The 72089-nt window shown below is 43.9% G+C and overlaps 1 protein-coding gene across 1 annotated transcript; it reads right to left on the bottom strand.

Moving 5' to 3' along the window:
- Window positions 1-5527: 5527 nt before the first annotated feature.
- Window positions 5528-22390, bottom strand: GNAI1 (G protein subunit alpha i1). The gene is made up of 8 exons (XM_058190326.1): window positions 21919-22390; window positions 12770-12812; window positions 12536-12677; window positions 11222-11379; window positions 8791-8919; window positions 7687-7816; window positions 6483-6636; window positions 5528-5777 (listed from the first exon to the last, which is right to left on the bottom strand). Exons 1-8 carry the CDS (start codon window positions 22034-22036, stop codon window positions 5587-5589), a joined length of 1065 nt encoding a protein of 354 aa, XP_058046309.1. The 5' UTR covers window positions 22037-22390; the 3' UTR covers window positions 5528-5586.
- Window positions 22391-72089: the final 49699 nt, after the last annotated feature.

The raw sequence follows: 72089 nt of genomic DNA on the forward strand, positions 1-72089 counted from the left end.
GTGGTGGCAAATCTTTTACTCACTGAGTGCTGAACAGGGGTGCGCTTTGCGTGTGCACGGCTAATCCACGGCTCCTCCCCCATGCACTGCATGCACAACCACACCATCTGTGCATGCGGACAGCTTTTGAACAGCTCCCCCCGGTGCGCTGCATGCACAATTGCACCTGTTGTGTCTGTGCCCCCCCCACCCCGAGCCGGGCCCCCTGCCAGAAAGTGACTTGGAAAGTGAGGGGGAAGGGCCATCAGGACTTACCTCTGGACCATCGGCTTCCCTGGCTCAGCTCCAGGAGCCAGAGGCAGGCCAGGTGGAGGAGATAATGAGGCCTCCATCCCCTGACTCTTCCCCCCCCCACAGGCCACGCCTCCAGACCCGGCTGATGGCAATCAGGCCTGGCTGGACCCTAGGTTTCGTAGGCAGGAGAGGCGGGAACAACAGAAGCAAGGGTGGGGCAGGCCTAGGAAGTTCTGAGTCATGGAGCCACACCCCACAGGATATAAAAGCAGCAAGGGCTGCTATACCAGTTCGTGGCAAGCAAATCAACTGCTTAGAGGGAGAATTAGAGCTGAAGTCCTGTTTGTTCCTGGTTTCCTGGCTGACTCATCGGCATCAAGAGAGATAACAGAGACACTTGGCAAACGCTCGCTAGTTTGCTGCCAGAGCTGATAGTTGCTGGCTAATTAAGTCATCGCTCATGTCTCCCGGTCTGCGGAGGGGGACAGATCAGCACCACCTGCAATTGCACACAGGTTTTGTGTGGCTCCCCCCCCATGCGCTGCATACAGAATCGCACCATTTGCACACGTGTGCCAATTTTGCGCAGCTTCCCCAGTGCACTCTGCGCGCAATTGCATCATCTGCGCACGTGCATGGTTTTTGCAGGTGCAAGGCGTGTGTGCAAGCTGTATCTGTGCATGCACGTGCTTCATGCAAGTACTCTCACGTGCGTGCACAAATGTGCGCGCATGCGCAGGAGAGCTCCTAAGACCAGCTAGGTTCCCTGAATTGCACACATGTGTACTGAAGCCCCTAACACCAGCTGGGGCATACACGCATGCGCAGCTGCAGGTGAATTGGGCAATCGCTTGCGCGCCCAGAAAGATGGCTCTGCATGTCACCTTGGGCGTGTTTGCCATATGTTCGCCATTACAGGCCTAGAGCCATCTCTCAAAAAATGAATGGTAAAACTCCCAAATTCATTGTCTACGGAGATTCTCAATCATCCAGGTCATGGTTGCCTCAAAAGGTGTTTTGTTTCTTTTCCAAAAGGCAACTGGAATTTTTTGGGGGGATTTTTTCTTTGAAAAGGTTTTGCTTCTCATCCCAGAAGCTTCTTCAGTTCTAGGGGAAACAAAACCCCAAGAAAGTCCAGTTGTTTTTTAGGGCGGGGGGGAAGCATCTTTAGGCCCCAAATTAATTCCTACCCAGATTTCAGCCAGACTAGGTTTTGAGCCAAGATGCAAATAAGGCAATAGAATTAATTAAGACAGTAGTTAATTCAAACGCTGGTAATTTACCACTGTTTGTTATTACAGTTGAATGGAATAAAATTTGCGCACAACTTAAAACTTTGGGAGAGAGATAAATAGATACCATGTTTCCCGCAAAATAAACCCAAGGAGAAAATAATTTCTAGCATGACTTTTCAGGATGCTCATAATATAAGCCCTACCCCCCAAAATAAGCCCCAGTTAAGATCGTCAGCCAGATAGATGTATTAGTACCGTATTTTCCCCCAAATAAGACCCAACTGGAAAATAAGCCCTAATGTGTTTTTGGGAGCAAACATTTATATAAAACACGGTTTCATTTTCAGGGAAACATGGGTATATCAGTAGGCATTCAAAAATTCACAAACGTAGCTAGCTCGGTCTTTCGATGTGCCAGTATGACATGGAATGGAACTCTGAGGAACTTCCAAGCCTCGGAGTCTTCTTTCATTGAGGGTGTTATTGGAACCCTGATAACCATTGCAAAATAGTCCCAAATTCAATTGGACCTGGATGCTTATGCTATGCTTTCAGTGCCAACAAGTGAAGATCTGGAATGCATAGACCAGCTTTGTTGAGAAAGAGGAAGGGAGGAAAGGGGAGAGGGAGGGAGAGGCAAAGGGAGAGGGAGTGGAAGGGAGAAGGAAAGGGAGGGGGAGGGGGAGGCAGAGGAGAGGGAGGGGGAGGGACTGAGAGAGACAGAGGAGAGGGAAGAGGAGGGGAGAGGGAGAAGCAGGGAGGGAGAAGGAGAGGAGGAGGAGGAGAGTCAAAGCAAGAGGGAGGGAGAGAGAGGGAGAGGCAGAGGGAAGGAATGGGGGAGAAGGAGAGGGAGGGGGAGGCAAAGGGAGAGGGAGTTGAAGGGAGTGGGGGAAGGAGAGAAGAAAGAATATGTGGTGCCGTTTTAGCTCTCACCTCCTTTTAACACAATATTCCCTTTTGTGTTATTTGTTTGGCACTAAAGAACGCAAGTGGGGGGGGGGAAGATTGTCAAGACATTGAAGCTTTGAAGAATGCTCATTCTAGGAAAACGGTTGGGCCATTTACTATTTAATCCTGAGCAAGTGGAAAGATTCCTTTTACGCAAGGGTCAAGTCTACAACGCTAATTACAGATCTACAAATAAAATTTGAAGAAAACGAAGGCGACATGCATCCTGTGAAAAAAATACAGCGAGGATTATTTTAGAAGCGTCGTTAACAATCCCCAAAGCAAAATCCTCGCTATTGTAACAACAGCTTTTAAGACATGGACGCTCCGGCAAGACGCAACGAATCACTTAAATGCAGTGTTCGGTGTTTATATAAACCAAGGAGTAGAAGTGAATAGTTGTAACTCAGGGTTGAACTGTAAAGTCCTTGGTGTTCTCTGAACTTGGCGGATTTCTTCCAGATGTTTCATTACCAAACGAGGGAACATCAACAGTCTTCGGGATTCTCTTGATGACGATATCACCCAGTTTGAAAATGAAACATCACCAAGCTCAGAGAGCACCGAGGATCTCACAAACCCAATACTGGATGGAGAAAAGTCAATACATAATCAAGGTACAGCAGTGGCCAAAATTGTGGAAACCTTTTGGGAAAAGTGTATTTTCTAAAACTAGCTAAAAGCACCACTTTTTTTTTTTTTGGAGTAGTAACATAAAATTATATATCAATGGAAAGCTAATTTAATCAAGCATGTAATGCCATAACTTTTAAAAAGGATTTGCTGTTAAAATAGCAGTTACAGTAGAAAGGATAAAAGTGAAAAATGTAGGAAAAACGAGATACACAAAGATGATCACCATAGAAAAAGGGAGAGATACAAAAATGATCCCCATGTTAGTTAATCCTTAGTTGGGTCACCTTTAGCATGAATTATGACCTTACAACATATCTTCCCATGGAGTGAATCAAGTCTTTGAGTTCTGCGGCTGTTATCATGTGAAACCAAGATTGAATGATGGCTTCTATGAAGTGGGTTTTATTGTTGGGTCACTTCTGGCTAACAAGGTTCTTTAGTCGGCTCCATAGATTTTCAATTTGGTTAAGGTCTGGGCTATTCCCAGGCCATTTCAACAGTGGAACAGGATTATCTTGAAACTCAAAAAAAAAAAAAAAAAGTGGTGTTATTAGCCATCAAACCTCAAAAACACACTTTTCCCAAAAGGTTTCCACAATTTTGGCCACTACTGTATTTGACAAGGTATCTCCAGTGGGGTTTCAAACAGTAGGATGGTGGGCCATCATAAAAGCATGACCTCTTCTATCATGTGCTCTTCACATATGTCAAAAGATGCAGGACTTCAACTGTGTCATTCACAAGGACCATATTGACTATCTGGTCAATGCTCCACAGCAGTATCCATGGTTGCCTAGCGTTATTCAAACTGGTCCAATGAGGATATAGAACAATGATTTACAGAATGAATGACTCCATCAGTCTGGTCCTTAGAATGGATGGCTTTTTTACATAAACTAACAGGACTGAATTTCTCAAGTGATTCTTGAACCCAAGGCCACACATGGAATACACATATACAGTATATGTATACTGTACATATACACATACTGTATATGTACATATACATATACTGTATATGTACATATACATATACCAGGACCACACCCACACAGGATGCTACGAAACAGCCGACCAATCTGCAAACACCCACTCCATCTACCAATCAAGATGCAACCACACAGCCAACCAACCCGCTTACAGCAATACTCCCCACCTCAACCAATCTGCAAACACCCACTCCACCTACCAATCAAGATGCAACCACACAGCCAACCAACCCGCTCAACAGCCACACTCCTCACCTCCCCACCAGTATTTATAGAGAGACAGCAGCTCCGACCACTCTTTGCTCGAGAAGCACGAAGCCGAAGACACCAGCCTGAAGATGACGAGTGAGACCTTGTCGAAACATCATATATATATATATATATATATATATATATATATATATATATATATATATATATATATATATATATATATATATATATATATATATATATATATATTTGTTTTCTGAGGTTTTCATGGTGTTTGTATGTAGATCTTTGGTTATTCGGGTTTTCCCGCGTAAAATTGAAGTGTCTTGGCGACGTTTCGACGAAGTCTCATTCGTCATCTTCAGGCTTCAGCTCGTGCTTCTGGGAGAAATGTGGAGAAATCAGAAGCAAGCTGAAGCCTGAAGATGACGTATGAGACTTCGTCGAAACGTTGCCAAGACTTCGTCGAAACGTCGCCAAGACACTTCCAATTTTACGCGGGAGAAAACCCGAATAACCAAAGATCTACATATATATATATATATATATATAACAACCGAACAACCAAAGACCTATATACAAACACCCGTGAAAACCTCAGAAAACATACATATATATATATATATATATATATATATATATATATATATATATATATATATATATATATATATATATATATGGGTCTTTGGTTATTCGGGTTTTCTCCCAGAAATTGGAAGTGTCTTATGACGTTTCGACGAAATCCCATTCGTCATCTTCAGGCTAGGTGTTTACAGCTTCGTGCTTCTAGGAGAAATGTGTGATAGCAGCTGTTTCTTCCTTTTAACCTCAGATATATTTAACCTCATACACACACACACACACACACACACACACACACACACACACACACACACACACCAGGAGTGAAATGCAGCAGGTTCTAACAGGTTCGGGAGAACCGGTAGCAGAAATGTTAAATAGTTCAGAGAACCGGCAAATACCCTCTCTGGCTGGCCCCAGAGTGGGGTGGGAATGGGGATTTTGCAATACCCTTCCCCCATGAGGGGAGGGAATGGAGATTTTGCAATATCTTTTCCCTGCCACGCCCACCACGCCCGCCACACCCACAGAACCGGTAGGGAAAAATTTGGGATTTCACCCGACACACACACACACAAACACACACACACACACACACACACACACACACACACACACACGTATCACATTATATAAATAAAAATAAATAAACCCCCAGCCCTAAAATTATTCATGGTCTTTTTTTAAAAAAAAGCACATTTGGTTTTTGTTTTTTTAAAAAAGAAAGGATAGTTGGACGTATATGTTTAGAATAAACCACAGTCTTTCAAATTATTCTTGATGATAACGTCGGTGACCGCATCGAAGACAAATTGGACATTCTTGGTATCGGTGGCACAGGTGAAATGGGTGTAAATTTCCTTTGTGTCTTTTCGCTTGTTTAGGTCTTCAAACTGACACTGGATGTACGCAGCTGCTTCTTCATATGTGTTTGATCCTAAAAGAGGGGAGGAGAGAGAAAAAAGCAAAGGTACATTTAGGCCCTTTAGAGTGCACGGTGACGTGATAGTGGTGTTCCAATATCTCAGGGGTTGCCACAAAGAAGAGGGAGTCAACCTACAGATTAACAGAGTTTGGAAGGGACCTTGTAGGTCATCTATTCCAACCCCCCACCGGCCAAGCAGGAGACCCTACACCATTTCTGACAGATGGCAGTCCAGTCTCTTCTTGAAAGCCTCCAGTGATGAAGCTCCCACAACTTCTGAAGGCAACTTCTGTTCCATCGGTTCATTGCTCTCACTGTCAGAAAATTTCTCCTTATTTCCAGGTTGAATCTCTCTTTGTTCAATTTCCATCCATCCATCCATCCATCCATCACTGGAGCTTTTGAAGAAGAAACTGGACAGCTACTTATCTCAAATGGTATACGGTCTCCTTCCTTCCTTCCTTCCTTCCTTCCTTCCTTCCTTCCTTCCTTCCTTCCTTCCTTCCTTCCTTCCTTCCTTCTCTCCTGCCCTCCCTCCCTCCCTCCATCCATCACTGGAGGTTTTTAAGAAGAGAGTAGGCAACCATTTGTCTGAAATACTATAGGGTTTCCTGCCTGATCAGGGTTTGGACTAGAAAACCTCCAAGGTCCCCTCCAACTCTGTTATTCTGTTAAGATCAACATGTTTTCTCTGCATAAAATGGGGGAGAGATATACCTGGATATTCTGGATAACAAATAGTAAGAGGACTCCTTTTAATTTTTTCTTCAAAGAGATCCTTTTTATTTAAGAACAGGATAATAGAGGTGTCTGTAAACCACTTATTGTTGCAGATGCTATCAAATAATTTCATGCTTTCGTGCATCCTATTCTGCAAATGGGAAAAAAAAGAGACAATATATCAATTTTCTTTCCTCACTTCTCTGCGTAATAATATCAAGATAAATTATTATTATAAGTAAATGCGTTCTCTTCGCCAATGATTTAAAACTATTTAACACCACCTACAATGCTGCTACCCTTCAAAAATACCTTGAGTTTGTGACGGAATGGTCAAACAATTGGCAACTCCAAATCTCAACCAACAAATGTTCTGTCTTACACATTGGCAAAAGGAATCAGAACACAAAATACAAACTGAGTGGACATGACCTTGTAGATGACCCTCACTCTGTCAAGGACCTTGGAGGACTCATATCAACTGATCTAAGTGCCAAAGCCCACTGTAACAATATCGCCAAAAAGGCATTAAGGGTTGTAAACCTAATCTTGCGTAGCTTCTTCTCCGGTAATATCACACTACTAACCAGAGCATACAAAACATTTGCTAGACCAATTCTTGAAGACAGCTCATCTGTCTGGAACCCGCACTGCATATCGGACATTAATACAATTGAGCGCATCCAGAAATATTTCACAAGAAGAGTCCTCCACTCCTCCGCTCGCAACAAAATACTTTATGCCATCAGACTCCAAATTTTGGCCTTAGACAACTTAGAACTATGCCAACTTCAGTCTGACCTAAGCATAGCTCATAAAATCATCTGCTACAATGTCCTACCTGTCAATGACTACTTCAGCTTCAACCACAACAATACACGAGCACACAATAGATACAATTTAAAGTGAACCGCTCCAAACTCAATTGCAGAAAATATGACTTCAGTAACAGAGTTGTTAATGCCTGGAATGCACTACCTGACTGTGTGGTTTCTTTCCCAGACCCGCAAAATTTTAACCTAAGATTGTCCGCTGTCAACCTCACCCCATTCCTCAGAGGTCTGTAAGGGGAGTGCATGAGAGGACCAGCATAAGAGCACCTACCTTCCTCCCTCCCTCCCTCCCTCCCTCCCTCCCTCCCTCCCTCCCTTCCTTCCTTCCTTCCTTCCTTCCTTCCTTCCTTCTTTCCTTGTTCACTTACCATTTCTTCATCTTCTGCAAGGACCAAGTCATAATCGCTAAGCGCCACACAAAAAATTATAGCTGTAACCCCCTCAAAGCAATGAATCCATTTTTTCCTTTCTGATCTTTGGCCTCCAACATCAAACATCCTGCAAAACAAGAACAAAAAAATAAATAAATAAAAAAACCCAATCAGCTGATTTTTTAGAATGGATTCTACCCAGAACAAAATTAATTAGGAGACCTAGAATTGAAGAGAAAGATTATAAACCAAATCTAGCGAACGGAAAAGAGTTTCCAAAGTACCTTCTGCATTCAAAAGCAAAATTAATTTCACATTATATGTGACATATCTCTGTATTCATTAGAAGATATCACCATTTTTCTTTCTGGTTTTGCAAATTAGACCCTTAATCACAAACTGTGGAAGGTGCTCCTTTCTGGAGCTGCTATTTCCCAGGATCTTCCAGTTCTGTTTTTCAGTTTTATATTTTGCTGTCTACCTTCTAAATTAAAAAGGTTGAATGAATGAATGAATGAATGAATGAATGAATGAATCAATCAATCAATCAATCAATCAATCAATCAATGCTTGCCAGCTTAAAAATATTATGAAATACTGTTCTAACTTTGGCTTCCCAAGAGCATGAAGTCCCGACAAGAACCCCTTTTTATTAAGTTACCGTGAATTCTTCTCATTCACATCCAGCAAAGTCTTTTACGGGAGAATTTACAGTCACAGACTTTATCTGGCTTGGAGAACTGCCAGGCCGATATCTTCAAAACTTGGCAAGGAGTCTCGGAGAGTCATGAACCAATTAAGCAAACTAATTGTCTCCTGCAAACTCCACTCCTCTTTCGCTCCTCTTTATTCCCTATGGGAGGGGCCATTCACCATCCACCTGTGGCTTTACTCCTGAGTCGACCCTTGTTCCTTAGCTGTTCCCTTCTCCTGGCAGCTCTGTGCATGCACACACTGCCACCAGCTCCGCTTGCTGCTGGCGGGCCAGAACAAATACTCTGTTCCAGACAGAAATATAGTCTCTTCTCATATTTCATGCAAAGAAAATATTTGAATTACACACTGAAGACCCGATATCATATTTCTAAGGCTGTTACTTACTTAAAATGGAGATCTTTGAAAGTAAAATGAGTTTCCACTATTCCTGTGGTTTTCACTCTGGTCCTGAGGACATCTTGTTGTGTTGGGATATAATTGGTGTGGGCGATTCTATCCAAATCATTCAAATAGCTAGGAAGACAGAATAAATAGCAAAGGCCTTTTAATCTTAAATTGAACTGTACATATCATAAAGATTAGCTTGGCCAAAACTTTCTTTTAACTGCTTTAAAGTTGCGGGCAGCTTCCAAGAATTGTGGCCCTTGTTGTACGGACAACAGATAGAGTTTCTGAAAACTATTCAGAAGATGGCTAAAAAAGTAAACCCCGAAGATTGAATTCGTACACTAGGTGAAGTAATAGCAATTATTAGCAAAAGCGGCAAATACCAAAAGGACCTTGATGAAGTGCTTAACTTCATAAATCCATAACATAGGAGGAGAACAAACCTATCAGTATTGTGATACTGAGGTCCAAGTAGGTAGTAGTAGACACACTCAGTTCAAAAACTGACAGACTTTATTAGAACAGCTGAGAATTAACTCCTTCTCGGCGTAGTCCAAACTAAATCAAAACAAATTCTTCATAACACAAGTCTTCAGTCTTACCACCAACCTTGCTCTAATTAGGCAAACTGCCAAGGCTTTTCTTGGCAAAAGTTCAAAAGCAGAAGATGCCGACAAGAAATAAATGCAGCAAGACAAAGCTATCAATGTTGTTTTCCGACAAAGAGCCCAAACACCGTTGCTGGTCTTTTAAGCCTTATGGGAGGAGCCAATCATCTCTTGGCCCTACTCCTGAGTCGTCCTCTTTGCTTGAGCTGCTCTTGCCTTCTGGCAGCTCTTCTCATGCGTGCATTAGGAACAGGCTCCTCCTGTTCCTCTGCCTCATTACTGTCAGCCTCTGGAAGCTCTGGAGTCCGCACCTCATTCCCCGATGACCCCGGCCCCATCTCTGCCTCCGATGCAGAGTCCTTGTCCGGGCCTTCCCCAGCCTCCAGGACTGGCCCATGTTCTTCTTCAGCCTCATCGCTGTCTGACTCCACTGCCAGCTCCGCAGGCTGCTGGCGGACCACAACGATCAGTGAGGAATGTGTTAAGCAAGTTTTCCCCCACTTTAGGACTTTTCTTGGCACAGTCGTTAAGTGAATTGCTGCAGTGGTTAAATTCGTAACACGGTTGCTAGGTGACCTTGGTTTCCCCTTTGAATTGGCTTGTCAGAAGGTCGCAAAAGGGAGATCACGTGACCGTCAAAAATATGAGTCCGTTGTCAAGCATCCGAATGTGAATCAGGTGACCGTCGGGACGCTGCAACGGTCATAAGTGTGAAAAATGGTTGCAAGTCACGTTTTTCAGTGCCGTTGTAACTTTGAATGGTCACTTACTGAAATGTTAAGTCGAAGACTTCCTGTAAACAGTAGTAGTCTCTGATTTTGAAATATAATCAGGAGCAGCAGAGATTTGTACCGGTAAGCTATTTATTAGCGTAAGAACAGTAACATTCAACATAGTTTTATTTTAGATCTTGTTGTATACTAGAAACGAACGGTTTTCTGTGACAACCGACCCCTCCTATTTATTTCCCAGCCAGGGAGAGACTGGCTATCGTCTACGTCTCCTTCTCCCTGAGATCCAGCTTACTGCTTTCCTTTGTTCTCCTCTCCTTTCATCTCTGTGCATACACGCATCTGGGATGGGCCCCATCTGTTCCTCCCCCTCACTCAGCTCAGTGTTCCACTTACCTTCGCTATTGGTTCAGAACCGTATGTGTGTGCTTGTTTTTTTCATGCATGGCACTTCTGCGCTTGCGCAGAACCTTGACCGGCCCATAGATCTCCACTGCTCTCCTCTCCTCTGCCTTTTGTGCATCAGTGCGTCAGGCACTGGACCCAGCTGTTCCTCCTCTTCCTCATCAGCCACCTCCAGACCTGGGGGCTGTTGACTCTCCACCTGAGGCCTGACGGATGGCCCAGGCTCTGCCTCTCTCTCTCTCTCTCTCTCTCTCTGCCATCTCCATTCTCTCTTCCCCCTTGGAGCTCTCAGGTTGCCTTGATGCTGGCCCTGACTCCCACGCTGCCTCCTCATGTGATTCGGCTGTTGGACGGGCTGGAAGCCGACAGGCCACAACACTCAGGCCCTCTCCACCTGGGGGAGGATAGAAGGCCCTGGCTCTTCCTCTGTCTCTGATACTGTTTCCTTATCAGAGCCTTCCGGCCCAGGTTCTCCTTCAACCTCTTCCTCATCTGACTCTGCAGCTAGCTCTGCTGGCAGCCGATGGGCCACAATAAGGATGTATAGTTCTGTGCAAATTTACCCTGGTTGAATTGGCTTTGGCTGTTCTCATTTTGCAAAAAAAATCAAAAAAAAAATCGGAGCTCTCATTTCTTGCGTCAGAACATTTGCATCAGATGGCGTAATTCTTTTTGGATACTTACTATGCGGCCGAGTCATTAAGCTGATATTCTCTCGATCGATTGAAACAGGCGTGAACTCCAGAGTCTCTCCACAATCTTTTGATCACCCCGGCAAGTTCTCCTGTCATAAAACCTTCTTCTGCTGCTCCAGCGAGGACAAAGAGTAGACGCGCATCGTCCTATTGTGAAAGAGAGAAAAAAAAAAGAACCTGAAGAACTCAAACGCTGTTATTCATTTCGTAGGAATTGCTCCACGTCAGGTTTTTCACCGCACTACGGAGCAGTTTTATACCTTCTGACTGGGAAGTGATTTTTTTTTAGGAGAAAAGAAATCCATTCACACGATGAAATCTTCATGAATCCTGAATAAGTGTTCCAGGACTACATGATCAACACTAAGATTTTAGGAGCAGACACCCAAGAGACAACTACTGACATATCAGCTTCAGGAAGTGACAGCTACAAATTTACAATTCACTAAAAGTTCTCAGTCAAGGGCTAGGGGATGAGAGTTTCTCCTTCTCCTTCTCTTTCTTCTTCCTTCTCCTTCTCCTCCTCCCATTCCCATTCTCCTCCTCCCCCTCCTCCCATTCTTCTCCTCTTCTTCTCCTCCTCCTCCCTCTTCCCTCCTCCTCCTCTTTTTCTCCTCCTCCTCCCCCCATTCCCATTCTCCTCCTCTCCCTCCTCCCCTTCTCCTCCTCCTCCTCCTCCTCCTCTTTCTCTTCTTCTCCTTCTCCTTCTCCTCCTTCTTCTTTTCCCTGCTCCTCCTGCTCTTCCCATTCCCATTCTCCTCCTCCCATTCTTCTCCTCTTCCTCCTCCTCCTCTTTCTCCTCCTCCTCCTCCCATTCCCATTCTCCTCCTCCCTCCTCCCTTGTTCTTCTCTTCTTCCTCCTCCTCCCTCCTCCTCCTCTTTCTCCTCCTTCTCCTTCTCCTCCTTCTTCTTTTCCCTGCTCCTCCCATTCCCATTCTCCTCCTCCTTCTTCTCCTCTTCTTCTCCTCCTTTCCTCCTCCTCCTCTTTCTCTTCTTGTCCTTCTCCTTCTCCTCCTCCTCCTTTTTCTCCTGCTCCTCCTCCTCCTTCTTCCTTCTCCTTCTCCTCCTTCTTTTCCCATTCCCATTCTCCTCCCCCCCTCCTCCTCTTCTTCTTCTCTCCTCCTCCTCCTCCTCTTCCTCCTCCTCCTTTTCTTTCTCTTCTTCTCCTCCTCCTCCTCCTTCTCCCCCTCCCCCTCCTTCTGAATCTACAGTAGCAGGAATATCAAAGTTCCTGAATTTCTGAATTCTGAATTTCAGATTTAAGGCCTGTATTTAAAGAGAATATTAAAAAGTTAATACTTACAGCCCTGGCTGAATCTCCAAAGTCTATTTTCAGTCTCCCCATAGCTCTTATGATAGCAATAATGGACTGAATTGTATTACTATAGACAACCGCTTTATATTGTTTACATTCTTCTTCGGAATATCCAGCTTCGTGGATAATTCTGATCAAGAAAAATAAAATCACCTTTTAGGTTTCATGACATCATTTCCTGAACTTCACTAAGTTTATATCCTCACCCTTAAGCATACTTACTTCATTTGTTTGACAATTGTGCTTTTTCCGGATTCACCGGCTCCTAAAAAGAACCCCACAAAGACACAATGAGTTATTTAAGGGAAATATTCTAAATAAAGGCATGTAGTAGAATTAGCTCATCTGATCATATTTCCTCTCCGGAAAAGCTGACATCAATCCTGCAAGTCCAGAGGTCAAATTCAGCTGTATATTTTAAAAAGCCAGACTTCATTCACCTGTGCTCTTACCTTGAACAAAATTCCATTTTTTTTTAATGGAATAGATACAATTTTGTGACTGTGAGCTATATGATTGATTGTCTGACTGATTTTGCAGGTCTAAGCAGAAGTGCTCCTACCCACAAAATGACACTGCAGAGCACTGCACACCAGAACAACTAGACACAAGAACAGTTTCTTCCCGAACACCATCACTCTGCTAAACAAATAATTCCCTCAATACTGTAAAACTATTCACTAAATATGCATATTATTAATCTTCTCATCGTTCCCATTGCCCATCTCCTTCCACTTATGACTGCATGACTGTAACTTTATTGCTTATATCCTTACGATTTATGTTGATATTGATTGTTTCCTGATTGCTTATTTGTACCCTATGACTATCATTAAGTGTTGTCCTTTATGATTCTTGGTGAACGTATCTTTTCTTTTATGTACACTGAGAGCATATGCACCAAGACAAGTTCCTTTTGGGTCCAATCACACTTGGCCAATAAAAAATTCTATTCTATTCTATTCTATTCTATTCTATTCTATTCTATTCTATTCTATTCTATTCTATTCTATTCTATTCTATTCTATATTCCAATTCTTTCCTGGAATCTTTGACATTTCTATAACCCACTATTTCTTCCTTACTGAGATAAGCTAGATTGGTTTTGTGAACATCAATTATACCCTACTGTTCCTTCATTAAATCAAGATCTATCTTAGATCTTAGATCAGATAAGCTCTTCAGCCAACTGGAAAAAGAAAAATCAGAATTATTTGCCTTGACTTCCTCCCAACGCTTTCTTTGCAATTTGAACTACTGCCTTTGCTATTTAGAGAACACACTTCCAGCTAAGAGAAGTCTATTTCTACTTTTCAGAAGTCTGAAAAGACTGAAGACTATTTCACAGAGAATTAAATCAAATCAAATCAAATCAAATCAAATCAAATCTGAGATTTTATACACCAGAGACAAATTCCTTGTGGGTCCAATCACACTTGGCCAATAAAGATTATTCTATTCTAAAGAATATTCTATTCTATTTTTTATTGGATAGTGATAAATCCCTAAAGGGTGTATTAAGGTTGCAACTCAAAAAAAAATATCTATGTAAGATCCACTGTTTTAAAGATGTTTAGAATCCTCCAACGGTCCATTTGATCGCAATATGCCATTAGTTTACCTCTTGAATACATAACCATTATATTTATGCTTATATATTCAAGAGGTAAACTAATGGTGTATTGTCTGTGAAAAACCTCTAGGAAAAGCACACAACCCAAATCAGGATTCTCTGATTATGGTGATTTTCAGATTTAAGGTTGAAATGGAGTCTAATCACTTCTTAGACATTGCTATTATAAGGGAAAGACAGATGCTCCTGAATATATCTTATATATACTTTCATATTTATTTATATCCTCATCATCTTTTAACAACCCCGTAATCCCTTGCCGGGTGGAGTCTGGGCAACTAAATGGAGCTAGCAGAGTGTTTGAATGGCCGGATGCCCTTCCTGTTGCCAATGCGGAGTTTTGTTCAGCAGATTAAAATTTCATTGTGCCCAGAGAGAGAAATATCAGCCTCTACCTAGGATCGAACTCACAGCCTCCTGATTGTGAGGCAAGAGCTCCACCTCTAGGCCACCGCACCACTCCCTAGTGTCATATTTATTTATATAATTCAGACTATTAATAGGATTTGATGGACTTGGAGCTTAGGTTTGGGTACAAATGCAACCAGCACACAAGGTACCTTCTTTCATGCCTGGTGTTTATGCCCCGAAGCAAAAAAGCGAAAAAGTATTTTGGACTAAAATACTAAAATTTTGGGCCTCTGGTGGCTCAGACTGCTAAGACAGGCTGTTATTAACAGCAGCTGCTTGCAATTACTGCAAGTTCAAGTCCCACCAGGCCCAAGGTTGACTCAGCCTTCCATCCTTTATAAGGTAGGTAAAATGAGGACCCAGATTGTTGGGGGCAATAAGTTGACTTTGTGTATAATATACAAATGGATGAAGACTATTGCTTGACATAGTGTAAGCCGCCCTGAGTCTTCGGAGAAGGGCGGGATATAAATGCAAATTTAAAAAAAAAATATGCAAGGTTTGCTACAAGATTTAATAAATTACCAAACGGAATTAAATCCGGAAACATTTCTCCTGGGGAGCTTCATCACTGGAAGCTTTCAAGAAGAGACTGAGCTGCCATTGTCAAAAATGGCGTAGGGTCTCCTACTTGGTTAGGGGGTTGGACTAGATGACCTACAAGGTCCCTTCCAACTCTGTTAATCTGTAACGTTCATCTTTGACACAGCCAAAGTACATCAGATGTAGTCTAGGACAAAGTTATAACCTAATTTTATTTGACATAACTGCATAACTGTAATCCAAGCGATGACATAACTTTGCACTGGGTTTCGATCTGAAGTCAGAACAAATTTTTGTGACTTGTACATTTTAATAATAGTAGTAACTTTGCTGATTAATATGCAAGAACTAATTGATACTACATAGACAGCTAGCACTTTTTCATTTTTTTATTTCTCATGGATTTAGTTTAGCTTTACAGGACAATATTATAGGACAATAAAAAGAACCAAATTTCCATTTGGAAACACTCGTATAACATAAACATCAGCCTAGAAAAATTCACATAAACCAGAAGAACATTTCCTATACTACAAGTATAGTAGTACTTGTAGTATATTTTCATTGTCATTTCTAAAAAGATCGAAATTCTTATTACAGGAAGATGAATATAGAAGATCTACCACCTTTACAATACCCTGTATTCTGTTCTGGGAAGTCTCGGGGGGGGGGGAAATGGGGGGGGGGAAGGGGAAGATTATAAATTGATTGATTGCCATTGTACAGGAATAATGGTAGAATTAAACAAGTTGGAATGGTGTAAAGTCGGGACTGCTCGGTAACCACTCCCGAAGGGAAAGGGTAAGGAAAGAGGAGTAAAGAAGGAAGAAAGTAGGTAGGCAGGTAGGTAGGTAGGAAAGAAGGGAGGGAGAAGAAAGGATAGGAGGAGAAGAAGAAGGAGAAGATAGAGGGTTAGAAAGGATGGTAGTGAGAAGTGGGAAAGAGGTGGGGAAGTAGGAAAGCGAGGAGAAGGATGGTGGGGAAAGTCGAAGAAGGATGAGAAGGGTAGAAAGGATTAAGGGAGGGAGTGGCGGTCGAGCAGCCCTGATGGAGTATAATTTGAGTATAGGATCGATTGTTGGATAAGTGATTGTATTGTACACTGCTCAAATTGTGGGAATTATTATGGAAAACAAAAAATTTTGCCCTGTAAAAAAAAGAAACAAATTTCCATTTGGAAACACTTGTATAACATAAACATCAGCCTAGAAAAATTCACATAAACCAGAAGAACATTTCCTATACTACAAGTATAATAGTACTTGTAGTATATTTTCATTGTCATTTCTAAAATGATCGAAATTCTTATTACAGGAAGATGAATATAGAAGATCTACCACCTGCTGAAAAATAGTTTTATTAATCTAAATCAGGGCCCATGGGCTAGATCCGACCCATGGGGTGCTAAAATCTAGCCCATGGGGCCAGCCTGGAAATATCAAAGCCCCCGCCTGTGGTGCCTCTGCTGGCCAAAAATGGGCCACATGGAGGCCTTGCAAGGCCCGTTTTAGGCCTCTCCAACCTCCAGTAGCGCTCTGATGGTCAAAAACGGGCCGTGCAGGGGCCTCACGGGGCCTCCGCGTCGCCTGTTTTTGGCTGGCAGAGTCCTGCTGGAAACCATGGAGGCTGAAAATGAACTTGTGGGGGAGGTCCACGCGCACCTCCCCCATGCCACATTTTGGCCAGAAAAGTGCTGCAGGAGGACATTCAGGTCAAAAACAGGGCAGAGAGGGCCACGTGCTCCGTTTTGGCCGGCAGGGTGCTCCAGGAGGCAACCATCCCGTCTCCCCGCCGCTCCCCTGGTCCGTCCGGCCCATGGAGAACTACAATACTAATCCGGCCCTCGAAGAAATCCAGTCTGACACCCTTGATCTAAATGTTTTTACCCCAGATCTAAAACAGAATTAATTGGGAACTGCAGAACCAGTTGCCAACCTAGGCCGAAAGGAAGATGATAACATAGCTAGCCAATTTAAGGATGAAATATGAAAAGATAGCTAAATCAATTTATTGGAAACAAGTCACTTTGGCCGAAACATGATTATGTTATATATTTCTGTCTTCTTTTCTTGACCTTTTCCTGACAAAGTATTTTTCCTGACAAATTTTTCCTGACAAAGCATTATAGCTACCTGTCCTGTCCTATTTCACAACAACAACAACAACAACAACAACAACAACAACAACATAATAATAATAATAATAATAATAATAATAATAATAATAATAATAATAATATCAGAGTTGGAAGGGACCTTGGAGGTCTTCTAGTCCAACCCCCTGCCCAGGCAGGAAACCCTACACCATCTCAGACAAATGGCAATCCAACATTTTCTTAAAAATTTCCAGTGTTGGAGCATTTACAACGTCTGCAAGCAAGTTGTTCCACTGATTAATTGTTCTCACTGTCAGGAAATTTCTCCTTAGTTCTAGGTTGCTTCTCTCCTTGATTAGTTTCCACCCATTGCTTCTTGTTCTACCCTCTGATACAGCAATTTAAAATATTAGCTAAGCCTGTATATGTGAAGCCTTTATATACTGCTCAAAAAAAATAAAGGGAACACCTAAACAACACAATGCACAGTATTTAATAAGAATATTTCATTCCTTCAGATCTAGGATGTGTTACATAATCTTTGTGTTCCCTTTATTTTTTTTGAGCAGTGTATGTATAAGCCTATATTGTTTCCTGATATTGTTTCCTGATTCCTTATTTGTAGCCTATGACTATCATTAAGTGTTGTATCATTAAGTGTTAAATTTGTAGCCTATGACTATCATTAAGTGTTGGGTATCTTTTCTTTTATATACACTGAGAGCATATGCACCAAGACAAATTCCTAGTGTGTCCAATCACACTTGGCCAATAAAAAATTCTATTCTATTCTATTCTATTCTATTCTATTCTATTCTATTCTATTCTATTCTATTCTATTCTATTCTATTCTATTCTATTCTAATTAACACAAGAATCATAAACACACACACACACACACATATATAAACCTATATAAACATAAGAATCCTGATTGTATTATTACAAAGAATAATACCAACTTTGAATAGCCCAGATTAGACTGCATATTGAAAAGTTTTGTATCCATTTTCTGATGTCGTATTTTAAGAATGATGGGGAAAAGTGACAAGGAGATCAGGGAGAAGAGACCAAACAGTAGAGACAAACATTCTGAACAAACTGAAAGTATTTAATTTAGGGAAAGGAAAATTAAGGAGATATGACAACTGTATGTAACAGTAGTGGGATTCAATTTTTTTTTACTATCGGTTCTGTGGGCGTGGCTTGGTGGGCATGGCAGGGGAAGGATACGGCAAAATCTCCATTCCCACCCCACTCCAGAGGAAGGATACTGTAAAATCTCCATTCCCACCCCACTCCAAAGGAAGGTTACTGCAAAATCCCCATTCCCACCCCACTCCAAAGGAAGGTTACTGCAAAATCCCCATTCCCTCCCCACTTCTGGGGGAAGGATACTGCAAAATCCCCATTCCCTCCCCACTCCTGGGGGAAGGATATTGCAAAATCCCCATTCCCTCCCCACTCCAGGGGAAGGTTACTGCAAAATCCCCATTCCCTCCCCACTCCAGGGGAAGGTTACTGCAAAATCCCCATTTCCTCCCGATCAGCTGGGACTTGGAAGGCAAAAAAAAAAGTAGTGTTATTAGCTAGTTTTAGAAAAAAACACTTTTCCTAAAAAATTTTCCACAATTTTGGCCACTACTGTAAATGAAAGCTAAGGGACGATTAAAGACAAGAGGTTGCAAAAATTACGCAGTGAGAAGAATTAGTCAACCATGTTCTTGTGAGGATTCTACTAAACCCACTAAGTACAACCGAGGCAGACTTTCAGGTAAAATTGCAAGCTTGCAACACACACAAGAATAATCCACAGAATTCTTTTTGGGGGTGTATGTTTTGATGGGCATTGTAAGGAACAGGGAACTGCAGATTATCCTTGACTTTCAACAGTTTGTTTAGTGACAGTTGGAAGTTTCAATAGCACTGGGGGAAAAAATGGCTTATAACCAGTGGTGGGATTCAAGTAATTGAACAACCGGTTCTCTGCCCTAATGATTTCTTCCAATAACCAGTTTGCCAAACTGCTCAGAAAGTTAACAACCGGTTCTCCCGAAGTGGTGCGAACTGGCTGAATCCTACCACTGCTTATAACCTCTTTTCACTCTTTTAGGACTATCCCAGCATTTCCCGTGGTCATCTGTTCAAAATTCAGACACTTGGCAACTCGTTCCATATTTACATGATCACTTTTTTGCAACCTTCCGATGAGCGAAGTCAATGGGGAAGCCGGGTTCACTGAACAACGGTATTACTAACTTCAACAACCGGAGAGATTCGCTTAACAACGGTGGCAAAAAAAACGGGGCAAAATCCCACCGAACAAATGTCTCGGTCAGCAACAGAAATTTTGGGCTTGGTTGCGGTCGTAACTCGAGCACCACCTGTAACACGACGGAACCGAAGGTCTGACTTAGACGTGCGTTAAGTTCTATGTCCCACAGAATTCAATCAAACTTATGTTTCAGGAAGCAGATTCTGCGTTCAGACAATGGGAAAGTTGTTTAGCCGTGTGGATTAACAGCGCAGGTGTTTCTTGAGAATAAAAGGAAATTTCTGACTGAGGTAATCGTATTGTTTATACACAACAGAATGCAACAATAGAGTAACACGGTACGGTGGAAGCTTTTAAAGGAAGTCCTTGTGTTGGTTTGCGGCAGCAAAAACCTAGCAAAGTATTTTAAGAAACCGCACACATTCTCTGGATTTTTCTGCTTTAAGAGTGGGGAAGAGGCCTTGGCATAAAGAAAAAAAATAACCTTGGAGGGGAAAAAAAATAGATATTCAGTCAGGGGAACTACTAACGGCTTACTGAACGCCGGTTTGATTTTAGAAGCAATGATTTAATGTAGCGTTTTCCTACCTCCTGTTTTCTATTTTAGGGGTCTCCAACCTTGACAACTTTAAGACTTGTGGACTTCAACTCCCAGAGTTCCTCAGCCAGCAAAGTCTTAAAAGTTGCCAAGATTGGAGACCCCTCTTCTATTTAGTGCTAAGAACTACAACTCCCAGAATTCCCTGGGAGCTTAGGAAGGGTAGGATAATGGATCTGAAAGATGGAAAGGAATTGAGGAAAACCGTATGAATGGTTGGAGGGGGAGGGGAAAGGAGAGAGATGGAGGAGAAAAGCTACTAATAGTGACGTGCCACACCAGCTGTTTTCCAGATGTTCAAGGAATGCTCCCATTTTCCCTCTATATTCAAGGGTAGGAAGGGGCCTTGGAGGTCTTCTAGTCCAACCCCCCCTTCCCAAGGCAGGAGACTTCGTGCCATCCCAAATAAATGATTGTTCAATCTTTTCTTAAAAATCTCCAGCGATGGAGCAACCACAACTTCAGGAGGCAAGCTGTTCCATTGTCCTCTCTCTCTCTCTCTCTCTCTCTCTCTCTCTCTCTCTCTCTCTCTCTCTCTCTCTCTCTGTCCCTCTATTTCTCTCTGTCCCTCCCTCTCCCTCCTTCTCTCTCTCTCACACACACATACTTTCTCTCTTTCCCTCTCTCTCCCCCTCCCTCTCCGTCCCTCCCTCTCTCTCTTTCTCTCTCTCTCTCATTCTCTTTCTCTCTCACTCACTCTCTTTCTCTCACACATTCTTTCTCTCTCTTTCCTTCCCTCTCCCTCCCCCCCCTCTCTCTCTCTCACACACACACACAACATAACACAAATTCATAAAACTTAGGGAATTACTTTGAATGGGAATTATTATTTTTGAATATTAGATATTTCTATTCCTATATTCATTTGCACCCACATCAACCTTCCAGGTACAATTAGTTACAACCATAACTGAGCCCAAAATTTATGTGCTAAGTGAAACATTTGTTAAGTGGGTTTTACGCCATGAGAGAGAGGAGAGGAGAGGAGAGGAGTGGAGAGGAGAGAAAAGAAGAGAAAAGAAAAGAAGAGAAGAGAAGAGAAGAGAAGAAAGAAGGGAGAAGGGAAGGGAAGGGAAGGGAAGGGGAGGGAAGGGAAGGGAAGAGAGAAGAGAAGAGAAGAGAAGAGAAGAGAAGAGAAGAGAAGAGAAGAGAAGAGAAGAGAAGAGAAGAGAAGAGAAGAGAAGAGAAGAGAAGAGAAGAGAAGAGGAAGAGAAGAAGAGAAGGAAGGGAGGAAGGAAGGAAGAGAAGAGAAGAGAAGAAGAGAAGAGAAGAGAGAAGAGAAGAGAAGAGAAGAGAAGAGAAGAGAAGAGAAGAGAAGAGAAGAGAAGAGAAAGAATTAGAGTAGAAAATGGGATGGGATAGAATAGGATAGGATAGGATAGGATAGGATAGGATAGGATAGGATAGGATAGGATAGGATAGGATAGGATAGGACAGGACAGGACAGGACAGGACAGGACAGGACAGAATACTTTATTGGCCAAGTGTGATTGGACACACAAGGAATTTGTCTCTGATTATTATATCATTATTAATTATAATCATAACAATAATACCAGTAAGAGGGGGTATTAAAGAAGATAAGAAGTATACATAATAATACTACATCTATACTACATAGGACTAATAATACTACAGCCATACTACATAGCAATAATAATGCTACAGCCATACTGCATAAGAATAATAATACTACAGCCATACTACATGGGTAAAGAGCCACACTACAATGCAGAGGATCGCTTGCCAGGCCTGGCAGGGGAGAGACGGTGAAAGAAGACTCAAAGCCACCCTCCCCCCGGGAGTATCTCCTTACCCAGGAGTAGGAGCTTGACTTCGCGGGCCGCTTTTTCCCCGTCTTCTCGGAGATTCCGATCGATCATCTTACTCCGCTCGGCCGCCGCCTTGTCCTCCGCGCTCAGGGTGCAGCCCATCGCGGGGGGCTTTTGGGGTGGGATGGAGGGAGCGGCGAAGACCAGCAAGAAGAGGGGGAGGGGAAGGACAACGGCCCCCTTCTCCGACTCCTTTGACGAGAGTCCGCTACGGGTTGGTGGGAAGCCGGGAGGGGTGGAAGGAAAAACTGAGCCGGCTTAAGCAAACCCCCCTCCCTCCCCACCCTCCGCCCACCCCAAAAGGGGAAAAGAGAGCGAGCGAGAGGCCCAGAAGGCTCGATCCGCGATCCTCAAAGCTTTGCAAGGATGGAGCGTCCAAGGCAAAAGAATTGAGTCCCTGGGATTCTTCCAAATATTTCAGCACTTAAGGGAGGAAAGCCGGCGGGGACGAGGAGGAGGAAGAGTTGAGGGAGGAGGAAGAGGAAGAAGAAGAGGAGGGAGGAGGAGGAGGAGAAAGAATAGGAGGAGGAGGGGAGAAAGAATAGGGGGAGGAGGAACAGGAAGAAGTGGAGGGAGGAGGAGAAAGAATGGGGGAGGAAGAGGAGGAGAAGAGGAGGAGGAGGAAAGGAAGAAGAGGAGGAGGAGGAAGAATAGGAGGAGGAAGAGGAGGAGGAAGAGGAAGAAGAGGAGGAGGAGGAGGAGAAAGAATAGTGGGAAGAGGAGGAGGAGGAAGAGTAGGGGAGGAGGAAGAGGAGGAAGAGGAGAAAGAATAGGAGGAGAAAGAGGAAGAGGAGGAGGAAGAGAAAGAAGACGGGAGGAGGAGGAAGAAGAGGGAGGGAGGAAGAAGAGAAAGAGGAAGAGGAGGAGAAAGAAGAGGGGAGGAGGAGGAGGGGGAGGAGGAAGAGAAAGAGGAAGAAGAGGAGGAGAAAGAATAGGGGGAGAAGGAGGAGGGGGAGGAAGAGGAAGAGAAAAAAGAGGGGAGGAGGAGGAGGAAGAAGAAGAGGGGAGGAGGAGGAGGAGAGAGTGGAGTAAGAAGGCGAAAGAATCCACCTAGGGGAGGCTGAGCCGACGGGTACCAAAAGCAAAAAGCGGAGGCTTGCAAAACTGTAGCCTTCAAAGCGAACGAAGGATGCGCCTTTCGCTTCCTCCGGCCGTTGCGAGGCAGAAGGGAGAGCAAAAACCATCCGTTTCAGGCAAAAAGAAAAAAAGAAAGAGAGAGAGAAAGAGAGAGAATCTCCCAGCAGCCCCAGATGGGGGGGGGAATTGAGTCGCTCAGAGCCAGAGCGGGGGCCAAGGGCTGTGATGGGGAGGGGGCGCCCCACCTCCAGTCTCTCCCCCCCCCCCAGTTCTTCCAAAACTTCGCCCTCCCGGAGTCTTCGCCCCCCTCGGCCGCTGAATGGAGGAGCAGCAGCAGAGGCGGCGTTGGCGTTGAGGACCCCCGCGCCCCCAACCTCAACACCCCCGGCTTCCCCCCACCTCCTCTCCTCTCCGCCCCGCCCGGGACTCGGTCTAGGCGCCGCCTTCGCGAGCCGGGGAGAGGCGCGCGCCCGGCCACGCGCGGACTGGACTCCCACGCGGGGTGGGCGAGGGGGAAGCGCTGGGAGGCGAAGTACCGGGGTTGGAGGGAGGCGAGCGATGGGGAGCCCTAAGCCCGGGGGAGGTGGGGGCTGGTGTGACTCCCGTATATGTGTGTGTGTGTGTGTGTGTGTGTGTGTGTGTGTGTGTGTGTGTGTGTGTGAGAGAGAGAGAGAGAGAGAGAGAGAGACTGTGCCTGTCTGTCTGTCTCGCGCGAGCGCTCTCTCTCACTCCCTCTGTCCCTCTCTCACACTCTCCCCCTCTCTGTCTGTCTCTTCCTCTCTCTCCGTCTCTCTCTCTCTCTTCCTTTCTCTCGCTCTCTCTCTTCCCTCCTCTCTCTCTCCCTCTCTCTCCCTCTGTCTCTCTCTCTCTCTCCTCTGTGCCTCTCTTCTCTCTCCTCACTCCCTCTCTCCCCTCTCTCCCCTCTTCCTCTTTCACTTCTTCTCTCCTTTCTCTCTATCACTCTCTGTGTGTCTCTCTCTTCCTTTCTTTCTCTCACTCCCTCTCTCTTTCCCCTCCTCTCTCTCACTCTGTCTCTATCTCCCCCTCTCTCTTCCTCTCTCACTCCCTATCTCCCCTTCTCTCTCCCTCACTCCCTCTCTCTCCCCCTCTCCCCCTCTTCCTCTTTCACTTCTTCTCTCCCTTTCTCTCTGTCACTCCCTCTCTCTGTGTGTCTCTCTCTTCCTCTACTCACTCCCTCTCTCACTCTTCTCTTTGTCACTCCCTCCCTCCCTCCTTTCTTTCTCACTCCCACGCTCTCTCTCCCCCTCTCTCTCCCCCCTTCTCTCCCTCTCTCCTCCTCTCTCCCCTCTTCCTCTTTCACTTCTTCTCTCCCTTTCTCTCTCTCACTCCGTCTCTCTCTGTGCCTCTCTCTTCCTCTACTCACTCCCTCTCTCACTCTTCTCTTTGTCACTCCCTCCCTCCCTCCTTTCTTTCTCACTCACACGCCCTCTCTCCCTCTCTCTCTCCTGCTTTCTCTCCCTCTCTCCCTCCTTCTCCCTCTCTGTTGCTCTTTCACACTCCCTCTCTCTTTCTCTCCCTTTCTCTCTCTCTCTCCCTCCTTCTCCCTCTCTGTTGCTCTTTCACACTCCCTCTCTCTTTCTCTCCCTTTCTCTCTTTCTCTCCCCCTCTTGTTGTCGCTCTCTGTTTCTTTCTCCCTCCATCTCTCTCTCTCTTTCCCTCCATCTCTGTGTGGGTGTTGTGGGTATGTAGCTGCTCTTCTTCCCCTCTGCCTCCTTCCCCCCACCCTCACTTACGATGACGCTCAAATGGTGACCACATGACCTCAGGATACCGCATGAAATTGTTCATACAGGTAGCCCACACCTTACAACAGTTTGCTTAGTGATCGTTCTGAAAAAAGTGACTGATGACCATTTTCCACACTTACATCAACACCTCCACATGCTCACCTGATTTGCATTCGGACATGTGACCACTGGCTTACATTTATGACGGTTGCCGTGTCCCGGGGTCACGTGATCCCCTTTTGCGATCGTCTGACAAGCAAAGTCAACAAGGAAGCCGGGTTCCCTTCACAAGTTAAGTTAAGTCGCTAACTTAACACCTGGAGCAATTAAACAGTAATAGCTATTGTATTGACCCTACTTAATAACTAGTGTTATTGGACTACACCCACAACTAGTGTAGTCCTCAGAGCAATATCCATTAACGAGCCCCGGTACTTTTATTGGGTTTTATATCAGCGTATTAAAGGGGATGCGGTGACTCAGTGGCTAAGACGTTGAGTTTGTCGATCGGAAGGTCGGCAGTTCAGCGGTTCAAATCCCTAGCGCCGCGTAACGGGGTGAGCTCCCGTTACTTGTCCCAGCTTCTGCCAACCTAGCAGTTCGAAAGCACGTCAAAAATGCAAGGAGAAAAATAGGGACCACCTCTGGTGGGAAGGGAACAGCATTCCGTGCGCTTTTGGCATTGAGTCATGCCGGCCACATGACCACGGAGACGTCTTTGGATGGAGCTGGCTCTTCGGTTTTGAAACGGAGATGAGCACCGCCCCCTAGAGTCGGGAACAACTAGCACAGATGTGTGAGGGGAACCTTTACCTTTACCTTTTATCAGCGTATTGTCCAGTGACCTGTAAGTAATTAGATAACGTCAAAAATGTTCACCTCACTTTGTCTAAATTTTTTAAGAGTCTGTATGAAAGGAAGAGTAATGACACCTAAAACGTCTTTTCGCTACCTCCGGCTGTGTAATCATCATCTAGATGACACAATTTGGTGTCGCTTCATTACCTTCCACCTTCATTCAAATTGTATCACCAGGATGGCTTCCTCGGGATATTTTCTCCAGCGAAGGCTTTTCAATCACTGACGTTGTCCCAAAGGTTGCTTCTTCAAAAGACCACTGGACTTTGTTTTGCCTTGAAGACATTTTCCTTCTCACCCAAGAAGCTTCTTCAGTTTCTGTAGCCTCCAACATTCAGCCAGAACTGACGAAGCTTCTCGGATGAGAAGCGAAACCTCTTCACAGAAAAAACAAAGTCCAAAGTGGCCTTTTGACAAAAACACCCATTACCTCGATGACTGGATCTCCATAGTTATTTCACTGACATTATTGTCACCTTTTCAGGGGCAACCCTTATCCTGGTCCTAGCCACATTTTATGAGGCACCAGTTTAGGGAAATGAGTCAGTTGTGATCTTACAAGTAACTTGTTCTGTCTCCTTCCCCACTTCGGACCCAGGAGCTGGCCTTCAGCCAGTGGATTCACGGCTCTTATCAGTCCTGGAAGAGAAATCGCAGCTGCCTGCCAAAGTTCAAACGAATGACTCATGTAGCAAGACTTTCAGCTCTTTTTGGAATGGTTCAGCTAAACTTTTGCTTCCCGTGGAGTGAGAGCAGTCCCAAAGCTCCTTATATATCCTGTGATGTCGCCTGATGATGTCGCCTCTTTAATCTTCTGAAGCGCGGGTCAAGCCAAGCTTGATTATTATTATCAGCTGGGTCTGAAGGTGTAGCCTGGGGAAGGAAGGAATCAGGGGATGACGGCCTCATTACATCCTCCGACTGGTCTGGTTCTGGCTCCTGGAGCCAAGCCAAAGGAATCAGTGCTCCCGAGGTAAACCTTACCGGCCCTTCCCCCTCACTTTCTGAGTCATTGTCGGGCATGGGGCCAGGTTCGGGGGCTGGAGTCACAACATAACTAGTGTTGTGACCCAGGCCCAAGTAGGTAGTAGGAAACTCAGTCAGTGTAAAAACAAACAAACTTTATTCGAACAGCTGAGAATTACTTCATTCTCAGCGTCGTCCAACTAAATTAAAGCAAATTCCTCCCAACACAAATTCCTCAGTCCTATCACCAACCTTGGTCCAATTAGGCAAACTGACAAAGGCCTTTCTTGGCAAACGTTCAGAAGACACCGATATAAAAATAAATGCAACAAGACGAAGCTATCAACGTTGTTTTCCAGCAGGGCCCAAAGGCCATTGCTGCTCTTTTAAGCCTTATGGGAGGGGCCAATCATCTCTTGGCCCTACTCCTGAGTCGTCCTCTTTGCCTGAGCTGCTCTTGCCTTCTGGCAGCTCTTCTCATGTGTGCATTAGGAACGCGCTCCTCCTGTTCCTCTGCCTCACTCCTGTCAGTCTAGGAGACTCTATGGTAGGGGAACTGGACTTCTGGTCAACAGAGGAAAAAGTACGCCCTGCTAGGAGAAAACTCTATGGTGGGGGGAACCCAACTTCCAGTCGGCTCCAGAATTGAATGTGGTGTTTCCGGTTAGGCTTTGTGGCTCTTTGAGTGTTTAAGGTTGCTGACCCCTGCCCTAATCCTACCTTAATTCCTAACCTTATAAATTGCAGAAGTGATGCTGTTTGTTTCATTCACAATACAGGTATTTCTCAATTTACAGCAGTTCATTTAGTGGCCGTTGGAAGTTACAATGACAATGGGGGGAAAAGCAACTTAAAGGCCATTTTTTCACACTTACGACGGTGGAAACATCCCCATGGTGCCGTGATCAAAATTCAGGCGCTTGGCAACTGACTCGTATTTATGACGGTTGCCATATCCTGGGGTCATTGACTATTTTTATAATCAGCAAAGTCCCGTATGTGTGTGTGTGTGTGTGTGTGTGAGAACTGGATTCACTTAACAACCATGTGACTAACTTCACAACTGCAGCAAGATAGGTCATGCAATGGAGAGAAACTCACTCAACAAATGTCTCACTTAGCCACCTACACTTTGTGGGCTCAATTGTAGTCATAAGTCAAGAAGTACCTGTGCTTGCAGTCCTCATTCAAATCAAAGCTTCTGATAGAAGCAAAATTTCAATCTTAAAAATTCTGTCCTCTCCACTTACTGTCTCTCCGCACCGGAGTACCTGTGCTTGCAGTCCTCATTCAAATCAAAGCTTCTGATAGAAGCAAAATTTCAATCTTAAAAATTCTGTCCTCTCCACTTACTGTCTCTCCGCACCGGAGTACCTGTGCTTGCAGTCCTCATTCAAATCAAAGCTTCTGATAGAAGCAAAATTTCAATCTTAAAAATTCTGTCCTCTCCACTTACTGTCTCTCCGCACCGGTCCTTTCTAAACAGCTCGGACCAAAATGCCATTGCTTTGTTCCCGATTTCCCTTCCCTGTTAACGGCCACATTCACATTTCGCAAAAACAAATTCATTTTGTGCCACCTCAACGGCTAACCGGTTTTATGGGTGTAACCTTTTCCAGATTGAAATCCATTTAGTCAGATGCCCCGAAGCTGGCAGCCTAACCTTATTTGTGTGGTGTTTGATGAAGTCCCACAGATGTGGGAAGTAGAAGGAATTATACAAATGCGATAAAACTCTCCATCGTTTGTCTTTTGTTCTTGTAGAGGTGGCAACGCAGGAACTTCGCACCACTGAAGTCGCAATGCACTTCTCCAAAAAAACAGGCAGGATCAACCTGTGAATTAGCAGACGTGGGACGTCCTAATTTTTTTTTTTCTTGAATTGTAGGATGAAGGCTAAAAGGAAAGCATCTCATCTCGTTGCCTTGGCAACGCTGGTCCATTCACTGTGCCAGCAAACACGGTTGGGTGACCTTCATCCATCAATGGAGCATTTTCCTTTTCATGCATTGATGAAAAATGGGACGTGGGCAGTTGATCAGGATTTTACAACCGTTTGGTCCAGATTGATGCCTGTGAATAGCTCTCATTCTTTCAATTCCATTGTTTACACTTTCCTATTCTATGTTGGTGAGTGTGTGTGTGTGTGTGTGTGTGTGTGTGTGAAAGAGAGAGAGAGAGAGAGAGAGAGAGAGAGCATGAATCACAATAAGGATATCATTTGTTAATAGAGGATTTTGGATTTCTAGTCTGGCCTTTCTTCTATTGTTTTTGATAATTCTCATTGCTTTCATACTTTTATATGAGAAAGTTCATCAGAATAGAGCTGGAAGGAACCTTAAGAGGTCTTCTAGTGGAGGGGTCACCAACCTTTCCCGAAACATTTCTCCTGGGAATACTTAGAACAAAATATGATAGAAAAATAAGATCTCTGATTTTACACATATTAACAGCAGCAAGAATTGCGTTCGCACAGTATTGGAAGGAACGCAATATACCACCAGAAGGACTGATTATTCAGAAGATAGATGATTGTGCCGGAATGGATAAACTTACTCTAGAACTAAAAGAAAAAGACGATTCAGAATTTTATGTGGTTTGGGAAAAACGATATACTTGGACAGATAGTAGAAATAAAAATTGGAAATACACCTAAGGCTATTGAGGATTAGATATTGAATGTATATAATGTATATAGGGACACGGTGGCTTAATCGAAAGATCGGCAGTTCAACGGTTCGAATCCCTAGTGCTGCGTAACAGGGTGAGCTCCCGTGACTTTTCCCAGCTTCTGCTACACCCACAACTAGTGTAGTCCTCAGAGCAATATCTATTAATGAGCCCCAGTAATTTTATTGGGTTTTATATCAGCGTATTAAAGGGGACGCGGTGACTCAGTGGCTAAGACATTGAGTTTGTCGATCGGAAGGTCGGCAGTTCAGTGGTTCAATTCCCTAGCGCCGCATAACTGGGTGAGCTCCCTGTCAAGGTTCCACAAAAACCTCTTCTGCATAAAAAAACTCAGAAGCCATTGTTTTTCAGAGTTCTTTACTAGCATGAGGAAACTGGCACACGATGAGTGAAATTCCAAAACTGAATTTCCGGATTCTTTTCCCAGTTATACAAACCCCAAGAGTCCCACCCCCCTGACCCCTTTGATGGTCACATGGTCCCACGTTCTCCCAGTTCATTCGAATATCTTCTTGCCAATCTTCCTGCAGATGTGAACACCATCCGACCTTGACCGCTTGAAGAATGTTACCATACCCCTCAGCCCCCCTTCTTCTCCTCAGGGGAAAAATGTGGCAGCGTCTGGAACCCTAAAGTCTAGTATGGTTTCCAGGCCTGACACTCCCATGACTCGTCCCAGCTTCTGCCAACCTAGCAGTTTGAAAGCACGTAAAAATTGCAAGTAGAAAAATAGGGACCACCTTTGGTGGGAAGGTAACAGCATTCCATGCACCTTTGGCGTTGAGTCATGCCGGCCACATGACCACGGAGACGTCTTTGGACAGCGCTGGCTCTTTGGCTTTGAAACAGAGATGAGCACAACTAGCTCGTATGTGCGAGGGGAACCTTTACCTTTAATGTATATAATGTATATATCGTATGGAATGTCGATCCGAAGCATATAAAAATGACACAGTCTGTTGATTGTGTACTAGAGTTATGTAAAGGAAAAAAATGTAATAAAAATTACTTTTAAAAAAAGTTATCTGAAAACAGTTGTAGCTATGAAAACTGATGCCTTGTCAATATTAGCCATAAAAATAATATGTTTCATTACCTAAGACTATTTAAAAAAAAAAAAATCTACCTGGTAGATGATGTGCTATAAAGTTACAATTTTTTTCCTCCAACCTAGGAGACAAAAGTATGTTTTTAAGTCCTTAAACAGATTTAGTTAGGAATTCCTGGGGCTAATCTTTGTTTCTGTGAACCATAAAATTTGATTTCACCTTGAGGAACTCATACAATGATCTCACCCATCTCGGAGGCAGGTTTTCAGTGTCTTCAATTAAATGATTCCAGAGTTTACAGCCCTAAAAGAAGGGATCTAAAGAGCAATTTTTAAAATATGCATTTTATAGAGTTTTAAAAAACAACAACCCAAAAACCCACAAGTCTTCACTGCATAAAATTGTGGGCCCCGGAACAACCTGAAAGGCATAAGGAGAAAAAAAAAGAAAAGAACACACTGAATGAAATGAAATTGCTTTATTGCAATCTTTGACCAGCATTAGAAAAATAAGAGAAAGTGACAATAAATTACCACAGTAAACTCACTAGCATGAAATTACCCCAAAACAATAGAACACACCCCCGAATCAAAGATTGGTCCAATTATATGGCTTGATAAAGAGAGCTGGGAATGTGATTGAAGAGGTTATTGTTCTTTTTAGTTGTGAAGTCATGTCCAACCCATTGTGATCCTATGGACAATGTTCCTCCAGGTCTTCCTGTCCTCTACCATCCTCTGGAGTCCATTTAAGCTCACGCCAACTGCTTCAATGACTCCATCCAGCCACCTCGTTCTCTGCCGTCCCCTTCTTCTTTTGCCCTCCATCGTTCCCAGCATTCGGCTCTTCTCCAGTGAGTCCTTCCTTCTCATTAGGTGGCCAAAGTATTTGAGTTTCATCTTCAGGATCCGGCCTTCTAGAGAACAGTCAGGGTTGATCTCCTCTAGGACTGACCGGTTGGATGGCCTTGCAGTCCAAGGGACTCGCAGGAGTCTTCTCCAGCACCAGAGTTCAAAGGCCTCCATTTTTTGGCGCTCAGCCTTCCTTATGGTCCAACTTTCATAGCCATCCATTGCAACTGGGAAAACCATAGCCTTGACTATACGCACTTTAGTTGGCAGGGTGATGTCTCTGCTTTTTAGGATTGAAGAGGTAACATCCCTTAAAATAAAACAACATCATCAGTGCTAGAAGGGAATGGGGTTTGTGGAGGAGGAGGAGGAGGGGAGGGCACAAGGACGACTGTGGGGATCTTAATGCTCTCTGACTTTGATGGTTTTCTTGCAGATGTTTCATGACCCAACTAGGTAGCGTCATCAGTGTTAGAAGGGAGTGGGATTCATGGAGTGGAGGAGGAGGAGGGCTGTGAGGTCCTTGGTGCTCTCTGAGCTTGGTGGGGTTTTTTGCAGACATTTCATGACCCAATTGAGTAACGTCATCAGTGCTCCTGGATTGGGAATGAAACATCTGCAAGAAAGCCACCAAGCTCAAAGAGAATAGAATAGAATAGAATAGATTTTTTTTATTGGCCAAGTGTAATTGGACACACAAGGAATTTGTCTTTGGTGCATATGCTCTCAGTGTACATAAAAGAAAAAGAAAAAAAAATACTTTCATCAAAGGTATTAAAAATACCTTTGATGAAGACAAAGACAAAGAGCACTAAAGACACCACAGTTTTCCCAGTATGTTCTACCACTAGCCAATGAGATTCCTCTCTCACTTTGGTCCAAATTATTAAAGCCCAGGAGGGAAACAAATGATTTTCCCACCCCTATCCCATGTTCTCCTTTCCTCATTTTGCTTATTGCCTAAAGAATCGCTCCATCCGGGAGACACACCTTTAAAGCGCTCCATGGCTTAGGACCGGGCTATTTACGAGACCGCCTTCTGCCACCGATAGCCTCCCATCGACCTGTGCGCTCCCACAGGGTGGGCCTTCTCAGGGTGCCGTCGACCAAACAATGTCAGTTGGCGGCCCCCAGGGGGAGAGCCTTCTCTGTGGCGGCACCGGCCCTTTGGAATGAGCTGCCTCTGGGGTTGCGCCAACTCCCCGACCTCCGGACCTTCAAACGCGAACTTAAGACCTTATTATTTCATCGTGCGGGACTGGCCTAAGCGAAATTTTAAATGGGTTTTATGTCGGTCTATGACCGTTTTAGTTTGATTTGGCCTGTTAAATATTTGGTTTTAATTCTGCTTTTAAATTTTTTTGTTTGTATTCTGTGTTAGTTTTTAATATGGCTGTAAACCGCCCTGAGTCCATTCGGGAAAAGGGCGGTATAGAAATTAAATTATAAATAAATAAATAAACACCATCAGCCAATTTGCAATGGGGCCATTCACGAATATCTTTCGGTCTGACAAGAAATAACCCAGCATGCAAAAGGAATTATAAATGAATATTTCAGGTGGAAGACAAACAAACAAGGGATATATTTGCAGGAGGGGGAAAAAAAACACCACAATCATATTCACAAATTATATCAGATTTATTCTGCCAGACTTGGTTCTTAAGCAGGGCTTGCAAGAGAATGAAGGTAGCTGAAAAGGGTTCCTTGGAGCCATTAAGTCTTTATTAGCAGAATTGTTTACCAACACTGGGATGGGTGTCTATCTACAGCATCTGCCTGGGTTTGTGTTAGCTCACGTTTCCGTCTCAAACAAGTTTAATCACAGAGTATGCTATGTTTGCCTCTGAACATCTGGGTGAGGACGTAGGAGAAAATGTGGATTATTTTTCTAATGTAATCCATTCTTCTTGCCCTTTTTATGTTGAGAGAGAGAGAGAGAGAAATGAGGAAGGAAGGAAGGGAGGAAGGAAGGAAGGGAGGGAGGGAGGGAGGGAGGGAGGGAGAGAGGGAGGGAGAAAGGAAGGAAGGAAAATGAGAAAAGAAAGAAAGAAAGAGATGGAGGAAAGAAGGAAGGAAGGAGAAAGAAAGAAAGAAAGAAAGAGAGAGAGAGAGAGAAAGAGAGAGAGAGAGAGAGAAAGACAGCGACAAGGAGAGTCGGAAGGAAAGAAGGACGGTAGATACAAAGATAGATACAAAGATAGATAGAAAAGAGAAAGATAGAAAGAGAAAGAGAATGCAAAAGAAGGAAGGAAGGGGGAAAGAGGGGAGGGGGAGAAGAGGGGAGAAAGGAAGGAAGGAGAATGAGAAAGAAAGAATGAAAGAAAGAAAGAAAGAAAGAAAGAAAGAAAGAAAGAGAAAGAATGAGAAAAAGAAGGAAGGAAGGAAGGAAGGAAGGAAGGAAGGAAGGAAGGAAGGAAGGAAGGAAGGAAGGAAGGAAGGAAGGAAGGAAGACATGGAGTTTTAACATGTCCATTTTCTGCAAGTCCCCAGTTCACAGAATATCTATCTATCTGTCTCTCTCTCCCTCTCCCTCCCTCCTTCCCTCCCTCCCTCCCCCTCTCTCTTTCATTCTCTCTTTCTGTCTGTCTCTCTGCATATCTGGCATTTTCATTTGAGGAGCATTCTGGAATGAGAGCGCTAAGAAAACAAAAACTGTTCAATCAGTCCCTCCTTTCCAAAGGCTCTAGGCCCGTAAATATTTATTCAAAGAAACACGCAGGGCTTAAGAAGACAGATACCGTATGAGATACGCATCATTTAATCTGGTGCATTTGGGAACATAGCGAAATCGAAAAGACCTGCGTCCTTCCACCCTGCATAAATCCCATTTATCGCTGTAACTTTTGCAAGACGCCTCCATTGCCTCACATTCTCCTTCCTTATAATCATAACTTTACGCGCAGCTCTGTACAAATTGTATATATTATGCGCGGGGTTGTGTATATTGTCATTAAGCATGCTGAGTTTCGTCAAACACCACAGGAACCTAAATGGCTGGGAATTTTATCGCCAGAATCAAGGTCCGAAACATGAATTTACTCTTATTCCCACTGATGCATTCATAGGAATGGCTTGCAAGTTATCATCTATTTCTAAACGCTGTATGCCGTGAAAGAGTCTAACGCCAATACAATTTTACAACCATATCGCTTAGTGTCCGTTTGAGATTACAGCAGCACTGAAAAAAAGTGACCTATGACCATTTCTCACACTTACGACTGTTGCACAATCCCCCTGGTCACGTGATTTTCGTTCGGCTGCTTGACAACTGGTTCATATTTATGAAGGGGGGAAGGGGGGGTGTCACGTGATCCCATCTTGCGACCTTCTGACCGGCAAAGTCAATGGGAAAGCCGGATTCACTTAACAACTGTGTGACTAATTTAACAAATAGGGCATGAAAAGTCGTAAAATGGGGCAAAACTCACTCGACAAATTTCTCACTTAGTGCCGTGTCCCACCCCCCACTCCAACAAACAAGTCAAGGAAGTCTGTAACAAACTTGGCAATGAAGCCTCTGCAGCTTGCCAAGTTCCTTCAGGGTTTATCAGGGCAGGCAGGAGTCCAAGTTGTGATTTCAGCGATAGAGTCCAATATCAGCAAACTAGCTAAGACTTTGCTTGACTCAAGGTTGGAATGCCAGAAGCAGGTCCTTTATATAGGCTCTGGGGTGTGGTTCTATGACTCAGCATTTATCCAGGCCTGCCCCACCCTTCCTTCTGCTGGCGTCGCCTCTCAGATCTCCAGAAACGAGGATCCTCCCACTTTGAATTGTCTTCAGCTGGATCTGCTGTCAGCGTCTGGGAAAGGGAGGGGTCAGAGGGAGTAGGCCCGAGTAATTCCAGCACCTGGCTGGCTTCCTGCTCTGAAGGCTGAGCCAAAGGAACACACGGTGTATGAATGAAGTTTCTTGGGCTACTCCTTTCACTCCTGGAATCCTCTCTGGGCATGGGGCCAGGGCCGGGGGCTGGAGGCATGACAGGCCGTTCATCTTCATTATCAGACTCGGAGTCTGATAACAGGCCTGGTTGGAGACGGGAGTGGCCCGGCTGAGGAGAGGAGGGGCGACAAGTCACAACACCTAGTGATATAAATTTAGGGCTCGGTGGTGGTCATAAGTCTAGGACTAAGACAGCTGATCATTTGCATTCTTTGAGAGAGTGGGTGAAGCCACTTGGAGGTTTGTTTGTGTCCTCAGAGTCGCCTGAATGACCCTCTAAAAGGATGCAAATGACCAGCTGTCTGCAAGGAATATAAATCCTTTTGTTCCCCACCATCTAGTCAGAGCTGAAGAAGCTTCTTGGATGAGAAGCGAAAGGTCTTCAAAAGAAAAAAACCAGAAAGTCCAGTTGCCTCTTGAAAAAGCACCTTTGGGACAATGATGGCCTGGATGGCTGAGAATCTCCATAGATACACACTCCATTTTCTTGGGAGTAGTTTAAGAGACATAGAATAGAGTGTCATGGTGGCTTAGTGGTGAAAACGCTCGCCTCTCACTCGGAAAGTTGAGAGTTCAATCCTAGGTAGCGGCAAATATTTCTCTACTAGGGTGCAAAGAGAAAATATTTGCTGTGAACACAGCAGAGGCATCAGGAAGGGCATCCAGCCAGTAAGCGCTCAGCTCCAATCTATCTCCCTTACTCCACCCCAAATAATGGGATTACAGAGTCATGTAAAGAAAGATAAATATAGTCTAAGAAACATAAATCACCCCTCCTGGATTAGGTCCCTTTCATTTCATAAGCCACTTCCCCACAGTGCTTGCTTGGAAGTTGGTGGCCCATATACAGCCTGTCTCCCATACCCTTGGCCCATATGATTTCAGATTGGTTTAAGTTGCAAGAAAATTGCCGAGTAAGGGATCCCAGGCAGTGGTGAGTTGCTTCTGGTTCATCCCAGATCGGCAGCAGCGGGAGGCTCCGCCCACCCATCCGGATGTGTTCTGTCCCCTCCACCTCACCTAAGAAAACACACATGTTGAAGAACGTCTGCCAGCAATTTATTTACAAGTTGGCCTGGTTCCCTTTGGCAGAGGAAAGTTCTGGCAGCAATTCCACAAGTGCCTGCCAAGTTCTTATCAAGAGTCAGTGTGTTACAGTCCATCGCCGGAGCAACCAGGACTCTACAGAATGATCAAGAGTTACTCACGAAAATCCAAGCCTTAAATCCAAAAACTGTCTGAAGCTCACAAGATGCAGTTCACCCTTAGTAACTTTTGTCCGTCACAAGGGCCAGATGGCAACCCCACCCGCTTTTATCCCCTGTGGGGTGTGGCTCAGTGACTCAGCACTCTCTGGGCCTGCCATACCTCTTCCTCTGCTGCGCATGCCTCCTTTGCCGACGGTGCCTAGGGTCTATCCAAGATTGATCCTCCTCGTCCTCTATCTGTGGAGGCTCTGACACGCCTTCTTCCTGGCCTTCCGCCGGTACTTGAGGCATTGCCAGGAAGGAGGGACCTGGAGAGGGAGGCCTTGTCTGCTCTTCTCCCTCATTCTCCGAGTCCTCCTCCTCCATGAGGGCAGGCTCGGGGGCCAGAGTCACAACAGGTTGCTTCTGCGCATGCACAGAAGCATTGCGTGCAAGCACGCATGCGAGCATGTGTGCATACACACGAGTGAACCGGTAGCAAACTGAATTGAAACCCACTACTGATCCCAGGGGTCATTTGCATGCTTTGCTCACTTAAAGGGCCGCCCTTGTCAGAAACACATTTTACCATAAATGAGAACCATTTGCTTCGAAGCCTTAAATCTTCTCCCTCTTCTGGAGAAAGTTGAACAATAGGTTTGGCCTTTAAAAAAATACACAGGCCGGCAGCCACACCCCTTCCCCGAAAAAGCTCCGTTGCTATAGAAATGGATGACTCTGCTCTATTGCATGATCCCTAGAAATAACTTGATAATCACCATTTCGATCCTGCTGCAAAGTCTCTAAAAGGAGACCGCAAACTCCAGGACTCCACTCAAAGCAACCTTTTCCCCATTGTTCAGATCTTGCGTGACAAGGCCTCGAATTGTCCCTGAGGTCAATGTGACATAAGCTGAGTCAAAATCAAAACCGAAGTGACTAAGAGTTCTTAGCCAGAAGAGAAAGTTCAGATCCTGTATTTTCATTTGTGGTTCAGTTGCTAAGAGTTGTATTCAACTCTTCTCGGCCCCATAGATCATAGAAGCTCCACTGCCCTCCACTGTCTCCTGGACTTTGCCCAAATTCATGTTCATTGTGTCGATGACACCATCTAAACATCTCCTCCCCAGCTGTTCCCTTCTCCTTTTATGAGACATGTTGTGGGGAGAACTCAATGAATCTCAAGGTGAGAGATTCAACGTGTTCTAATTTCATGGGTAAATGTTCTGACCCAGCTCCCCAAACACGACAAACCCTCTGAAGTGAACTCAAACGATTCCTTTATCGGCAGCCCCAGCAAAAAGTTAAAAACCTATTCATCTCTGTCCCCTGCCTTTTATCCCCAGAGCTAGGGTGGGGCTTCACTAGCAGTGCTGGCTCTTCCATCCCAAGGATCGGCCCATAGATTTCCACTGCTCTCCTCTCCTCTGCCTCTGCCCTCCCCTGTCGTGTCCCACCCCCCACTCCAACGAACAAGTCAAGGAAGTCCGTAACCAATTTGGCAACGAAGCCTCTGCAGCTTGCCAAGTTCCTTCGAGGTTTATCAGGGCAGGCAGGAGTCCAAGTTGTGACTTCAGCGATAGGGTCTGGTATCTGCAGACTCAATAAGACTTTGCTTGACTCAAGGTTGGAATGCCAAAAGCAGGTCCTTTATATAGGCTGTGGGGTGTGGCTCCATGACTCAGCATTTATCCAGGCCTGCCCCACCCCTCCTTCTGCTGGCGTCACCTCTCAGATCTCCGGAAGTGAGGGTCCTCCTACACTGAATTGTCTTCAGCTGGATCTGCTGGCAGCTTCTGGGAAAGGGAGGGGTCAGAGGGAGTAGGGCCGAGTAATTCCAGCACCTGGCTGACGTCCTGCTCTGACGGCTGAGCCACATACTGTATGAGTGAGGTTTCTTGGGCTACTCCTTTCACTCCTGGAATCCTCTCTGGGCATGGGGCCGGGGCCGGGGGCTGGAGGCATGGCAGGCCATTCATCTTCATTATCAGACTTGGAGTCTGATAAAAGGCCCGGTTGGAGACGGGAGGGGCCCGGTTGAGGAGAGGAGGGAGGACGAGTCACAACACCCCCACTCCTGGGGAAGGATATTGCAAAATCTCCATTCCCACCCCACTCTGGGACCAGCCAGAGTTGGCATTTGCCGGTTCTCTGAACTACTCAAAATTTCCGCTGTTGGTTCTCCAAACTACTCAAAATTTCTGCTACCGGTTCTTCAGAACCTGTCAGAACCTGCTGGATTTCACCCCTGTATTTGATGATTGGTGATGCATCTCCCCTTCAGCTTTTCATGCCAACCATTTGAAACCCATGAAATTCCCAGAAACACAGATTTGATTTGATTTTTTAACCTTACCAAGCTAAGCCTTTTCTTTAAGCGTCACAATTTTTTTGCTGGCACGTTAGCAAGTCCATCTGCTTCAAGAGTCTGCGGCGATGGAGACTAGAAATATTTGGCAAGAAAAAAAGAACCCATGACATTCCTTTACTGTCGGAAGTTGCATCTGGTGGCTGTCATTTGGTCAAGAGGCTTGTCCCTTTAACGGACTTTAGGGTCTTGAATTTTACAGATTCGAAAATCGCAATCCTGTGGCTATTCATCAGCAGGATAAAATTGGGTCATTGGAGGATCTGAGAGCCTATTCTTCGCAAATGGCCATTTTACGGCCATGGAAAGCAAGCCAGGAGAAGCATCAATGGGCTGGTGGCTTACGAAGTGGTTTCTGTCAACTGGCAAATGCGGCATTAGCGTCATTGTGTACAATTAAAATTGATTATTTGGCCTCTTCGTCTGTCGCTGGCAGCCCCTGGTGAGTGCTCAGCCATTTGCTTGGACTCATACAAATACCACATTGATTAAAATCCATCATCTGCCTTTCCGCGGTATCACATTTTTAGCGTTAAGCACGGAGATGAGTCAGAAAACCTGAAACTTATAGTATTTCACCTGAAACTGATAGTAAAGAGAACACATCTTTAATTATTCAGGTATGAACCGCAGCTAGAATTGTATTTCCACAAAATTGGAAAAGTGAAGAGACCCCCCCACCCCCTACTGATGAGAATGTGATTAGGAAAATATTCGAATGGGCAGAAATGAACAGATTAACGTTTGCAATTAAGCAGAAAGAACAAACTGAATATTAGATGATATGGGGATTGTTTTATCCATGGTTAGAGAATAAAAATGGAAGTTGGAAATAAAAGGAGGAGATTAAAGAAAAGAAGAAAATATGTTAAGATAGAGAAGTAAACAATATGTTAACTGTTATTATTATGATTATTAGGATAATTAAGCTTAATATCATTATTATATTCTTATTAGAAGATAGGTTAAGAGGGAAAAATGCATAAGTTTACTATGTTCAATTCTTCAATATACTACAATTGTAAGATCAGAGAATTAATATTAATGTAATTATTTTTTTTTATTTGCATTTATATCCCGCCCTTCTCCGAAGACTCAGGGCGGCTTACACTATGTTAGCAATAGTCTTCATTCTATTTGTATATTTATATACAAAGTCAACTTATTGCCCCCAACAATCTGGGTCCTCATTTTATCTACCTTATAAAGGATGGAAGGCTGAGTCAACCTTGGGCCTGGTGGGACTTGAACCTGCAGTAATTGCAGGCAGCTGCTGTTAATAACAGACTGCATTAGCAGTCTGAGCCACAGAGTGAATGAATGCTGTTGTTAATTTTGATGGTTATTGCACAGATATATTTGTACTCAGATGACACTCTGTTTAAGGGAAGATGAAATGTTTATATTTTTAAAAAATTAAAAACTTAAAAGAAACGAGAGAGATGTGTGGGAAACCAAGGGTTCAAGAGTTATCTTTTATTTATTTATTTATTTATTTATTTATTTATTTATTTATTTATTTATTTTTTCAAGCATGTATTGTATGACAGATACAAGTGTAAACATAAGTGAATGTATTTCAAATGTCGGTCAGAGATGTCAATATAAAGACGGGAAATTTTAACCATCTTTGGCGGGAGTTGTGATGATAAAGAAAAAAAAAACCTCCTGAGATTTTAAATTAGATTATTGAGTTGATTTATTTGTTTTGTAAATTAGATTCTCGATTTGATTTGTTACAAAACAAATAAAACCAATAATCTATTTTAAAATCAATTTGTATTTGTGGAAAGCTGAACTAGGAGACTTCTAAAGTCCTTTCCAACCGCATTAGTCTATCTTCACTTTATTCATATGAATTCATTAATTGAATATATTAATAGGTTCATAATATTCATTCATTCAATCAATCAATCAATCAATGTTTTTTTTTTAAAAATCAGTAATGTGGTGTTTGAGCCTCAGCTCATCTACTAGTACATTGCATTTAAGTTAATATGTTAATTTATTGCAATGTCTATGTTAATTTAATTTAATAATTTTAACATTACATTTAACAGAGATCAACAAGGAAAGGTATTTCCAATTTTGCTTTGGGATAGACAATCCATAGCATAGACATTTCATCTGAACTATTAGTCCATCCATCCATCCATCCATCCATCCATCCATCCATCCATCCATCCACCCACTCACTCACTCATTCACTCACTCATTCACTTGTCTCCCATCCATCCATCCATCCATCCATCCATCCATCCATCCATCCATCCATCCATCCATCTCTCCTCCTCCTCCATAAAAAATCAGCTACCAATCATCAAATAATGAGGACCACTGATTTTCACCCAAAAATATCGCCGCCAACCGATATCATACGTACAGCATGTATAATCCACCAAAAATCCAATAAACATGCCTCTGTCAGAAAGTGTTTTTATGCTGGATGAATGACCCGAAAATGTAATTTCTAAAATGTTCAGAAGATTTTTCTTCTGCCTTCCAAAAAATACTCATTTTATTCATTCTTAGTTTAGATAAGAATTGCCAGATGTTCCTTGACGGAAACAACATTTCTGAAAGAACATTCCTTTGTTGCGGCTGTCCTTTTCTCTTCTGGGGGGACATGACATCTGTAAGAAATGGAATATTTGGGAACAAGGAGGCCGGCCTATCATAAAGACATGAATTTCCTAAGCTCCTCACACAGATACTGAAAGAATAGGATGGTCAGCAAACACGAACCATTGTGCAAGGAAGGAGGAACGCAACAGCATCCCATCGCACAATCATCTGTGCCCTTTTGTATTTGTATGCAAGCTCATGATGTACCCACAAATGGGCATGGTACCAATTGTGTAAAACTATGATTGCCACCAAAGTTGTCCGGAAGTCCATATTCTTCCGACTGCCAGAAGTTTGATCCTGACGGGCTCAAGGTTGACTCAGCCTCCCGTCCTTCCGGGGTCGGTAAAATGAGGACCCCAGATTGTTGGGGGGGGGGCAGAGGCTGACTTAGAGAGTCTTGTAAAACACTGTGAAGTGGTATATGTCTACGTGTTATTGTTATTGCTATGCTGTTTCACATATAAAGGCACAGCTTATAAAATGTGTAGGTTTTTCAAAGTGCGATTCATTTTTTTAAAGTTTTGGAGTCCTGTCTAAAATAGACATTACATTTCAGAAGCAGCTACTGAAATGTGGTCCCGTGAAAGAAAGAGAGAGAGGGAGGGAGGGAGGGAGGGAGGGATGGGAGGAAGAAGGGAAAGGGGAGGGAGGGGAGGGAAGAGAAGAAAGGAGGGAGGGAAGGAAGGAAAGAAGAAAATAAGGAAGGAAGGAAGGAAGGAAGGAAGGAAGGAAGGAAGGAAGGAAAGAAAGAGAAAGAAGGAAGGAAGAAAAGAAAGGAAGTGAGGGGGGGAGGGAGGGAGGGAGGAAGGAAGGAAGGAAGGAAGGAAAAGGGGAGGGAGAGAAGAAGGAAAGGGAAGGAGGGAAGAAGAGAGGGAGGGAAGGAGGAATGAAGGGAGGAAGGGAAGGAAGGAAGGAAGGAAGGAAGGAAGAAAGAAAGAAAGAAAGAAGAGAGGAGGAGGAAGGAGGAGGGAGGAAGGAGGAGGGAGGGAGGAAGGAAGGAAGGAGGGAGAGAGAAGGAGAGGAAGAAGGAAGGACGGAGAGAGAAGGAGAGGAAGAAGGCAGGGAGGAGGAGGGTGGAAGGAAGGAAGGCAGGAAGGAAGGAAGGAGAAGGAAGGAAGGAAGGAAGAAAGGAAGGAAGGAAGGAAGGAAGGAAGGAAGGAAGGAAGGAAGAAAGAAGAGAGGGAGGGAGGGAAGGAGGGAGGGAGGGAGGGAGGAAGGAAGGAAAAGGAGAGGGAGAGAGAAGGAGAGGGAAGGAGGGAAGGACGGAGAGAGAAGGAGAGGGAAGAAGGCAGGGAGGGAGGGAGGAAGGAAGGAAGGAAGGAAGGCAGGCAGGCAGGAAGGAAGGAAGGAAGGAAGGAAGGAAGGAAGGAAGAAAGAAAGAAAGAAAGAAAGAAAGAAAGAAAGAAAGAAAGAAAGAAAGAAGACAAGAGATTCAATGGATTCTTGCAATACTCACTCCCAAGGCTTTCTGGACTTTGTCCCCTTCATAGCACTTGTCCTCTGTGTTCAGTTCATAAAGTCTCTCAGATGTCTATGGTCATGGGATTTGACTCTATTGGATGGCACCTTGCAAGGGAGATGTGGGGCATAAAAAAATCAATACTAATTTAATAAACAATGCTTTTAAATTCTTGTGTTAATTCAGTTCCAAATTTTCTAATTACATCCCTTTGGTGTTATATGTTTCATGTTGATCCTTTAGAGTGGTCCATTGACAAATAATCTGTATCCCCTCCCCCTGCCCACAATCATCATCATCATCTTTTAACGACCCCTTAATCCCTTGTAGGGTGGCGTCTGGGCAACTGAATGGAGCTGAGTGTTTACTGGCCGGATGCCTTTCATGTCACCAATGAGGAGTTTTGTTCAGCAGATATTGTGCCCAGAGAGAGAGAAATATCTGCCTCTACCTAGGATCGAACTCACAGCCTCCCGATTGTGAGGCGAGAGCTCCACCTCTAGGCCACCGCACCACTCCAATTCTCCCCCACCCCACCCCAATAATTAAAATGTATCTCCTGCTCTAGACGTCTTGAGAATATGTCAAAGGAAGCCGATGAGCATTCTTATCTAATCTTCCTTAGAAAAAAGTGTCATCTTCCCTTCATTATTGCCTTCCTTTGCGGTAATTACACATGTGAGGATTTTAGTTGGGGTTCTGTTTCTGTAATTCTTTCTTTCTGCTCTCAATCATTGGGATGTCTGAACCGGAGCTTTTTAATACACCGAAAATAAAATATCTGCTTCATCAAGCACCGTCTCTTAATCCATTAAGGACGTCACAGTGAATCAAAGCGATACGGTATATAAAACATTAGGATTTTATTAGAGTATCAAAGGAAGACATTTATCTTGATGACAAGAATGGCAGCTGGCGTCAAACTCGTAAGAGGCGTTTTGAATATCGGCGTGGACACACAAAAAATTCTGCTTGAGAGACTGGAAAGACGGAACGGAATATTAAATTTAAAACAGCTTAGGACCGTCTTGTTATTTTTTAGCACTAAGGCAGGCTGCGGCTAGGAGAGGAGACATCTAACTTGGTATTATATTATTTCCATGGCTTGGTTCTTAAAAGTTCATTTTGCTACATTATTATTATTTATTTTATTTATTATTTATTTATTTGACAAACACAACAGTATATATAAGCATAAGCATGAAATAACTCTACAATATATAAGCATATATATAAGCATAAGCATGAAATAACTATACAAATTGGATAAAATCAAAGGGAACATTAGGACAGGAATGGTAGGCACGCTGGTGCTCTTATGCACGCCCCTTACAGACCTCTTAGGAATGGGGTGAGGTCAACAGTAGACAGTCTTTGGTTAAAGCTTTGGGGATTTTGGGAAGAGACCACAGAGTCAGGTAGTTTATTCCAAGCATTAACAAATCTGTTACTGAAGTCATATTTTCTACAATCAAGATTGGAACGGTTCACATTAAGTTTGAATCTATTGTTTGTTTGTGTATTGAAGCTGAAGTAATCTTCGACAGGAAGGACATTGTAGTAGATGATTTTATGAGTTATACTCAGGTCATGCTGAAGGCAGCGGAGTTCTAAATTTTCTAAACCCAGGATTTCAAGTTTGGTGGCATAAGGTATTTTGTTGTGATCAGAGGAGTGGAGAACTCTTCTTGTAAAATATTTCTGGACACGCTCAATTGTATTAATGTCCGAAATGAGGTGTGGGTTATGGTCTTGTTATGGTCATGTTATGGTCTTGCTTGTTAGCTAGTTTAGAGAAGAGCAGTTGATTTCCCATCCTACCAATTGCAGTAGAAAGCAGTTAGCCATTTACCTGATGGTATGAAGAAAGAAAGAAAGAAAGAAAGAGAGAGGGAGAGGGAGGGAGGGAGGGAGGGAGGGAAGAAAGAAAGAAAGAAAGTGGAGAGAGAAAAGGGAGAGAGGGAGGAAGAAAGCAAAGAGAGAAGGAAGGAAGGAAGGAAGGAAGGAAGGAAGGAAGGAAGGAAGGAAGGAAGGAAGGAAGAAAGAAAGAAAGAATAGAATAGAATAGAATAGAATAGAATAGAATAGAATTTTTTATTGGCCAAGTGTGATTGGACACACAAGGAATTTGTCTTGGTGCGTATGCTCTCAGTGTACATAAAAGAAAAGATACGTTCATCAAGGTACAACATTTACAACACAATTGATGGTCAATATATCAATATAAATCATAAGGATTGCCAGCAACAAAGTTACAGTCATACAGAAAGAAAGAGGGAGGGAAGGAAAGAAGAAGGAAAAAAGGAAAAAGGAAAAAAGAAAAGAAAAGAAAAGAAAAGAAAAAAGGAGGTAGAGAAAGAAAAAGGGGACTGGGAGAGAGCTGGAGAGGAGAAAAAATTCTCCAAGGTTTGAAAGTTGAAAACTCATTGCTGCCCTCTAGTGTCTGCCAGTGTTGTGTGTACTCAGAGCCGAACAACGAGGCATTTCTTTCCCTCTTAACCCACAACGAATCAAATGGTTGCAGGAACTCAACCTAGTTTAATGAAAAGAAGGACTACGGGAGACATGATAGGAGTCTTCCAATATCTCAGGGGCTGCCCCAAAGAAGAGGGAGTCAAGCTATTCTCCAAAGCACCTGAGGGTAGAACAAGAAGCAATGGAAATAGAATGAGACTATTGCCTTATACATTGTAAGCCGCCCTGAGTCTTTGGAGAAGGGCGGGGTATAAATGTAAACAAACAAAAATGGGTGGAAACTAATTGAGGAAGGAAGGAAGGAAGGAAGGAAGGAAGGAAGGAAGGAAGGAAGGAAGGAAGGAAGGAAGGAAAGAAGGAAAGAAGGAAGGAAGGAAGGAAAAAAAGAAGAAAGAAAGGAATCTACCATTTTTATCTATCCATAGTTTAATGAAAAGAAGAACTAAGAGAGACATGATAGCAGCCTTCCAATATCTCAGGGGCTGCCCCAAAGAAGAGGGAGTCAAGCTATTCTCCAAAGCACCTGAGGGTAGAACAAGAAGCAATGGAAATAGAATGAGACTATTGCCTTATACATTGTAAGCCGCCCTGAGTCTTTGGAGAAGGGCGGGGTATAAATGTAAACAAACAAAAATGGGTGGAAACTAATCGAGGAAGGAAGGAAGGAAGGAAGGAAGGAAGGAAGGAAGGAAGGAAGGAAGGAAGGAAGGAAGGAAGGAAAAAAAGAAGAAAGAAAGGAATCTACCATTTTTATCTATCCATAGTTTAATGAAAAGAAGAACTAAGAGAGACATGATAGCAGTATTCCAATATCTCAGGGGCTGCCACAAGGAAGAGGGAGTCAGGCGATTCTCCAAAGCACCTGAGGGTAGAACAAGAAGCAACGGGTGGAAACTAATCAAGAAGAGAATCAATGTAGAACTAAGGAGAAATTTCCTGACAGTGAGAACAATTAACCAGTGGAACAACTTGCCACCAGAAGTTGTGAATGCTCCAACACTGGATGGTTTTAAGAAGATGTTGGAAAACCGTTTGTCTGAAGTGGTGTAGGGTTTCCTGTCTGGGCAGGGGGTTGGACTAGAAGACCTCCAAGGTCCCCTCCAACCTTATTATTTTTAATTCTATGTTCTTTTCTCCAACTCCCTCCTACCTTCTCCTCCAAGAAGCTTTGGGCCTGGGACCAAATGAAGTCAATTCCCCTTTCTCCTGCCTTTTGAACTTAGCAATTTCAGGGCAAGTCCTGGTGGGAGACGCAGAGCAGTTACTCACTCAGGGGAGCGTAAATTGATGCTCGTTAGTTAGCAGCGGCGACAACACAGAGCTCAATGGCAGGCCTACTGTAAGCATTTCGTGCTGCGGCTACACGACACAGCAGGTTTATACAAGATGTATAGGTAGTCCTCGGCTTATGACCACAGCTGCGCCCAGATTTTCCGTGGCTGAGAAATTGCTTCGGTGAGTTTCGTCCCATTTTACGACGCTTCTCGCCACGTCGGTCAAGCGAATCGCCTGCGGTGGTGGAGTGAATCTGGCTTCCCCGTGGACTTTGCTTTGTCAGAGGGTCGCAAAAGGGGATCCCGTGACCCTTTATGCGACCGTCGTAAAGATGAGTCAGTTGCCAGGCCTCTGAATGTTGATCGCGTGGCCCTGGGGATGCTGCAACGGTCGTAAGTGTGGAAAAACGGTCATAAGTCACTTTTTTACAGTGCCGTTGTAACTTTGAAATGGTCACTAAACGAACTATTGTACGTCAAGGACTACCTTTATCTGCTGGAAACAAAAGATTATCTGGCATGTATTAAATTTATCAGAGTCAGTTTTGCTAGAGGCATTTTAATATCTGAATTCCTTCCACCACCTAAGTAAGTTGTGCTCTCTCTCCCCCTCCCTCTCCCTCTCTCTTTCTCTCTCTCTCTTTCTTTCTTCTTTCTCTCTCTCCTTCCTTCCTCCTTCCCTCTCTTTTCTCTCTCTCTCTCTTTCTCTCCCACTCTCTCTCTTTCTCTCTTTCTCTCTCTCCTCCTCCCTCCCTCTCCCTCCTTCTCTCCCTCTCTCCCTCTTTCTCTCTTTTTCTTTCTCTCTCTCCCTCTCCCTCCCTTTCTCTCTCTCTCTCCTCCCCCCTCCCTACCCTTCCCCACTCTCTCTTTCTTTCTCTCTTTCTCCCTTTCTCCTGCCCTCTCCTTCCCTCTCCCTCTCTCCCTCCCTTCCTCTCCCTTCCTCCCCGCCTCTCTCATTTCCTCTCTCTTTTCTCTCTCTCTCCCTCTTTCTCTTTCTCTCTCTTTTTCTCTCTCTTTTTCTTTCTCTCTTCCTCTCTTCCTCTCTCTCTCTCTATCCCTCCCTCCCTCTCCCTCTCTCTTTCTCTCTCTTTCTCTCTCCCTCCCTCCCTCTCCCTCTTTCTTTCTTTCTCTCTCTCTTTCTCTCTCCCTCTCTCTCTCTCCCCACTCTCTTTTTCTCTCTCTCCCCCCACTCTCTCTTTCTCTCTCTCTCTCTGTAATGATGCTTCCACTCCATCTGAAAGGAAGAGAACAAGCAGAATGAAAGTGGAGAATATATTGATTTTTCAGGGAGTTTTTGGGTCTGTGGCCCAGACCTTTTTCCGTGCCTAATGTTCCTTTCCAAAGTGAGTCATAAGCTGATTCGGATGACTAAAAACTTCAAAACCCTACAAAGGTTTTCAGTGAAATCAGCGGAGCTTACCAGCAGACAAATGGGATGTAGCGTTAAAGCCTTATTAAGGGACTGCTTGTGAAGTTCTCTTTCTCTCGTGTATACTTTTCATGACCTGAAAATGAGTCGCCAAAGCACCTGAAGGAAGAACAAGAAGCAAGACTACTTTATGCCAAGAAAAGGACACAAAGGCCTCAACAATACTTCAGAATAGAATAGAATAGAATAGAATAGAATAGAATAGAATAGAATAGAATAGAATAGAATAGAATAGAATAGAATAGAATAGAATAGAATAGAATTTTATTGGCCAAGTGTGATTGGACACACAAGGAATTTGTCTTGGTGCAGATGCTCTCAGTGTACATAAAAGAAAAGATACGTTCATCAAGGTACAACATTTACAACACAATTGATGATCAATATATCAATATAAATCATAAGGATTGCCAGCAACAAGTTATAGTCATACAGTCATAAGTGGAAAGAGATTGGTGATGGGAACTATGAGACGATTAATAGTAGTGCAGATTTAGTCAATAGTTTGACAGTGTTGAGGGAATTATTTGTTTAGCAGAGTGATGGCCTTCGGGAAAAAACTCTTCTTGTGTCTAGTTGTTCTGGTGTGCAGTGCTCTATAGCGTCGTTTTGAGGGTAGGAGTTGAAACAGTTTATGTCCAGGATGCGAGGGATCTGCAAATATTTTCACGGCCCTCTTCTTGATTCGTGCAGTATACAGATCCTCAATGGAAGGCAGGTTGGTAGCAATTATTTTTTCAGAATAGAATAGAATAGAATATATGGAATGTGATGGAATGCAATGGAATGGCATGACATAATAGAATAGAATAGAATAGAGTAGAGTAGAGTAGAGTAGAATAGAATAGAATAGAATAGAATAGAATAGAATAGAATAGAATAGAATAGAATAGAATAGAATAGAATAGAATATGGGACAGGACGGGACAGAGGAGAGGAGAGGAGAGGAGAGGAGAGGAGAGGAGAGGAGAGGCAAAGAGAAGAGAAGAGAAGAGAAGAGAAGAGAAGAGAAGAGAAGAGAAGAGAAGAGAAGAGAAGAGAAGAGAAGAGAAGGCATGGCATGGCATGGCATTACAGAATAGAATAGAATAGAATAGAATAGAATAGAATAGAATAGAATAGAATAGAATAGAATAGAATAGAATAGAATAGAATAGAATAGAATAGAGAAGCACAGCACAGTACAGAACAAGCTGGAAGGATCCTTGGAGTCTTCTAGTTCAACCCCTTGCTCAAGCAGGAGAACCTATACTATTTCAGATAAGTGGCTGTCCGGTCTCTTCTTAAAAACCTCCAGGGGTGGAGTGCCCACAACTTCTGGAGGCCAGCTGTTCCACTGGTTAATTGTCCTCACTGTTAGGAAATTTCTCCTTAATTCCAGGTTGCTTCTCTCTTTGACTAGTATCCACCCATTGTTTCTTGTCCTGCCCTCAGGTGCTTTGGAGAATAGTTTGACTCCCTCTTCTCTGTGGCAGCCCCTCAAATACCGGAAGACTGCTATCATGTCCCCTCTACTCCTTCTTTTCTCTAGACTAGCCAAACCCAGTTTCTGCAGCCATTCTTCCTATGATTTACTCTCCAGGCCCTTTGATCATCTTCTTTGCTCTTCTCTGAACTTTTTCCAAAGCTTTTTTGTCATCGTATGTTGTAGATTAACTGGAACTTCAGGTGGGATCCTGATTTTTCACACCTGATGTAACCCCTGCTAATAATTCTTTAAGCTTTACATTTGCCTCCGGCCAATGATATTCCATTCAATGGCCTAACGGAAAAGGGCCATCTGGAAATTTAGTAGCCGAGCCGCAGTTGACAAAGTGGAAGGCTTTTCCAGTTCAATATGGCCTGCGATTAAAATATTGCTAATAATAAAAACATCGCCATCTGTAGCTTTCCTGCGTGCCAATTCTAGCAACAATTGTTTACAACTGTTTCCTACTATCCCCCACCTAGAGGAAGCGAAAGCTTTTAATGTTTCCTGCATATCTAGGATATGATCCAACACAGCTTATGCATTAATAGCTTGTTAGTCGTTGAGTTCCTACCACACCAGACTTCGATTCTTCGTTTCTATGGCTGGTAAATTAAATGGACAGAGGAAGAGGAGTCGGGGAAATCAATCTGCAAAAATCAGCTGTCACCTTTAAGAAATATTCAACTGCGATTAAAAGCTCGCTCTTTGGAAAATACTAACGTGTTTTAGCCACTAGATAGCAGTGTGTACCTTTTAGAGCTTCCGGGATGCATGTGTTGCCCTTGTTCTCATCCTTGTGTATTTTGCTTTGAAAACTCTTCTGTAAACAACAAAATGAACAGTGGGGAAAGCGATGGATTAGCATATGGATTGCCAAATGTGGCAAAACACTACTTGGGGTGCTGGTTGATTCAGTGTAGCCCCAGGAGTTGATCAGATCAATGTTGTGGTCCACCAGCAGCCCGCGGAGCTGGCAGCAGAGTCAGACAATGAGGAGGCTGGGGAGGACAATGGGCCAGTCCTGGAGTCAGGGGAAGGCCCAGACGAGGGCTCTGCATCGGAAGCAGAGATGGGGCCAGGGCCATCTGGGAGCGATGCACGTATTCCAGAGCCTCCAGAGGCAGACAGCAGAGAGGCAGAGGAACAGGAGGAACCTGTTCCTAGTGCACACATGCGAAGAGCTGCCAGAAGGCAAGAGCAGCTAAAGCAAAAAGGACGACTCAGGAGTAAGGCCAGGAGATTATTGGCCCCACCCCTAAGGCTTAAAAGAGCAGCAATTGCCAGTCGCATGTGCAGAAGGCCAGGTGTATGCACAGAAGACTAGGCGCATGTGCAGAAGACGAGGCACATGCACAGAAGGTGGGGCACATGCGTGGAAGGCCAGGCACATATGCAGAAGGCCGGGTACATGCGCAGAAGGCCATGTGCATACACAGAAGGCCAGGCGCATGCGCGGAAGGCCAGGTGCAGGCTCAGAAGGCCGGGCGCATGCACAGAAGGCAGGGCGCATGTGTGGAAGGAACAGAAAGCGAGCGCATGCACAGCGAACCAGTGGTAGCAAAATGTGAAACTCCCGCCAATTACAATGTGAATCCTACTCCAATATTTCTTTCCTTTATCACGCGTCCGCCATAAACGGTAAAAGGTTCCTTCTTTGCATTTACATTTCCAATGTTCATCTGAAATACTTTTATACATTCTAGTTAACTTGACCATTCGGGTCTTGAGGACTTATCACAAAACAAGACACCAAAGCAGGTGAAGTCATGGTTCGATCCAAGTTCTACCAGTAGAGGTTCAAAGACCAACGAAGAGCTAGATGTCTGCTCTGTTCTGTAAGATACGGAAGGATCTTGACAGACTTGAACATTGGACGCTATCTAACAAAATGAAATTCAAGGGTGAAAAAAGGAAGGGTCTACATTTAGACAAGAAAAACAAAATGCACAGGTACAATATAGGTGGTACCTCGCTCAATAGTAGTAATTGTGAGAGGGATCTTGGAGTCCTACTGGACAACCATTTAGACATGAGCCAGCAGCGTGCAGCAGCTGCCAAAAAAGCCAACACAGTTCTGGGCTGCATAAACAGAGGGATAGAATCAAGATTATGTGAAGTGTTAATACCGCTTTATAATGCCTTGGTAAAGCCACACTTGGAATACTTGGCATCCAGTTTTGGTTGCCACGATGTTAAAAACATGTGAAGACTCTAGAAAGAGTGCAGAGAAGAGCAACAAAGATGATTAGGGGACTGGAGGCTTAAGCATATGAAGAATGTTTGCAGAAACTGGGCATGTCTAGTCTTATGAAAAAAAGGTCTGGGGAGACATGATACCAGTGTTCCAATATCTCAGGGGTTGCCAAAGAGAAGAGGGAATCAAGCTATTCTGCAAAGCACCTGAAGGCAGGATAAGAAGCAATGGGTGGAAACTAATCAAGGAGAGAAGCAACCTAGAACTAAAGAGAAATTTCCTGACAGAACAATTAATCAGTTAATTGTTAACAATTAATTTGCCTGCAGAAGTTGTGAATGCTCCAACACTGGAAGTTTTTAAGAAGATGCTGGATAACCATCTGTCTGATGTGGTGTAGGGTTTCCTGCCTAAGCAGGGGGTTGGACTAGAAGACCTCCAAGGTCCCTTCCAACTGTGTTTATTCTATTCTATTCTATTCTATTCTATTCTATTCTATTCTATTCTATTCTATTCTATTATTTTGGGCTTCATAAACAGAGGAATAGAATCAAGATCACGTGAAGTGTTAGTGCCACTTTATAATCCCTTGGTAAGGCCACACTTGGAATACTGCATTCAGTTTTGGTCGCCGTGATGTAAAAAAGATGTTGAGACTCTAGAAAGAGTGCAGAGAAGAGCAACAAAGATGATTAGGGGACTGGAGGATAAAACATATGAAGAACGGTTGCAGGAACTGGGTATGTCTAGTTTAATGAAAAGAAGGACTAGGGGAGACATGATAGCAGTCTTCCAATATCTCAGGGGCTGCCACAAAGAAGAGGGAGTCAAACTATTCTCCAAAGCACCTGAAGACAGGACAGGAAGCAATGGGTGGAAACTAATCAAGGAGAGAAGCAACTTAGAACTAAGGAGAAATTTCCTGACAGTTAGAACAATCAATAAGTGGAACAACTTGCCTCCAGAAGTTGTGGGTGCTCCAACACTGGAAGTTTTTAAGATGATGTTGGATAACCATCTGTTTGAGATGGTGTAGGGTTTCCTGCCTGGACAGGAGGCTGGACTAGAAGGCCTCCAAGGTCCCTTCCAACTCTGTTGTTGTTGTTGTTGTTGTTGTTGTTGTTATTATTATTATTATTATTATTATTATTATTATTATTATTATTATTATTATTATTATTATTCTGTTCTGTTCTGTTCTGTTCTGTTCTGTTCTGTTCTGTTCTATTCTATTCCATATTTTCTAGTCTAGTCTAGTCTAGTCTAGTCTAGTCCAGTCTTTAAGTTTTGCCTTTTCAGACATCAGTCTCGGTGATTATATCCTTAAATTGCTCCTGTTCCATCAAACTTTTAAGAAACCATTTTCTAAAGACAATTTCTACTATGTTTATGTATTTTTTGACTCTCTGATGGGGGGGGGGAGTTCTTCTTTGAAAGGCATGTGCTTTGTTTCAAACTGCTCAGAGCCGTTCTCACAGGAAAGGAGACACGATTTGTCATTTTAGTAAAAGGCGTTGCCCTTGCAGGGTTTGTGAACTGCAGACTCTTCAAATACTGCATTAGTTATTAACTCAGTGTAATATTGAAAGAGTGAGCCAGTCCTGAGGGCTGCTTGTTGCACCAAATCGTTACAAGTGGACAAAAATGAACCAAAGGAAAAATGGTTTGCAAAGGGAATGAAAAAGAAACAAGGACTTTTCCTTGTTTCAAGAAACAAGAATTATTGTTAAAGATGACCGTACGTGGATGATAATTGAAGATACCCACGAAGCAATAGTACTTTGGTTTCAGACACGTTCTGTGAACTGGGGACTCTTGCAGAAAATGGACATGTAAAAACTCCATGTCTTCCTTCCTTCCTTCCTTCCTTCCTTCCTTCCTTCCTTCCTTCCTTCCTTCCTTCCTTCCTTCCTTCCTTCCTTCCTTCCTTCCTTCCTTCCTTCCTTCCTTCCTCTTTCTTCTTTAAGAATTTTAACATGGATGTTAAAACTCCATGTCTTTCTTCTTCTTCTTCTTCTTCTTCTTCTTCTTCTTCTTCTTTCTTCCTTCCTTCCTTCCTTTCTTACTTCCTCTTTCTTCTTTAAGAATTTTAGCACTGAAATTAAAACGCCATGTCTTTCTTTCCCTTCCTTCCTTCCTTCCTTCCTTCCTTCCTTCCTTCCTTCCTTCCTCCTTCCTTCCTTCTTTCCTTCCTCTTTCTTCTTTAAGAATTTTAACAAGGACATTAAAATTCCATATCTATGTCTGTCTGTCTGTCTGTCTTCCTTCCTCCCTCCCTCCCTCCCTCCCTTCCTCTTTCTTCTTTAAGAATCTGTCTACATTTCCAAATGGAACAACTTTCAGCTATCTGGAGGGGGGGGGAAACCTTCCAGTTCATTTTTGCATGTTTTTTACATTGCCTTTCATTTCCAGAAAATAATACCGATTGCTACACTTTGCCATTTAATTATGCTTCTTTTCCTAGGAAAACTTCCTCCTTTTTAACATGTTGAGATAGCCAATGATTTGTGAAAGAAGGGAAAGTATTTTAAAAAATTTAAAGTGCAATATGGAAGTTGGTCAAAGAACAAATTTCCTGCTCTGTCAGTAATTTTTTTAAAAAATTTATTTACATTTATATCCCGCCCTTCTCCGAAGACTCAGGGCGGCTTACAGTGTATAAGGCAATAGTCTCATTCTATTTGTATATTTACAAAGTCAACTTATTGCTCCCCCAACAATCTGGGTCCTCATTTTACCTACCTTATAAAGAATGGAAGGCTGAGTCAACCTTGGGCCGGGCTTGAACCTGCAGTAATTGCAGGCTGCTGTGTTCTAATAACAGGCTTCTTTACAGCCTGAGCTACCACGGCCCTATCCCAATCCGCTATCATTGGTCAGAACCCGAAGCGTTTCCTGGAAATAACAAGGCCCTCCGGAGGCCGGAAATGGCCCATTCGCCAACTTCCAATGGGCCGGAAGGCCCGTTTTTCACTCTCCTCAGTCTCCAGAGCCTTTCTAAGTCCCACCGGAAGTAGGGAAACAAGCCATTTCCACCCTCCGGTGGGCCTCTGGAGAGATGGGGGTGGCCATTTTCGCACTCCCCAGACTCCTAGAAAGGCTCTGGAGCCTAGGGAGAGCAAAAAACCGGCCATCGTGCCATCGCGTGCCAAAAGTGAGGGGAGTGCAGGGGGGGGGGTTTGCATGTGCATGCGCAGGGGACAGGCACATTGAATTATGGGTGTGGGCACACACACGTGCAACCCCCCCCAACATGACCCAGAATTTGGCACTCAATGGCAAAAAGGTTTATTTATTTGTTTATTTATTTATTTGTCACAACGGTATATATAAGCATAATCATGAAATAACTATACGACATATAAGCTATAAGCATGAAATAACTATACGAGTTGGATACAATCAAGGGGAACATTAGGACAGGGACGGTAGGCACGCTGGTGCTCTTATGCACGCCCCTTACAGACCTCTTAGGAATGGGGTGAGGTCAACAGTAGACAGTCTTTGGTTAAAGCTTTGGGGATTTTGGGAAGAGACCACAGAGTCAGGTAGTTTATTCCAAGCATTAACAACTCTGTTACTGAAGTCATATTTTCTGCATGTAGTTAGCCATCACTGTGTGTATTTTCTGTATGTAGTTATGCATTTTCTGTTTGTAGTTATGTATGTAGTTATATATGTAGTTATATATGTAGCCATCACTGTATGTATTTTCTGTATGTAGTTATGTATTTTCTGTATGTAGTTATGCATTTTCTGTATGTAGTTTTCTGTATGTAGTTATGTATGTAGTTATATATGTAGCCATCACTGTATGTATTTTCTGTATGTAGTTATGTATTTTCTGTATGTAGTTTTCTGTATGTAGTTATGCATTTTCTGTATGTAGTTATGCATTTTCTGTATGTAGTTTTCTGTATGTAGTTATGCATTTTCTGTATGTAGTTATGTATTTTCTGTATGTAGTTATGCATTTTCTGTATGTATTTTCTGTATGTAGTTATGCATTTTCTGTATGTAGTTCTGTATGTAGTTATGTATGTAGTTATATATGTAGCCATCACTGTATGTATTTTCTGTATGTAGTTATGTATTTTCTGTATGTAGTTATGCATTTTCTGTATGTAGTTTTCTGTATGTAGTTATACATTTTCTGTATGTAGTTATGCATTTTCTGTATGTAGTTTTCTGTATGTATTTTCTGTATGTAGTTATGCATTTTCTGTATGTAGTTTTCTGTATGTATTTTCTGTATGTAGTTATGCATTTTCTGCATGTAGTTATGTATGTAGTTATGTATGTAGTTATATATGTAGCCATCACTGTATGTATTTTCTGTATGTAGTTATGTATTTTCTGTATGTAGTTATGTATGTAGTTATATATGTAGCCATCACTGTATGTATTTTCTGTATGTAGTTATGTATTTTCTGTATGTAGTTTTCTGTATGTAGTTATGCATTTTTGTATGTAGTTATGCATTTTCTGTATGTAGTTTTCTGTATGTAGTTATGTATTTTCTGTATGTAGTTATGTATGTAGTTATGTATGTAGCCATCACTGTATGTATTTTCTGTATGTAGTTTTCTGTATGTATTTTCTGTATGTAGTTATGTATTTTCTGTATGTATTTTCTGTATGTAGTTATGTATTTTCTGTATGTAGTTATGCATTTTCTGTATGTAGTTTTCTGTATGTAGTTATGTATTTTCTGTGTGTAGTTATGTATGTAGTTATGTATGTAGCCATCACTGTGTGTATTTTCTGTATGTAATTATGTATTTTCTGTATGTATTTTCTGTATGTAGTTAGCCATCACTGGTCTTAGGCATTCTGTCTTCATGGCCAACTCTCGCTTTATACATGATTATATATACCAGGCTACTGTGAAACAAACAAAATATGATTTGACCAGCCAATATGAGACATCAAATCATTCCGATTTAATTCAATGTTAGAATCAATTTGGAGAATCAATCCAGTTTCCCTGGACTGAGTGAGCCGAACTGTAAAAGCAAATATAATTATTCAGTCTGGAAAGTTGATTTGCTGTAATGATTTGATCAAACCGGCCTAATACCCGCATTATTATTTTTTTCTCGCTAGTGTGGCAAAAATCTATAGCTTTTTATTTTATTTTATTTTATTTTATTGGGAGGTTTGGAGAAATTAATAGTATATTGAATTAATCAGGACCACTTCCTTAACTGCTAGAATTCACACATGGCCCTAACTTTCCTTTCTGAATACAGATATTCCTCAACGTAGGGCCACAATTCGGCTCAAAATGTCTGTTGTTAAGTGAGACATCCATGAAGTGAGTTTTGCTCCACGTTACGACCTTTCTTGCCTCCGTTGTTAAGTGAATCGCTGTAGTTGCTAAGTGAGAAACACGGTTGTTAAGTGAATTTGGCTTCCCCATCGACTTTGCTTGTCAGAAGGTCGTAAAAAGGGATCACGTGATCCCGGGACACTGCGACCGTCATAAATGTGAGTCAGTCGATGGAGAGGGTTCGCAACTTAGGCGTCCTCCTGGATGAACGGCTGTCTCTAGAAGATCATTTGGCCGTCTCCAGGAGAGCGTTTTACCAGGTTCGCCTGGTACGCCAGTTGCGCCCCTTTTATTTATTTATTTATTTTATTTATTTTATTAAATTTTTATACCGCCCTTCTCCCGAAGGACTCAGGGCGGTGTACAGCCAAAGTAAAAACAAAGATATATACAGTTTAAAACAACAATTAAAAAGAGCAAATTTTAAAGGCCGATTATTAAAATTTAAATTAAAAAGTTAAAAAATATTAAAACCCCAATTAAAATACATCACTAATTATGCCAGTCCCGCTTTAATGAATAAATATGTTTTGAGCTCACGACGGAAGGCCCGAAGACCGGGCACTTGACGCAGACCGGGGGGAAGTTCATTCCAGAGCGCCCCTGCCCCCACAGAGAAGGCCCTACTCCTGGGGGCCGCCAGCCGACACTGTTTGGCGGACGGCACCCTGAGGAGACCCTCTCTGTGCGAGCGTCTGGTCGGTGGGAGGCAAAAGGTAACAGCAGGCGGTCTCGTAAGTACCGGGTCCTAAGCCATGGGCGCTTTAAAGATAGTTACCAAAATCTTGAAGCGCACCGAAGACCACAGGAAGCCAGTGCAAGCTACGGAGCAGCGATGTCACGTGGGAGCCACGAGCGGCTCCGTTACTACTCGCGCAGCCGCATTCTGGACTAACTGCAGCCTCCGGGTGCACCTCAAGGCAGCCCCATGTAGAGAGCATTGCAATAATCCAGCCTAGGCGTAACCAGGCGTGGTGACCGTGCATAAGGCATCCCGATCAAGGAAGGGACGCAACTGGCGAACCAGGCGAACCTGGTAAAAGGCCCTCCTGGCGACGGCCGCCAGGTGTTCATCAAAAGACAGCCGTCCGTCCAGGAGGACACCCAAGTTGCGAACCGCCTCCTTTGGGGCCACTAACTCGCCCCCAACAGTCAGCTGCGGATGCAGCTGACTGTACCGGGATGCCGGCATCCACAGCCACTCCGTCTTGGAGGGATTGAGCTTGAGTCTGTTTCTCCCCATCCAGACCCGTACAGCTTCCAGGCACCGGGACAGCACTTCGACCGCTTCGTTGGGGTGGTCCGGGGTGGAAAAGTACAGCTGAGTATCATCAGCGTACAGATGGTAACTCACCCCGAAACCACTGATGACCTCACCCAGCGGCTTCATATAGATGTTGAACAGGGTGGGCGAGAGAATCGACCCCTGAGGCACCCCACAAGTGAGGCGCCTCGAGGACGACCTCTGCCCCCCTGTCAACACCGTCTGCGACCGGTCAGAGAGATAGGAGGAGAACCACCGATAAACGGTGCCCCCCACTCCCAATCCCTCCAACCGGCGCAGCAGGATACCATGGTCGATGGTATCGAAAGCCGCTGAGAGATCTAATAGGACCAAGGCAGAGGAGCAACCCCTGTCCCTGGCCCTCCAGAGGTCATCCACCAACGCGACCAAAGCCGTCTCCGTGCTATAACCGGGTCGGAAGCCGGACTGGAACGGGTCCAGATAGACAGTTTCCTCCAGGTGCCGGGGGAGCTGCCATGCAACCACACTCTCAACAACCTTCGCCACAAAGCGAAGGTTGGAGACTGGACGATAATTACTCAAAATAGCTGGGTCCAGGGAAGGCTTCTTGAGGAGAGGTCTCACCACCGCCTCCTTCAAGGCGGCGGGGAAAACCCCTTCCATCAAAGAAGCATTTATAATCCCCTGGAGCCAGCCTCGTGTCACTTCCTGAGCAGCCAGCACTAACCAGGAAGGGCACGGGTCCAGTAAACATGTAGTTGCATGTAACCTCCCCAGCAACCTGTCCATGTCCTCGGGAGCCACAGAATCAAACTCATCCCAAATAACCTCAACAAGACGCGTCTCTGTCGTCCCGGCTGTATCATCGCAATCTTGGTCCAAACTATCCCGAAGCTGAACGATTTTATCGTATAGATAACCGTTAAACTCCTCAGCTCGTCCCTGCAAGGGGTCATCCCGTCCCTCTTGATGAAGGAGGGAACGGGTCACCCGAAACAGGGCGGCCGGGCGGTTATCTGCCGATGCAATGAGGGTGGAAACGTAGAGACGCTTCGCCTCCCTCATTGCCACTAGGTAGGTCCTAGTAAAGGACCTCACTAGTGTCCGATCAGCCTCGGAACAGCTAGACCTCCAAACACTCTCTAGGCGTCTTCTCCGGCGTTTCATCTCTCTCAGCTCCTCGGAAAACCAGGGAGCCAATTGAGATCTACGCCGGGTCAGAGGCCGCAAAGGCGCGACACGGTCCAAAGCCCCAGCCGCAGCCCGTTCCCAGGCCGCAACCAGTTCTTCAGTCGTGCCGTGGGTAAGATCCTCAGGAAGCGCCCAAGCTCCGCCAGGAACCTCTCCGGGTCCATCAGGCGCCTGGGACGGAACCAACGCATTGGCTCCGTCTCCCTGCGGTGGTGAGCGCGGTCTGAAAGTCTAGGCGAAGAAGAAAATGATCTGACCATGACACCGGTTCTTTCACTAAATCTCCTAAATCCAGATCATTTACCCACTGACCAGAGATAAAAATCAAGTCTAGCGCCTCCCCAATGTGTGTAGGGCCATCAGTTACTTGAATCAGGTCCAAGGCCGTCATGGAGGCCTGGAACTCCTGAACCACCGTCGACGACAAGCCGGCAGATGGCAGGTTGAAATCCCCAAGACCAGTAGTCTGGGGCTCTCCACCGCCACGCCAGCGAGCACCTCTAGCAGTTCAGGTAGGGCTGTAGTCACGCAGCAAGGAGCCAGGTACGTGATCAACAGCCCCATCTGATTCCGTGGCCCCACTTCACAAGGAGGGATTCACAGCCAGCTATCTGAGGAACAGTGGACTCCTCGGCTCCAGACTTTCTTTAATCACAACCGCCACCCCCCCACCCCTACCTTGGGTCCTCGGCTGATGGAATGGACGGAAACCCGGAGGCACAGTTCGACCAGGGTACACCCCTTCTGTGCCCAACCAGGTCTCCGTAATGCCCATAAGGTCCGCGGACTCCCTCTGAATAAGATCACAAATCAGGGGAGCCTTGTTAACCACGGACCGGGCATTGCAAAGCATCAGCCTAAGACCCAAGCTCTGAGGGTCTTGACCATCCGGGAGCAGTGAGGACTGGGGGCCGGAGCACGTGATCGCTTAAACATCGAACACGTGCTCCCAAAGAGCGACACGCCCCTGCCTCCGCCATATCTGCCCCTCCCACTCACCGTACAGATGGAATAATGTTCTCCGCTCTGTACAATCCCTCCGCCCGTCTTCGGACCAAGTGAAATAGTGTCGTGAGCCCGCGTTGGGACTGGACATACCCTCCCCGACGGGTCACTCCCCCTACCCGTCAATCCCCTCCCCCCCTTTAAAAGCCCCTTATTAAAAAACCTATTAAAAAACCCCCAGAGATTCTTCTTCGAGGCATGCCACCTCTCTGGGTCCCAAGACCCTTCATTAAGGTAGGCCCTCGATAGAACAGAGGGCCACTCCTGCGAGGCGGGGGAATCTCGCAGCCGTAAGAGCTCAAGCGCCGAGTAACTCATAATAGGATCAAGTAACAACGGAAAAAAAGGGTATCCCGAGCCAGCAGTTCCCTACAAGTGTAGTAAAACCGACCCCCTGTCCATATAAGATGTAAAACGGGGATCAAACTATCCGAAGTCCGCTGATGGAATTAGCGGACCGGTACACCACTGTCAGGCGAACACCATGAGGAACGACCATGTTTAAAGTTAACTACGTCAGACGGTTGACAGTCATGTCTGCAATGTCGCTGATGACAGAAATAGCGGCCATTATCGTTAGCTTAAAATCAGCCATAAAACTAGGCCTTTAAAGCCTAGGATGGTAAAAGGCCGTCCAAAATCGTTCACAGACAGATGATAGTCCCGCTGATGTCCTTCGCGGTGAGGTGAACGCCGAGAGCTAAAAACCGTCCAAGCCGCCAAGCCCTGCCGATGTCAGGGCCAATGTCTAAGGCCGGTGTCCAGGTTCAAGACAGAGCCGATGTCCAGGCTCATGACCAGGTCGATGGTATTAGGACTTAAATCTAGCGGAAAAATTCCAGCCGCCGATGGTACTTGCGGCAGAATGACAATCTGGCAATCCGGCAATCCGGGAGGCCGACAGGCCGGAGACCAACAGGCCGGCAGGCCCGCAAGACAGCAGGGCCGGCAAGGCCGGCTGTCCATCTCCGGGGAGCGCCAAACCGCACCCCCCGAAAGTGAGCGCCACCGTCCCTTTCCCGCAAGCCAGCAAGCCCACAGGCCCGCAAGTCAGCAGTCCGGCCAGCCAGCAGATCGAAAAGCCAGCTGGCCGCCAAATCTTCAGGGGGCGCCATTCCGCACCCCAAGATGGCTACCGCCGTCCGCTGCCCAGTCATACCTCCCAAATCGTCACGCCGAAAACCGACAGGCTGGCAGGCGGCAGGCCAGCGGGCGGCAAGGCTGGCCGTCCACCACCGGGCGCGGACCGCACCCAAGCGGCGCCGCCGTCCATCCCAGCGAGCCGGCAAGCCCACGGGCCCGCAGATCGACAGACCGGCCAGCCAGCAGATTGAAAAGCCAGCTGGCCGCCGGAGCTTCAGATCTTCAGGGAGCGCCGTTCCGCACCCCCCAAGATGGCCGCCGCCGTCCGTCCGCTGCTCAGTCATGCCTCCAGCCTCGTTCTCGGCGGCCGAGGATCCCACGACGTCCAAAACCTCTCCATCGGCCGCCGGACAGCTTCAGCAAGAGGCGGAGGGCACTCGGCAGCTCAGCAGTCGGCTCCACGTGGTTTCCCGGCTCAGGAAACCCGACCCGTTGTCTCCACAGAGCTCAAGACGCTGCCATATCGGGCATGCGCAGAAGAAGAAGCCTGGACCGGGATGCCCTATGCACGGTCACTCACGCTCTCGTGACGTCTCGCCTGGATTACTGCAACGCTCTCTACATGTGGCTCCCCTTGAAGGGCATCCGGAGGCTACAGTTAGTCCAGAATGCGGCTGCGCGGGTGATAGATGGAGCCCCTCGTGGCTCCCGCATGACACCCATCCTGCGCAGACTGCACTGGCTACCTGTGGCCTTCCGGGTGCGCTTCAAGGTTCTGGTGACCACCTTTAAAGCGCTCCATGGCATTGGGCCGGGTTATTTACGGGACCGCCTACTGCTACCGAATACCTCTCACCGACCCGTGCGCTCTCATAGAGAGGGTCTCCTCAGGGTGCCGTCAGCGAGGCAATGTCGTCTGGCGACGCCCAGGGGAAGGGCCTTCTCTGTGGGGGCTCCCACCCTCTGGAACGAACTACCCCCCGGACTTCGTCAGCTTTCGGACCTCCGGACCTTCCGCCGCGGGCTTAAAACATACCTATTTAATTGTGCAGGACTGAGCTAGATTTTAAATTTATGGGTTTTAATTGGGTTCTGTTTTTATATTTTAATAACGGGCTTTAGAATAAGTTTTTTAATTGTTTTTATATTGTATTTGTGTTATGTATTTTTAAGTGCCTGTAAACCGCCCTGAGTCCTTCGGGAGATAGGGCGGTATATAAATATGATTAATAAATAAATAAATAAATAAATAGTTGTAAAACATCTCAGGGGGAATGCTACAAAGGTCGTAACTGTGAAAAACGGCCATAAGACACTTTTTTTCAGTGCTGTTATAACTTTGAATGACCACTAAATGGACTATTGTAAATCAGGAACTTTCTGTAGAGATACTGGAGATATGTTTGTTTGTTTGTTTGTTTTTTATTTATTTATTTATTTGTCACAAGTACAAGGAAACAAGTAACAGAATAGACAGACTTTTTTTTTAAAAAAATATATTTTGTCACAACAGTATACACAAACATAATATATAAGCCAAAGTATGTAACAACTATATTAATTTGATATAATGAAAGGGAAGAATAGGACAGGAACGGTAGGTACTTTTGTGCTCTTATGCACGCCCCTTATAGTCCTCTTAGGAATGGGGTGAGGTCAATAGTAGACAGTTTTTGGTTGAAGTTTTTGGGATTTTGAAAAGAGACCACAGAGTCAGGTAGTGCGTTCCAAGAGTTAACAACTCTACTGACGTCATATTTTCTGCAATCAAGATTGAAGCGGTTAACATTAAGTTTGAATCTATTGTTGGCTCTTGTATTATTGCGATTGAAGCTGAAGAAGTCTTTAACAGGAAGGACATTGCAATAGATGATTCTCTGTGTTAAACACAGGTCTTGCTGGAGTCGGCGCTGTTCTAAGTTTTCTAAGCCCAGGATTTCAAGTCTGGTGATATACGGTATTTTGTTGTTTTCAGAGGAGCGGAGAACTCTTCTTGTAAAATATTTCTGGACACATGGACACATGAAAAAAAAAATTCTGGACACATGGACACATGAAAAAAAATTGGCACACACAAAAAGGATATAAATAGGCAAAATATAGCCATAAACACATAGAATGTGTTACATATAATTGGGGACAGTAGGACAGGGACGGTAGGCACATTGGTGCGCTTGTGCACGCCCCCTTAGGGACCTCTTAAGAAACATGAAAGGTTCACGGTAGACAGTTTATGGTGAAAGGTATGGGGATTAGAGAACCTAACAATAGGATCAGGTAGAGTGTTCCAGCCATTTACTACTCTATTGCAGACGTCATATTTCCTACAATCAAGATTAGAGCGAATTACATTGTTCTAAGGCCAGTGGTCCATAGAACTGAAGGTCTGTCAGATATTTAGGATTCATGCCCCCATTATCTTCTAGCTAGGGTTGTCTCTTATGGTTAAATTTCAGAGAGGGAGGGAGGGAGGGAAGGAGGGAGGGAAGGAAGGAAGGAAGGAAGGAAGGAAGGAAGGAAGGAAGGAAGGAAGGAAAGAAGGAAGGAGAAAGGGAATGAAAGATAATGAAAGGGAGGGAGGGAGGGAGGGAGGAAAGGAAGGAAGGAAGGAAGGAAGGAAGGAAGGAAAGAAGGAAGGAAGGAAGGAAGGAAGGAAGGAAGGAGAAAGGGAATGGAAGATAATGAAAGGGAGGGAGGGAGGGAGGGAGGGAAGGAAGGAAGGAAGGAAGGAAGGAAGGAAGGAAGGAAGGAAGGAAGGAAGGAAGGAAGGAAGGAAGGAAGGAAGGAAGGAAAAGGACAGTGAGGGAAATATTCCTTCATTCTTCATTCTTTAAAACTATATTAATGGAATAACAGAGTAGGAAGGGACCATGGAGGTCTTGTAGTCCAACCCCCTGCTTGAGCAGGAGATCCTATACCATTCCAGACAAGTGGCTGCCCAATCTCTTATTAAAAGCCTCCAGTGATGGAGGCCACCCACAACTTACAGAGATAAACAGTTATACAAAAGAATGAGACTATTGCCTTATACACTGTAAGCCGCCCTGAGTCTTCGGAGAAGGGCGGGATATAAATGTAAACAAAAAAAAAAAATTGTTCTCACTGTCAGGAAATTTCTCCTTAGTTCTAAGTTGCTTCTCTCCTTGATTAGTTTCCACCCATTGCTTCTTGTCCTGCCTTCAGGTGCTTTGGAGAATAGGTTGACCCGTTCTTCTTTGTGGCAGCCCCTCAAATATTGGAAGATGGATATCATGTCACCCCTAATTCTTCTTTTCATTAAACTAGACCTAACCAATTCCTCAACCGTTCTTCATATATTTTAGCCTTTGGTCCCCCTAATCCTCTTTGTTGCTCTTTGTTGCCCTTTTTCTAGAGTCTCAACATCTTTTTTTTTTATAATATGGTGTCCAAAACTAGATGCAGTATTCCAAGTGTAGTCTTACTAAGGCTTTATACGGTGGTACTAATACTTCACATCATCTTGATATTTTCACGCAACCATTTGGTTGCAGGTTTTGGTTAGAACTTTGAAGGCTGAATGAAATCCTAGGGGTATAGCATATGAAATATGAGAATATTTTCCTCTCTCCAGGATGTAGAAACAGTTTAATCGAAAAGAGTTCTTTCTTTCTGTACACCAATGACTGCATCTCAAAAGATCCCTCTGTTAAAGTACTGAAGTTTCCAGATGTACAACATTGATTGGTCTCATTCGAGACAACGATAATCCACATACGGACGGGAGGTTGAACGACTAGCCTCGTGGTTCAACCAGAACGATCTTGAACTAAACACACTCAAAACCTGTTGTGTCTGCGCCCCCTGAGCTGGGCCCCCTGCCAGAAAGTGACTTGGAAAGTGAGGGGGACTTACCTCGGGAGCACCGGCTTCCCTGGCTCAGCTCCAGGAGCCAGAGGCAGGCCAGGTGGAGGAGATAACGAGGCCTCTGTCCCCTGACTCTCCCCCCCCAGGCCATGCCTCCAGACCCAGCTGATGGCAATCAGGCCTGGCTGGACCCTAGGTTTCGTAGGCAGGAGAGGCGGGAACAACAGAAACAGGGCTGGGGCAGGCCTAGGAAGTGCTGAGTCATGGAGCCACACCCCACAGGATATAAAACCAGCGAGGGCTGCTATGCCTCTTTGTAGGAGGCAAATCAACTGCTTAATTAGAGCTGAAGTACTGTTTGTTCCTGGGTGACTCATCGGCCTCAAGGGAGATAACAGAGTCACTTGGCAGGTGCTCGCTAGTTTGCTGCCAGAGCTGATAGTGCCGGCTAATTAAGCCATCACTCAGATGGAGGCGAAGAGGGACAGAACAAAAACCTAGAAATGGTGGTGGACTTTAGGAGAAACCCTCCTATACTTCCACCTCTTACAATACTAGACAACACATTATCAACGATAGAGACCTTCAAGTTTCTAGGCTCTATCATATCTCAAGATTTAAAATGGACACATAACATCAAAAAGGTCATCAAAAAAGGACAACAAAGAATGTTCTTTCTGCGTCAACTCAGAAAGCTCAAACTGCCCAAGGAGCTGCTGATCCACTTCTACAGAGGAATTATTGAGTCTGTTATCTGCACCTCCATAACTGTCTGGTTTGGCTCTGCAACCCAACAAGACAGACACAGATTTCAGAGGATAATTAGAACTGCAGAAAAAACAATGGCTATCAACCTGTCTTCCATTGAGGACCTGTATACTGCACAAGTCAAAAAGAGGGCTGTGAAAATATCTACAGACCCGTTACATCCTGGATATAAATTCTTCTACCCTCAAAAAGATGCTATAGAGCAGGGGTCTCCAACCTTGGTCTCTTTAAGACTTGTGGACTTCAACTCCCAGAGTTCCTCAGCCAGCTTTGCTGGCTGAGGGACTCTGGGTGTTGAAGTCCACAAGTCTTAAAGGGACCAAGGTTGGAGACCCCTGCTATAGAGCACTGCACACCAGAACAACTAGACACAAGAGCAGTTTTTCCCAAACGCCATCACTCTGCTAAACAAATAATTCCCTCAACACTGTCAAACTATTTAATAAGTCTGCACTACTATTTTCATCCTTCCTATTACCTATCTCCTTTTCTACTTATGTCTATAACCTTGTTGCTTGTATTTTTACGATTTATATTGTTCTGTTTGTTTCCTAGTATGATTTTACTACTTATTAGTAACCTATGACTATCACTAAGTATTGAATTTTTTGAGTCATTATGAATGTATTTTTTTTCTGTTTATGTGCACTGAGAGCATACACACCAAAGACAAATTCCTTGTGTGTCCAATCACACTTGGCCAATAAAGAATTCTCTTCTCTTCTCTTCTCTTCTCTTCTCTTCTCTTCTCTTCTCTTCTCTTCTCTTCTCTTCTCTTCTCTTCTCTTCTCTTCTCTTCTCTTCTCTCCTCTCCTCTCCCCTCCCCTCCCCTCCTCTCCTCTCTTCTCTTCTCTTCTCTTCCCTTCTCTTCCCTTCTCGTTAAATGGATATTTCTCTCATCACCCATATATTATTCTAAACAAGCCATTTTCTTCTTCCTATTAGGACAGGCATATATATATATTTGAAGCCACTTGGTAAGGCTTTCTTTACTTATTAAGAACAGGAGATGAAAAGGCAGCTAAGCACAAAACACACAGCCGAAACCGTGAAGAAAACGAACAGACTCCTTAGCTACTCAGGAAGTTGACAAATGCTTCTAACGAGATGTTGTTCCATCAATTTTTCAGACTACTTAGAAGCAAGAATAGAGCCGAAATGTGTTTTGAATGTAATTTGGTCGCTGAAGTTAATTATGCAAAAAAGTTTCTTGGCTTATATTCAACTTGGTTCTGAATTTGTCTTTATTCATAGAGAATTAGATTTGCAGTCATGAAGAATAAATATCACGCCCAGGATAAGTTATGTCACATGACATGTAAATTATGTTATGTAAATGTTGTACCTTGATGAACATACCTTTTCTTTTATGTACACTGAGAGCATATGCACCAAGACAAATTCCTTGTGTGTCCAATCACACTTGGCCAATAAAATTCTATTCTATTCTATTCTATTCTATTCTATTCTATTCTATTCTATTCTATTCTATTCTATTCTATTCTATGACAGGTCACTAGAATTTTACCTAAGGTTTCAAATCAGCTCTTATTTGTTGTTAGTTGTGAAGTCGTGTCCGACCTATCACAACCCCATGGACAACGTTCCTCCAGGCCTTCCTCTCCTCTATCATCCTCTGGAGTCCATTTAAGCTCACGCCGACTGCTTCAGTGACTCCATCCAGCCACCTCATTCTCTGTCGTCCCATTCTTCTTTTGCCCTCAATCGTTCCCAGCATTAGGCTCTTCTCCAGTGAGTCCTTCCTTCTCATTAGGTGGCCAAAGTATTTGAGTTTCCTCTTCAGGATCTGGCCTTCTAAAGAGCAGTCAGGGTTGATCTCCTCTAGGACTGACCGGTTTGATCGCCTTGCAGTCCCAGGGACTTGCAGGAGTCTTCTCCAGCACCAGAGTTCAAAGGCCTCCATTCTTTGGCGCTCAGCCTTTCTTATGGTCCAACCTTCGCAGCTCTTATTACAGCATAATAAAAAAAATATTTTTGATGTAATAGAGTATAGTGTATACAGTATTATAAATTTGATTTTGCTATTCAGTTCTTTCATGGTTCTATTATTATGTTAATATAGTTTTAAAGAGTGAAGGAATATATGTGATGCTGTTGCATTTAAATGATTTTATTCTGAACTAGCTGATAACCCGGCGTTGCCTGGGTATTTATTTATCCCAATCCTTTATTAGACAGGAAAAGGAATAAATTATATTTATAGTGTCAAATCAAAGTAATTTTATTTACAGGGTTTTAAAAGTATAAATACAGTGTTTGTTTGTTTGTTTGTTTTAAGAACCAATCCCCCTTACCAGAGGGAGCGCTTTTGTGGAGTACTGTGAAGCCGTTACCATGGCAACTCCACTGTGCTGTACAGTAGAAGCCATTTTAAGGCACAACAGGCTGTATCTTAACAGAACTTGAATCCAAAATGCACACTATCACTGTCAAAAGTACTGTGATATGACACTATAGATATAATTCATTTCTTTTCATTTCAGCGGCCCAGGCATTCCAGTTTTATGCTGGAACACACACACACACAGGGAAACACACCCACACACCCTGAGGGGTGTTAGGGGTGCCTTACCCCCCACAGTATTTTTTTTTTCAGAAAGTAAGTCATCTGTGTACCAAGTTTGAAATTGCTCGAGGCAATTCCAGAGTTATGCTGGAATATACATACACACACACACACACAATTAAATCTGACTTCCACCCATGGTTTGAAATATGGCACCCCAAATCAGTTGGTCAAAGGACTTGGAGGAAATGGATCCATAATTCTAGAGGTGAAAAAAATCCTCTTCTGCCCTCTCTATGCCAAGCCAATTTTTTTTCCTGCTCACAATATAAAACATTTAGGGTGCGGTTTATGTTGTAGGTTTTGCATTTTATCCATAGGAAAGAGCCAGAAAAAGGCAATTTGAATTTCTCCAAAAGATGTCATTGGCTGGTTCTTTTCTTCTGGGTTAGAAATTTTATAGATTGAATATGCATCCCTGGAAGATAATGGAATGGAGTAGAGTAGAGTAGAGTAGAGTAGAGTAGAGTAGAGTAGAGTAGAGTAGAGTAGAATAGAATAGAATAGAATAGAATAGAATAGAATAGAATAGAATAGAATAGAATAGAATAGAAAAGAAAATATAGAGTAGAGTAGAGTAGAATAGAACAGAATAGAATAGAATAGAATAGAAAAGAAAGAAAAGAAAATATAGAGTAGAATAGAATAGAATAGAATAGAATAGAAAGAAAAGAAAATATAGAGTAGAGTAGAGTAGAATAGAGTAGAAAATATAGAATAGAATAGAATAGAGTAGAGTAGAGTAGAGTAGAGTAGAAAATATAAAATAGAGTAAAGTAGAGCAGAGCAGAGTAGAGCAGAGCAGAACAGAACAGAACAGAATAGAACAGAACAGAACAGAACAGAACAGAACAACAAGGTGGTTATTTTTCACATATGTAGTTAGAAGACCTACTAACTCTAATCTCTAAGCAGCAATAGATGTATAATTTCCTATGAAAAAAAATAGTATCTCCAGAGGACATTTATATAATCAACAGAGAGAGGTTAAATTCACCTTGTCTGAGTCACTTGCTACTATGGGTTCCCTCAATTATTCAATCATGAGTTGGTTTCAAAGCTCCTATTCTTGATTCTAGTTTTAGCATTTCAAAAGCTCCCAGTGATGTAGCAAAATTTCTGAAGGCTGATCAGCTCCACTTTGTCGTGCAGTGTATAAATGTATTCCTTTTTTAACTTGGGCGTTCTGGAATAGTCATAAAAAGCCAGGAGAATTGGTGAAAGAGAAGGTGATACTAGCATTTTGGCATTAAGCCACACCTTGGGTGAGAAGAATAGCTGTTCCTTGGGGAGAAACAGCTGTCCTTCATCCCAAATGTTCATAATTAATCACAGCAGAGCATGACAAATATGCAAATTAGCTTTTTTTCCCCCATCCCTGCCAAAAAAAATGTAGAAATTGTTTCCACTGGAAAATATCCTGTGAATTTTACAAGAGTAGGTTTGTTGTGATAGAATGAATCAGGTGTTACCTTAAGAGCCAACATGTTTATAGCTAATTCGATATAATTGTTCATGTTGTCTTTGATGAGAGATGAGAAAGATGAGATAGATAGATAGATAGATAGATAGATAGATAGATAGATAGATAGATAGATAGATAGATAGATAGATAGATAGATAGATAGATTGAAGAGAGGGAGGGGTGGGTGGGTGGATGTATGTACAGAGAGATAGTAGATAGATAGATAGATAGATAGATAGATAGATAGATAGATAGATAGATAGATAGATAGATAGATAGATAAAGATAGAGAGATAGAAAGATAGAGAGATAGACGGTGATAGATAGATAGGTAATAGATAGAAGGTAAAGGTTCCCCTCACACATATGTGCTAGTTGTTCCTGACTCTAGGGGGCGGTGGTCATCTCCGTTTCAAAGCCGAAGAGCCAGCGCTGTCTGAAGACATCTCCATGGCCATGTGGCCGGCATGACTCAACGGCAAAGGCGCACGGAACGCCGTTCCCTTCCCACCAAAGGTGGTCCCTGTTTTTCTACTTGCATTTTTTTTACGTGCTTTCAAACTGCTAGGTTGGCAGAAGCTGGGACAAGTAAACGGGAGCTCAGTCTGTTACGCAGCACTAGGGATTCGAACCGCTGAACTGCCGACCTTTTGATCAACAGCTCAGCATCTTAGCCACTGAGCCACTGCGTCCCTACATAGATCGATCGATCGATCGATTGATACATAGGTACATAGATGAAAGCAAGAGAGACAGACAGACAGACAGAGAGAAACACAGAGAGTGCTCAAGTTTAAAGGAAAGGCATTGTATTGAAAAAAGTTAGGTCAGGGTTAGATATTCCCCTCACGTATTCTAAGCCTTTTTTGGGGGCTTTTTGAACCATTATACTTTCATTTTCTCTGCACTGGTGAAAATTGTTGCTTCCATTTTCTGATAATTAGAAAATTCAGGGAATTCCAGTGACAAGTGAGGAAAAAAATATAAACTATTGACCAGCTGTGAGGCTGACTCTATGATTTAACACATGCTTTTTTTATTAGTTGGTCCTGCTTTTCATGCCAAAACTGGCTGCCTATTGCAGAGTGGAGTGGAAGTGTATACAATTATCTAACTGCTAAGCAATGCCAGGTAAAATAACATGTTTGCAGTACAACTCACAATCATTGGCACTTTACCTCCAATGTTAGCATTTCTCAAACCAAGCCAGAAATCAGAAACAGAATAGTAGCACTTGCACTCCCTCTTCCTCTCTCTCTCTCTCTCTCTCTCTCTCTCCCTCCTTCTCTCCCTCCCTCTCTCTCTCTCTCGATTGCAATTCATGTGAGAACATGCCCGAAACAGGAAAATAATCTCTTTCCACTGCTCTTAAAATTTAGCTTTCCATTCTTCTTGGAAGCAAAGTGTATCTCCATTTGGTTTTTTTTGCAATCATCTTCTTTTAATGACCCCATAATCCCTTGCGGGGTGGAGTCTGGGCAACTGAATGGCGCTAGCTGAGTATTTACTGGCCAGATGCCCTTCCTGTCTCCAATGAAGAATTTTGTTCAGCAGATGTATTCTCATTGTGCCCAGAGAGAGCAATATCTGCCTCTACCTAGGATCGAACCCACAATTGGACTCTGCTACGCTCTGGAACACTCTGCTAGTTCCAGTCAGTTGCCCAGACTCCACCCCACAAAGGATTATGAGGTCAAATGATGATGATGAAGAAGAAAGCCAGGATATCCTTTTCATAAACAAAACACCTTCAGCCACAGTTGAAGAAAGCTAGAGTTGATGGGATTAAGAATTTACATCCCCCCACCCAAACTCTAAGGACAGGACCTGACCTTTAGGATGGAATAGTATTAACCCAGCACCGTCGGAGTAGTAAAAGCTACAAGGCTCAGTACACTGCACAACCTCCTGGAGCATCTCAATCACCAAAACCCAGAACCTTATAAATATTCACTCAGCCATTATGTCAGCCACCCCAGAAACAT

The sequence above is a fragment of the Ahaetulla prasina genome, chromosome 7, assembly GCF_028640845.1.
Source record: "Ahaetulla prasina isolate Xishuangbanna chromosome 7, ASM2864084v1, whole genome shotgun sequence".
NCBI lineage: Eukaryota > Metazoa > Chordata > Lepidosauria > Squamata > Colubridae > Ahaetulla > Ahaetulla prasina.

Coding starts and splice junctions, on each gene's coding strand:
- GNAI1 (XM_058190326.1), bottom strand. CDS start 22,036: ATGGGCTGCACCCTGAGCGCGGAGGACAAGGCGGCGGCCGAGCGGAGT. Junction 7,817..8,790: donor TTCAAAGATCTCCATTTTAA/GTAAGTAACAGC, acceptor CTTGTTTTGCAG/GATGTTTGATGTTGGAGGCC. Junction 6,637..7,686: donor TTGCAGAAGATGAAGAAATG/GTAAGTGAACAA, acceptor TCCCATTTGCAG/AATAGGATGCACGAAAGCAT.